The sequence below is a fragment of the Cervus elaphus genome, chromosome 20, assembly GCF_910594005.1.
Source record: "Cervus elaphus chromosome 20, mCerEla1.1, whole genome shotgun sequence".
NCBI lineage: Eukaryota > Metazoa > Chordata > Mammalia > Artiodactyla > Cervidae > Cervus > Cervus elaphus.
In genome coordinates, this window is record NC_057834.1 from 32,543,174 (window position 1) to 32,611,382 (window position 68,209).

At 40.8% G+C, this 68,209-nt stretch overlaps 1 protein-coding gene across 4 annotated transcripts; it reads left to right on the plus strand.

Moving 5' to 3' along the window:
* The first annotated feature begins 9,592 nt into the window (after positions 1-9,592).
* On the plus strand, positions 9,593-48,376 carry CD84 (CD84 molecule). Of its 4 annotated transcripts, XM_043877989.1 has the most exons (8): positions 9,593-9,734; positions 25,149-25,487; positions 41,205-41,456; positions 41,854-41,973; positions 42,800-42,832; positions 44,719-44,816; positions 45,715-45,777; positions 47,448-48,376. In XM_043877989.1, the coding sequence occupies exons 1-8, from the start codon at positions 9,653-9,655 to the stop codon at positions 47,511-47,513; spliced, it is 1,053 nt and encodes a 350-aa protein (XP_043733924.1). In that variant the 5' UTR covers positions 9,593-9,652; the 3' UTR covers positions 47,514-48,376. The 4 variants fall into 4 exon arrangements, with proteins under 4 accessions (XP_043733924.1, XP_043733925.1, XP_043733926.1 ...); XM_043877990.1 differs by lacking the exon at positions 45,715-45,777; XM_043877991.1 differs by lacking the exon at positions 44,719-44,816.
* Positions 48,377-68,209: the final 19,833 nt, after the last annotated feature.

A 68,209-nucleotide genomic window follows, 5' to 3' on the forward strand; every position in this document is an offset into this window, starting at 1 on the left:
TGTCTCAGATATTTTGCTATTGATTTTTTCTCAAGTATTTTTAATTTCAGTAATTGTGCTATTTTTCACCATTTGTTTATTCTTTATTTCTTCTAAGTCTTTGTTAAATGTGTTAATTGATTCTTGCATTTTCTCCATTCTATTTTCAAGGTTTTGGATCATTTTTACTATCATTACTCTGAATTATCTTTCTGGTATGTTGTCTATTTCTTCTTTGTTTATTTAGACTTACGTATGTGGAGAAAGCAATGGCAACCCATTCCAGTATTCTCGCCTGGAGAGTCCCATGGGCATAGGAGCCTGGTCGGCTGCAGTCCATGGGGTCGCAAAGAGTTGGACACAACTGAGCGACTTCACTTTCACTTTTCACTTTCATGCATTGGAGAAGGAACTGGCAACTCACTCCAGTGTTCTTGCCTGGAGAATCCCAGGGACGGCAGAACCTGGTGGGCTGCCGTCTATGGGGTCGCACAGAGTCGGACACGACTGAAGCGACTTAGTAGCAGCAGCATGTATTTCTAGGTTGTTCCTTCATTTGCACAATATTTCTCTGTTTTTTCAACTTTTTAAACTTATTGTGTTTGAGGTCTTCTTTTTCCAAGCTTCAAGGTCAAATTCCTTCTTCCTTTTGGTTTCTGCCCTCATGGTAAGGTTTGTCCAGTAGTTTGTGTGGGCTTCATGTAGGGTGTGGCTTGCATATGGTGGAAGGAGGTGAGCTTTTCCCCTCTCTGATGGGCAGGGCTCTGTGGGGTGGCAATCCTGTCTGCTAACGATTGGGTTGGTTTTGTCTTGTTTGTTGTTTGGATGAGGCGTTCTGCACAGGGTGCTGCTGGCAGTTGTGTGATGCAGGGTCTTGTGTACAAGTGTATGCCTTTGTGGGAGTTCTCGCTAATTAATACTCCCTGGGGTTAGGAGTTCGCTGGCAGTCTAGGGTCTTGCAGTCAATACTCCCATTCCAAAGGCTCACAGCCCAATCTCTAGCTGGGGAATGGAGCTTGCACAGGTAATTTGTTATGGCCTTAAGAGGATTAAAACAAACACAAAAACAACAAAAGATGCACCTCATACAAATAGCAAATACAAAATCAGGCAAACGATAACAAAAATAATGGAATACACACACACACACACACACACACACACACACCCCTATAAACAAAACCAAAACAGTCCAAAAAAAGAGTACAGTAGATTTCCCAGTGAGCAAAGAAAACAAAAAAAATATCAACCAGTTAAAAACAAAACTAACTAAAGCACAAACTGGGAAACAAAACCAAAGCAAGGTGCCAATTGTGGAACAAAGCAATGAAAACAAAACAAACATGGTGAGAAAAAGAAATAAAAGAAATGAAAGAATAGAAATGCAAAGTTAAATAAAGGTAGATAAAGAAGATTTATATATATTAAAAAGAATAACTACGATGGGAAAAGAACAATAGGAAAAGCAAACAAAAGAATAAATGTTGAAAAAAATAATAAATTTTAAAAATTAAAATAAGGAAAACCCCACAGAACCACAAAAGACCAATGTAGAGACAGAAGAATATAAAGAAATTTAAATTGTGATTTAAAAAAAATTATCAGCAGCCCTGAGCACCCTGTATCATGCATCGAAACTGGACTGGGGATTCGTTTCAAACATGATAATTTACATGCTCGGGGCTGGTGCACTGGGATGACCCAGAGGGATGGGATGGGGGGGAGGTGGGAGAGGGGTTCAGGATGGGGAAGACATGCACACCCATGGTGGATTCATGTCAATGTATGGCAAAACCAATACAATGTTGTAAAGTAAAAAAAAAAATAAATTAAAAAAAATTTTTTAATTATTAAAATTTTAAATAGTTTTAATAGTACTAGTTAAATCAGGAACTATGGCAACAGAAGGGGAAAAACTGTAAAAAAAAAAGAAGAAGAAGAAGAAGGAAAAGAAAAAATACAGAAGCAACTACAGAACAAGTCAAAACATAAGAATAATAAATGTTTTTCTTGAATTTCTGCTGTCAGCATCCTTTCCCTTGCTGTGAGTCACAGTCCACTTTACCTGCCTAGGGTACCCTTCGATACTGGGTTGGTCTCTATAGACTCTAGTCTGGTCCTCCTCCTGTGTGTTGTTGCCTCCAATGTCCACAGTTGTCAGAACTAGTGCATTTTCTTTTGTGGGGACTCCCATTGTCCTTTTATATATTCTAGGCAGACAGAGAGTCTGCTTAGTTGATTGTGTAGATTTAATCTGAAGCTTGTACAGCTGGTGGGAAGGTTTTAGGTCCTCTTCCTTAGCCACACAGCCCCTGGGTTTCAACTGTGGTTTTATCTCCACCTCTCCATATAAGAGATCCACAGGGGCTTGCTGCTGAGGCTGCTCTGGAAGACTTGGGTCTGCCCCAGTGAGGAACAAGTGTGGAGGTGGCACAGCTGTTTGGATTGCAGGGAACCTGGCAGCATCAGGTACTCAGGGGAGCTGGCAGCTAGGGCAGCAGGAAATATGGTGTTCTTAGGGTTTTTTCTAGCCTCTGACAACTCTGTCCCAGTGGGGTTTGAGCATGGAGGTGGCACAGTTGCTTGGATCACAGGGACCCTGACAATGTCAGCTACACAAGGGTGCTTACAACTATTGTCACAGAAGATGTGGCACTCTTAGGGCTTGTTCTAGCCTCTGGCAACTCTGCCCCAGTGAAAATTGAGTGTGAATGTGGCACAGCTGTTTGGATCATGGGGACCCAAGTGTGCTGGGACACCAACTGCCTCAGTCACAAGAGATATGGCCCTATCAGAGTCTTTCTAGCCTCTGGAAACGTGATCAGCAAGCCTCTTTGGCTGGTCCTTCTCTGTTGCTTGGCACGTCAGGAGCTTAAAAGGCCAGTCTCTCTGGGGTCTTTCTCTATTGTTGGTCTTTCTCTGTTGTTCAGCTGTCATTGCTGGTGTGTGGGGAGAGAGAGAGCAATGTGATGGCTGCACACCCTACATGTGACTCAGCAGTATCACCTTGCCTCCATGGTTGCCTGGTTTTCTTCCACAGCCTTTTCCCACAGTGATCTCCTCCCTCATGTCCCCTCGGGCTGTATCCCTGCCATCAAAAGCATGGGACTGGGGAGGAGCCAAGATGGCGGAGGAGTAGGACGGGGAGACCACTTTCTCTCCTACAAATTCATCAAAAGAATAACTGAACGCAGAGCAAACTTCGCAAAACAACTTCGGATCGCTAGCTGAGGTCATCAGGCGCCCAGAAAAGCAGCCCATTGTCTTCGAAAGGAGGGCTGTATAGTTGGAGAAGTCCAAAAGCATGGGACTGCACTCCAGTCCCTATGCTTCAGCTCCCAGCTGTTGTGCTTTCTAGGGGACTCGCATCACTGTCTGGGGTACGTATGGCTGCAGTAAGGATTGTCTATGTGATTTTCATTCCATTTAGACTGTCACGGATCAGCTGCTTCACTCTCAGCCTCAAATGTTTCTCCTCTGTCCCAAACAATTGCCTTGATGTGGAGATTAGACCCCTGCTTCAGTTCCCCCACCCACCAAGGCAAGGTCCAATCCCACTTACTCTCCTCTTTCCCCGCCTACTTCCTTCATCCTACTGAATTTTGCATGGTTCTATGTATTCTTTTCCAGTGGTCAGGTACTCCTGCCTGCTCTCAGTTGGTGTTCTGCAAGATCTTCTGTGTCTGAAGGTGAATTCCTGATGTATCCATGGAGAGAGAGGTACTCCACATCCACCTACTCCTCTGCCATCTTGAGAACTAACATCTTAACAACGTTGAATATTCCAACACATCAATAGGCATTCCTTCCCATTTATTTCTAGTCTCCAGTGCCTTTGTCAGATTTATCCTCACACTTTCATTAGATTTATCTGTAAATATTTCATGCTTTTGATCCCCTCTTTACTTCAGTTTGAAGACTTTTTATTATTTTGACATTCACTGACCCTTTCTTTGACAGTGTCTATTCTGATATTTATTAAGTCCATCAAATTAACTTTTGTTTCACATATTGTATTTTTACATTTTAGAATTTCCAATTGGTTCTTCATTTGAGTTTTCATTTCTCTCTAGAACCAGCCCATCTTTTCAAATTTTCAACAACTATTCCTATAAATTCTTAAAAATATTTACAATTGTTGTTTTAGTCTTTATCTATTTCCAAAAGCTGCTCATCTATAGTTTGTTTCTATTAACTGAGCTTTCTCTTGATTATGTATCATGTTTCCTTGTTTCTTAACAATTCTCATAATTTTGATTGTATTCTAATAGTTGTATAAAAATAGTATATTTTTAAATATAATACTTTTTGTTTTGGTTTACTTTGTTTTCATGGAAATGCAATCCCTTCCCTCTCCCTGGCATTTTGAGTGAGAATTTGATTATTAATATTTTCCTTAGAATTAAACTGAGCTGGGATAGAGTCATAGCTTTAGTTAGATTGAGTTTGCTTGCAATCAGCCTAATCCCCAACATTGTTCCCCACCCCTGCCTCTTAGATCATATCAATATTTTAAGTGGAAAGGGGTTGGGCTGTAGTTTTATTATTTTTGGTTCACTTTTATATTAAAATTCCAACTATATATGTCATACAATCCGCCTTTGTTTTTCAGATCCTTGTCAATGCCACTTTCCCAGAAAAATTCTGGAGGGCATGGGAATTGTTGCAAAAAAAAAAAAAAATGTTTTAGCATTGAAGGCTTTTCCAGATTCCAGCCTATCCTGCCAACCCACAGTGTCACCTAATTTTACCTAATTTGTCCTTCTCAAAGTTTCTGTCTATAGCAGTCTCTCTCTTCTAGTGGTCTGTACCCCAGACCAGATTCCTGTCCCAGATCTCAAGTTATTTGGCACTCTGCTCAACTACAAAGGGCACATCAAGGGAAGTCTCAAAAGCTAGAATCTTTTTTTTCCAAAGGAATCAGTCTTTTTTATTTTACTCCAGTGTTTTAGGGCATAATAAAAAGTAAAGTTTAAGCATGTTGAAATTAGTTTCAAGGCAGTAGAAATTGTCACATGGCAGAAAGAGTAATCAAATAATTGTCACTGTTCCATTATCTAGTGAATTATCTTTCCCTTTTCTTTGTTCCAGGTAATCAACAGGAGGTACCAGAAGAAAAGCAATACATAGGTATGTGACATAGGTATGTGCCTTTTGAAGAAAAAGCAAAAAAAGGGGGGGTTGATAGTTGAGTTGCCATATAGTGTAGTGACTAATAAATACCATTTCTAAAATTCTTTGTCTGTATTTTAACGGGAAGATAAAAATATGCTCTTAAGATGAATATTATAGAATTTAAGAAGCCTGAAAGAAGAAAAAGTGCACTGTGAACTGAAATCAGAAAAGGCAGGTCTCTTACTGATTCTTCACTCTTGGAATCTCATTAACTATCAGATGAAACTTGATGGCTGCCAGCCATTCAATATTTTCCCCACTCTAGACTGTTTAATTGCCCAAAACCACCACATACAGATTAGTCCGAAATGTACTTATTGTTCCTGCTGGAGGTGTTTTAAAAATGAACAAAAGCTAGTATCTTCTTTTTTCAATTTATTTATTTTTAATTGAAGGATAATTACTCTACTGTATTGTGTTGGTTTCTGCCAAACATCAGTATGAATCAGCCATAGGTATAATATGTCCCTTCCTTCTTGAAACTCCCACCCACCTCCCTCCCGTCCCACCCCTCTAAGTTGCTACAGAGCCCTGGTTTGAGTTCCTTGAGTCATGTAGCAAATTCCCATTAGCTATCTGTTTTATATATGGTAATGTATGTTTCCATGTTATTCTTGCCATATCTCCCATCCTCTCCTTCCTCCTCACCACAACCTCCGTGTCCATAACGCTGTTCTCTATGTCTGTGCATCCATTGCTGTCCTGCAAATAATTTCATCAGTATCATCTTTCTAGATTCCATATATATATATACATATATATAGAGAGAGGAAAGAAATGGCAACCCACTCCAATATTCTTGCCTGGAGAATTCCATGGACCAAGGAGTCTGGCAGGCTATAGACCATGGAGTCACAGAGAGTCGGACGTGACTGAGTGGCTATCACTACACTATATATATATGTATATATACATTAGTATACAATATTTGTTTTTCTCTTTCTGACTTACTTCACTCTGTATATAGGCTTTAGGTTCACCCACCTCATTAGAACTGACTGAACTGTTTCTTTTTTATGGCTGAGTAGTATTCCATTGTATATATGTACCACAGCTTCTTTATCTATTCATCTGTTGATGGACATCTAGGTTGCTTCCATGGCCTAGCTCTTGTCAATGGTGCTGCAATGAACACTGGTGTACATGTGTCTTTTTCAGTTTTGGTTTCCTCAGGATTTGTGCCTAGTAGTGAGATTGTTGGGTCATATGGTGGTTTGTTTCTAGGTTTTAAAAGAATCTCCATACTATCTTCCATAGTGGCCATATCAATTTACATTCCTACCAACAGTGCAAGAAGGTTTCCTTTTCTACACACCCTCTCCAGCTTTTATTGTTTGTACATTTTTTTGATGATGGCCATTCTGACTGGTGTGAAGTGGTATCTCATTATAGTTTTGATTTGCATTTCTCTAATTAAGGAACCGATGAAAGAAATTGAAGACAACAAACAGATGGAGAGATATTCCATATTCCTTGGTTGGAAGACTCAATATTGTGAAAATGACTATACCATCAAATGCAATCTACAGATTCAAGGCAATCCCTAACAAATTACCAATGACATTTTCCACAGAACTAGAATAAAAAATTTCACAATTCATGTGGAAACACAAAAAACCCCGAACATCCAAAGCAGTCTTAAGAAAGAAGAATGGAGCTGGAGGAATCAACCTTCCTGACTTCAGACTATATTACAAAGCTACAGTCATCAAGAAAGTATGGTACTGGCACAAACACAGAAATATAGACCAATGGAACAAGATAGATAGTCCAGAGGTAAACCCATACACCTATGGGTACCTTATTTTTGACAAAGGGGCCAAAAATATACAATAGGACAAAGACAGTCACTTCAATAAGTGGTGCTGGAAAAACTGGACATTTTCGTGTAAAAGAGTGAAATTAGAACATTTCCTAATGCCACATACAAAGATAAACTCAAAATGGATTATGTATATCTAAATGTAAGGCCAGAAACTATAAAACTCTTAGAGGAAACCATAGGGAGAACACTCGATGACATAAATCACAGCAAGATCCTCTATGACCCACCTCCTAGAGTAATAGAAATAAAAACGAAAATAAACAAGTGGGACCTAATTAAACTTAAAAGCTTTTGAACAGCAAAGGAAATTATAAACAATGTGAAGAGACAACCCTCAGAATGGGTGAAAATAATGGCAAATGAAACAGCTGACAAAGGGTTAATTTTCAATATATAAAAGCACCAGTTCATACAAGTAAATACCAGAAAAAAAAAACAACCCAATCAAAAGTGGGGAAAAGGCCTAAACAGACTTTTCTGCAAAGACATACAGATAGCTAATAAACACATGAAAAGATCCTCAACAAAAGCTAGTACCTTCTTAATTAAAAAAAAAAAAAAATACATCGCTTGTTTGACAGCTTAAGGCTGAATTACAGAGAAAAGACAGTGGTCCAAGCATAAGAGCAGATAAGTCCTTGAGTAAAACACCAACATGGGCTTCCCTGGTGGCAGTAAAGAATCCGCCTGCAATGCAGGAGCTGCAGGAGACGCGAGTTGGATCCCTGGGTCAGAAAGATCCCTTGGAGGAGGGCATGACAACCCATTCCAGTATTCTTGCCTGGAGAATCCCATGGACAGAGGTGCCTGTCAGGCTACAGTCTATAGGGTCACAAAGAGTCAAATGTGACGGAAGCTTCTCAGCACGCACGTGCAAGATATCAATACAAACGTTCTAAAGACATACACATGAGACCAAGCAAGAGTTTTAAACGCAAGAGAAGAAGGAACATTCCTTCAGGGAATAAAGAGGATACAAAGTTAGGTTTTCAGCAGCTCTTGGCAACTTCATAGTCTTTCTCCCTTCTCTGTACAACTAACACAAGATAGATGTGTGGTTGTGCAAATGTACTAATTACATATTTCAGGGAGATATGTTTGTTAAAACTGTGAAAGTAATATGGTTTAATTTTATGAAAGGATATAATTTGGAAAACTTTATTTTAATCATTCTTTGGTCCCAGCTTCCCAATTCACTATATCTCAAAAAGGCACTCAACTGTTCAACACTGAATAAGTATATATGGGAAATGATGAGAAGGATTGCTCAGAGAATGACTCCAAATGCTCAGAATCCCTGGAAATGAGCTAGCTGGTTGAGTAGTCCTTTTAGTGGGAAAGGCTACATACAGTCTTACTTCTCCAGGTCTCAGGGCCTATTTTCTCAGTTTTCCCAGCACTCCACTGGACTTCCCAGGTGGTGCTAATGGTAAAGAATCTGTCTGCCAATGCAGGAGACACAAAAGAGACTCGGGTTCAATTTCTGAGTCAGAAAGATTCCCTGGAGTAGGAAATGACAACCCACTCCAATATTCTTGCCTGGAAAATGCCATGGGCAGAGGAGCCTGATGGGCTCAGCCCACGGGGCGCAAAGTGTTGGACACAAGTGAGCAACTGGACCAGCACCACCACCCAGTGCTCCCCAAAACAGCTGGGTCCAAGTTCAAACTGCTTGGTATCTGGTCCTAAATTTTACTCCCATTACCACTCTCCATCACCCAGACAAGGCCCTTGTTATACTTCTAACAGGGACTGGGGAGGCTTCTATAAGAGAACGGTCCTGAGTCATGTCTAGTTCAATCATAATTATACAAATTATATTATATATTATATACACTATGTATATGTATATGCATACATAGTAATACAATACACTACAATCTATCACAATTTTATAATTATATATAACCATATTATATCTGATAATATACATTATCAGATAATATCTGATATCTGATAATATCTATATATTATATATAGTTGTATATATAATTAAACTTATATATTAAACTTACATATATATAACCATATATTATTATCAGATAATACCTCCATATCTGATAATATGCATTATATTATTATTATATACATGATTATAATTATCATATAGTACAAATAATTATACAGTTATATACACTTGTATAATAAATTATACATGATTATTATTGCATATGCTAATATTAATAATCATGCAATATTAGTTGCTCTCACTTATTAAACTCTTACAGAGTTAACACATTCTTCCCATTGCCTGATCCCTATCACCTTTCTCCTAATAATGCTAACTTACTCTTCAGATTTGGCTCAGCTTGGTCATCAGTTCCTTCAGTTCCTCCCTGACACTGTCCTAGCCTGGATTAGATGTTCCCACTGCCCTCCTAGTTCTCCTTATTTTCTCTTTTTAAACACATATCACACTACACTGCCTGTTGATGTTGATCTCCATAACAAGAATATGAGCTCCATGAAGGAGAGAAATCAAATTGCTCTGTTGCTCTTTATACTGCCTGTGCCAGCATAGTGCCTGGCACATAGCAGGCATTCAATAAATATTTGTTGCTAGGCACTCTATACAACAGGAAAAAACTAGTATGTCCTTCATCAGTTCACTTCCTTTTCTTCAGTTGGCTATAAAAAGGCAAACTGAAGTGAAACTGATTCTCCACTGAAAGAATGCCATGCTGTGTGCAGAAGCTTATAGTGAAAAAGATGGCTCGTCACCACCTATGGATCTTGCTCTTTTGCCTACAAACCTGTGAGTTCTGACCCTTGCTGATACCCTCCTAATTTTCTATTAAATTTTGGAAATTGCCCTAAGGAGGCTATTGAAATGTCCTTTTGGCCTGCTTTAATAGAAACACCCTGGGTCTCAAAAGGGATCCTCCTGACTGGGAAGAGACTTAAAATCCAAACCTAAGTGTTTTTCAACTTTAGAGTTTATATATCTGAATTTTATCTGTACTCAGCCTGTAAACATCTGAGAAAAACTCTTCTGCTCAGAAGCGTCAGCTCGTGGTAGATCTGCCCAGAAAACCAACAAAGGAATAGATAGTCCAAAACTTTGAAAAACTTAGAAGCAATTTTTTGGGGCATTAGAATGTGTTATATAAACTTTAACAAAGATATGACTTAATTATTTCATTGCTCCAGCAGATTAAAGTGACGCATGACTATAATTATCATTGTAAAAACTTCATCTCTTTAAGTTCCCTTGATTTTCAAAGCACATTAAAAGCTATTACTCTGCTTCTGTCTTCCAAAAACTCTAAAATTAATGGAGAAGAGAGTATTATCCCTGTTTTATAAATAAATTAGTTCTCAAAAAAGAAATGGAGAAGTTAAACTAAAAATCCTGTTTTTGTTACTTAGAGCTTAATGGTAAAGTATAATGGTCAAATGAATATTGCTTGTTGTTAGTACAAAGGAAACTATATAACATTAACATAGCTTTGGGAGTGTTTTGTCATTGCATATATTATCTCACTGAATCCGAACAATTGCCTTGTTTATGTAAAAACTGTCATTTCTAAAAATACTTATAGTGTCTCTTATCAGTTTTGGAAATGCACTAGCAAATTCCTGGCATGAGTTAGAATACAGAGAATCTAGTGGGTTAGGATTTCTGGAAAAGGTAGAATTGGTGCACTTTGGTATCTCCAATTCCCTTGACCACTTAAGGCTATGACTCCTTCAATGTGAGCTTCCTTGAGATTGTATCCACTGGGCAGGTCAAATTTTTAGAGCCTGTCCTAGTCACCCTGACAGACAAGTAGAAAATGCAAGTAGATGGGGGAAAATATTGGATAGAACCTAAGTGGAAATCTAGGGATGTCCCCAGTCTTTCAAAGAAGGGCTGACCAGGGAGGCATTTGATACAACTTAACTAACAAAGCATTCACAATTTTTATGTACACACTCTTATGTGATACACAGTCAGATCATTGAAATAAGAAAGATAAATGTTCTTAATTTCATTATGCAAAAAAAAAAAAAAAGTAGAATCTAAGACTTGAGTTAAAGAATTCACCTAAAATTTCACAGCCTGAAATGGGTAGAGCTGAAAATGGACATTTGTTCTGTTAATCCCAGGGCTCTAGTTCTTTCTGCTCCACACTTTTTTGACCTTTCACTCATTCAGTTTTCAAGTCCCTGATGCTCTTCAAAGTTCTACTGTACACTACATGAAAGGCAGCTCTAAGATACACTTGCCTCATCTGCTGCTGCTGCTGCTAAGTCGCTTCAGTTGTGTCCGACTCTGTGCGACCCCATAGACGGCAGCCCACCAGGCTCCTCCGTCCATGGGATTTTCCAGGCAAGAGTACTGGAGTGGGGTGCCATTGCCTTCTCTGGCCTCATCTACTGAAATGGAAATCAAAGTTATTGAACCAGCTAGCAATGAATCATTCATCCATCAACTTTAGAACTTTGGGAAAGTTATATAAAATCCACCTGTTGTCAGAAAGGGGAATATTTCCCTCTTCCTCCTCTTGAATTCTGTGGCTGGACTAATAATAAAACTGACATAACACCCAAATTCTGTAAAGCAATTATCCTTCAATTAAAAAATAAATAAATTTTAAAAAACTGACACGGAATAGATTGCAGAAGAAAAGAAATTTTTTTTTTAAATTTTTTCAACTTTTTATTTTATGTTGGAGTATAGCTGATTAGGGACTTCCCTGGAAGCTCAGAGGTAAAGGAATCTGCCTGACAATGCAGGCGTCACCAGAGACACTGTTTTGATCCCTGAATGGGAAGATCCCCTGGAGTAGGAAATGACAACCCTTTCTTGCCTGGAAAATTCTGTGGACAGAGGAGCCTGGCAGGCTGCAGTCCATGGGGTCTCTAAGAGTCAGACATGACTGAGAATGCGTGCATATGCACACACACAACCGCCTCCCCCCCCCACACACACACACACACACAGCCAATTAACAATGTTGTGATAGTTTCAGGTGAACGGCAAAGGGACCCAGCCATATGTATACATGTGTCCATTCTCCCCCAAACTCCCTTCCCATCCAGGCTGTCACACAACATCCCTGTGCTATACAGTAGGTCTTCGCTGGTTATCCATTTTAAATACAGCAGTGTGTACATGTCCATCCCAAACTCCCTAACTATCCTGCCGCCCCCCCCACCCCCCGCCATCCTTCCCTCCTGGCAACCATAGGTTCGTTCTCTAAGTTTGTGAAACTGAGAAACACATTTTAATTTGTGCACACAGAGGTCTCTAGAAATGGAAACTAAGAAGTGGCCAAAACAAACAGCTTTTACTTTTTAGACAAAGAAACAATAAATTTGTGAAGAATCAACAGGACAAAGAAATTCAGGCTTTTGGTGCTCAGTTAGTGAAGAATGTAAACAGACTTGGGGCTTGAAGTGGTAGATTAAAATAACAAGGTTTGTTCTTATAAGTTTCTTGCCCCCAAATTCCCTGTCTTTGTTGATAAGGATGTCCTTATACCTCCAGATGCTGTGAGATTTATTTTCTGCTTTCAGGGGGACAGAGAAGAATCAGAGTTTTCCTCTTTCACTGACTTCTTCTCAATCAACTTTTATTCAAAATAATCAATATGGAGAGTCTCCTGGTGACCAAATAGTTATGATTCTGGGCTTTCACTGCCATGGCCTGGGTTCAATCCCTGGTCTGAGAACTGAGATTCCCACAAATGGTGCAGCCAAAAAAAGAAAAAATCATATGTCATTGTGACATATTTGGGGGCAATCCATCCTGGGCTGGGTTGGGTTCAGCCAACTGAACTGTTAGTACAATAAGATTGTTTTGAGAATCAAAATGATAACCCATGTACAACAGTTGGCACAGTATCTGAATATAGTAAGTGCTTACCAAATACTAGCTAACGCTGTCATTTCTCACACCTGCTTTTCATATGGTATTAGGAAAGGGCCAGGGCATTCTTACACAGAGATCCTGGCCAAGATTCCTCTGTTTAGGGTGATCTAAGGAACATGAGCAGGTGAAAAGATGGTAGGAATTTGAACTTAGGTGTGGGCTTTTGAAGTTCCTGAAGAGAAAACCAGGGATGAAATATTCCCTTTGTCAATGGCCCATTAATGAGAGGTGGGAGTTTGCTTTTATAGCAGTAAAACCAGAAGTACTTTCATGTACCATTTGGCTTTATTGAACGGATATGTTTGCCTCTTAAAGATTATTCTACCAAAATTTCCTGAGTGCAAAAATGTACCCCAAATCCCTCTTGCTGCTATTCCTGACAAAGATGGTCCCTGATATTTAGCACTGAGCTTAGATGGCAACTCTGACTGTACTTACTTCCCTGAAATGAATTCTGAGCAATTTAAGCAGCTGAGATGCAATGAGAAAAGGGAATTAGAAATCCCATTCTTCCCTGGAAAGCACTGAAATAAGAGGAGTCTGAGTGTGCAAGCTCATGACCACTCCATGTTGGAAAAATTTTCTTGAAGAGCCAAGACTCACAGTCTTATGTTTGTGATCTCAGCTTCCTCATCATGACCTGTGAATACTGTTACTCTAACTGTGCTTCCAAGTATTCTACTAGCTGCCGACCATTTGGGGGAAAAAACGAGCGCACCGCTTTTGCTCCATACTCACTTTCTTCTATGTATTCTCTCTCACACTCCTTTAATTCTTCCTTTTCTTCATACATTTCTTGCTTCTCTTTCTTCAACCCCTCCCCTTGCTGCCTTCTCCTCTCTCATCAATGATAGTAATAATTAACCACTTATGGAGCAATCACTACATATCTGTCATTACTCTAAGTAGTCTGCATATGTTATTTTGTCTAATCCTCATAACACCCTTTGACATAGGTATATTAATATTACAGAAGAAAATAGAGATCATTTAGCCAAAAAGTGGAGGAAGTAGGATTTGAACTCCTGTCTATAGACTTAACCACTGAGTCAGTGCTGCCTTCACCACTTTGATGCTGAAATAGAATAGCATATTATCCCTGAGACTGATGGTTATCACACTTTGGGATTTATCATCAGTGGTGATTATTCAGCAGAGACTGGGTCTATCTCTGTACCCACCTACAGAGGAGGATGGAGGTTGGTAGGCAGGCCTTTGCCAATAACAGAAGTCTAGGTGGGCCAGCAAGGTAGAATATCCAAAGAAATTACCATATCGAGACAAGGTTCAAGTACCATTCACATGAGCATGGTTATAGAATGATTGGAATTTGCTTTTTCAAAACAAACAAAGATCCAGTATCAACAAGATCTCAGTGTTCTGCTGAATGTAGAGCACAGTCATGAGGCATTCCAGCAGCTGACACAAAAAATAGGGGGGAAAAAAGAATGAAAAAATAAATAAATCCAGGAAAGGTGAGTGGACCCCTCTAGATATCTGTTTATGGATAAATAGGCCCCAACCATCATCCTAGGATGTTGGAGACAAGATTTCTTGCCTGAAGAAGAGTCCTGGTAAGTGTCAATTTGCCATTAGTCCAAAGTCCTATTAGAGAGGGGCCTTCAGCGTCCTTCATAGCTCAGTTGGTAAAGAATCCACCTGCAATGCAGGAGACCTCAGTTCGATTCTTGGGTCAGGAAGATCCGCTGGAGAAGAGATAGGCTACCCACTCCAGTATTCTTGGGCTTCCCTTGTGGCTCAGCTTGTAAAGAATCCATCTGCAATGCAGGAGACCTGGGTTTGATCCCTGGGTTGAGAAGATCCCCTGGAGAAGGGAAAGGCTACCCACTCCAGTATTCTGGCCTGGAGAATTCCATGGAGTATATAGTCCATGGAGTTGCAAAGAGTTGGACATAACTGAGCGACTTTCACTTTCAAGATAAAGACAGAGCCTCTGTTCTAGAAAGAGATTTGAGCAGACTACTGCCATAGACCTTCCAGAATGGCTTAAAAACAAAAGCCCAGTTACAGAAATGGAAGAATATATCATATCTGGGGAACACTAGGTATCAGGACATTAGCTTTAAAATCCAGTCTCCAAGAGACACTTGAGGCTGCATCCTTGTAACAGCATGAAACTCCAGTAGAGGGGATAGTGACCCCCCTCATCAATCCAATATGCCAGAGCAGCCCTGGAGATCAGTGTGACCCCAGAGCAGCCAGAGTGCTTCCACAACAGGAGCCCAAAGGTCAATGCTAGGTCACTTGGGCTACTCGAGTAATTCCCAAATCAGACTGTTGTTCTCTTTAACTTAAGAGAAGGATGAATCTGTAGGTTTGGGGGTAACTAGATTCAACTATGTGGAAGCCAGAAAAGAAAGAGTTCTGAGCAGACAATTGGGTAACTGATGCTAGTGGATGTACATACCCACTACACGTTTCCTTCATTATACTCAATTTTTTATTATATGCTTAGAGTGCTCTTGTTATTGTTCAGTCACTGAGTTGTGTCTGACTCTGCGATCCCATGGACTGCCGCTCACCAGGCTTCCTGTCCTTCACTGTCTCCCAGAATTTGCTCAGATTCATGTCCATAAAGTGCTGAGTAATGATAAAATGATGAGTGACAGGATCTCATCTTTGAGAATCTATGTATGTGTGTGTGTGTGTGTGTGTGTGTCTTTCTTTTGCAGAAGATGATTCATGTCAACCCAAATCTTGATAAAGATTATATAAAGTAAAGGAAAAAAAATCCAGCAGAAAATAGTATGCTATTGTATGGGGGTGGTAGGTTCCTAGTTTTAAAACCCTCGTAACCAAGGAGTTTCCATTCTCATGGAGAATGACACAAAACTTCTGGCTGCTAACCCTTTGCTTCCTCCTTGTCCTTCTTTCCCTTCACTCAGAGTAACCAGTTACAACCATCTCTCTTCTGGGTGCTGCTACCTCTGGTAACTCCTCCAGACCTGCAGTACTCAGGGAAGCAGTGGATGGGAGGAGACAAGGGGAAATTTAGCTATGGCTGAAGAAATATCAAGAAATGCTGATCTATGACACCACCCTTATGGCAGAAAGTGAAGAGGAACTAAAAAGCCTCTTGATGAAAGTGAAAAAGGAGAGTGAAAAAGTTGGCTTAAAGCTTAATATTCAGAAAACTAAGATCATGGCATCTGGTCCCATCACCTCATGGGAAATAGATGGGGAGACAGTGGAAACGATGTCAGACTTTATTTTGGGGGGCCCCAAAATCACTGCAGATGGTGACTACAGCCATGAAATTAAAAGATGCTTACTCTTTGGAAGGAAAGTTATGACCAACCTAGATAGCATATTAAAAAGCAGAGACATTACTTTGCCAACAAAGGTCCATCTGGTCAAGACTATGGTTTTTCCAGTGGTCATGTATGGATGTGAGAGTTGGACTGTGAAGAAAGCTGAGCGCCGAAAAATTGATGCTTTTGAACTGTGGTGTTGGAAAAGACTCTTGAGAGTCCCTTGGACTGCAAGGAGATCCAACCAGTCCATCCTGAAGGAGATAAGTCCTGGGTGTTCATTGGAAGGACTGATGCTGAAGCTGAAACTCCAGTACTTTGGCCACCTCATGCGAAGAGTTGACTCACTGGAAAAGACCCTGATGCTGGGAGGGATTGAGGGCAGGAGGAGAAGGGGACGACAGAGGATGAGATGGGTGGATGGCATCACCAACTCGATGGGCATGAGTTTGAGTAAACTCCGGGAGTTGGTGATGGACAGGGAGGCCTGGCGTGCTGCAATTCATGGGGTCGCAAAGAGTTGGACAGGACTGAGTGACTGAGCTGAACAGAACTGAATTGTAAGGGAAATACTAGTGACCAAAACAGAAAAAGACTACATGGCAATTATATTCTCATGGGGGTTCAAGGTGGGGAAGACAATAAGTAAATATGCACATGCAATGCTTTAGTAGTCATAACTGTTGTGAAGAAAAATAAACAAGGCAAGGCAATAGGGAGTGATGGGAAAGAGACAGCTACTTAAACATGGTGAAGCTCTCTCTGAAGATATGACACTGGAACAGTTTCACAGTGAAGGAGTGCTGGAAAGGGTGTTGTAAAAAAGGAGGACAGCAAATATTTAATTTAAAAAAAAAAAAAAAGGTTCTAAAGTGTTCTTACCCAATTTGAAGAATGAGAAAGTCAGTGTGGTTGGAGTGGGCAGGGGAGAGAAGGATATGAGATCATGTGGGAGGAGAGGGGTCAGAACAGATAGGATCTAGGAGACTAGGGAGTCCCTTGAAACCCCAAATGTACACTGTCTTTGTTTTCAATAGACTCTAAGGAGAACTATGAAGTTTAGGTCTAAATGCCCTCTCTGTTGCCATCAATACTTATTTTGTAATCTCTTTGGGTTTCGCCCAACTTCTCAGTAAATTTATTTCTCAGTAAGTTTCCCTTACTCAGGTCTGAAGAATTTCCTTCTAGCCAGTTAACCTCCTCCTACCCCATCAATATTTCTAACCCAGATGAAGTTTCCGATTCTTTATTATTTCCAAACACATTTCTTATTCTCATATTCTCTATTTCCTTCTTTCAATCAGTGATTTTGGGCAGCTACTTTATCATGAAATGTACATTTGTAAAGTTCACCCATTCACATGGGTTCATCCAGGGACACAGGAGTTATCTAAAACACAAAAGACATATAAGGCTGAGAAAGATGTTCAGCTTCCCTTCCAGGAGGGGAAATCCAGCTCCAGTGAATAGCCTGTCCATGGTGTTCTCTGTTCAAGCTGGTGTCATCATGACCTTCTGGTTACCTCTTCACCATAGTTACCTAGAGATCTTGGGGAACCTATTTTTCCATCCAAGCCCACATCACGGAGTTCAAGCCTTTTCTTGCCTTTGCTTCTCTTCTAGAAGTATTGCCTTTCTCCCACCCTATCCTGCTGTGGTCTGGCTATGGGAATCAGGAAATCCCACTCATTCAGTCTAGTCATTCAGTCGTGTATGACTCTTTGCAACCCCATGGACTGCAGCACACCAGGCTTCCCTATCCATCACCAACTCCTGGAGCTTGTTCAGACTCATGTCCATCGAGTCAGTGATGCCATCCAACCATCTTATCTTCTGTCGTCCCCTTCTCCTCCTGCCTTCAATCTTTCCCAGCATCAGAGTCTTTTCCAATGAGTCAGTTTGCACCAGGTGGCCAAAGTATTGGAGTTTCAGCTTCAGCATCAGTCCGTCCAATGAATATTCAGGATTGATTTCCTTTAGGACTGACTAGTTGGATTCCCTTGCAGTCCAAGGGACTCTCAAGAGTCTTCTCCAGCACCACAGTTCAAAAACATCAATTCTTTGGCGCTCAGTTTTCTTTATAGTCCAGCTCTCACATCACGTACATAGTTTTGACTTATACGGACCTTAGTTGGCAAAGTAATGTCTCTGTTTTTTAATATACTGTCTAGGTTGGTCATAGCTTTTCTTCCAAGGAGCAAGCATCTTTTAATTTTATGGCTGCAGTCACCATCTGCAGTGATTTGGGAGCCCAAGAAAATATAGTATCTCACTGTTTCCATTGTTTCCCCATCTATTTGCCATGAAGTGATGGGACCAGAGGCAATGATCTTAGTTTTTTGAATGTTGAGTTTTAAGCCAAATTTTTCACTCTCCTCTTTCACTTTCATCAAAAAGCTCTTTAGTTCTTCGCTTTCTTCACACTCATTAGGAGATATTATAAATGTGGGTCATCTCTTTTTCACTGGGCCCCAAGCCTGCTCACCAGTCCCTTCATCCCCTCAGTCAACCTGTTAACTCCCTGGGGGTGTTCCCTAGAGTAGCATTTCCTCAAAAATTTTACATTCATCAAAATGATAATAGCAACTACCATTTTTATGTGCCAGGAATTTGTGCTGTATTCTTTCTTCATAATTGCATTTAATAATTACCTATATTTTAAAGGTAAGGAACCTAAGAATCAGAGAATTTCTATTGTTTTCCCCAAATAACATATCTAGGTTCAAATATACCTAGATTCAAGACCTGTGCCCCTAACTTTATACTTCTTAAGTAGTCCCACTCCTGCCTCCTCCTGCTTCCTACATTACTGAAGATATGAAGGTCATGAAGCATGACTAGCTACCATTTTATCTTCTCTACTCCAAAATGTCCACTACATATTAAGCAACATCTATGTGTCCTCCCAACAATTTCATGAGGTACATCTTAATGGCAACCCACTCCAGTGTTCTTGCCTGGAGAATCCCAGGGACAGCGGAGCCTGGTGGGCTGCCCTCTATGGGGTCGCGCAGAGTCGGACACAACTGAAGCGACTTAGCAGCAGCAGCAGCTGCTAAGTAAGATAAGGGCCTCCGTAACTGTCAGGAATTGAACACAGGCCCATCTGACTCAAACCATGTGCTTCTTCCATCTTGCCAAGCAAATTTTCTTCTGTCCTTACTCCCAACAAGACCTCAAAATATCAGTATCCTTTCACTCATCCTTTCCTTTTTTCCTTCCGCTTCAGGTGAAGGCATGACCCTCCTCTGGCTGAAAACATATATCTTTCTCTGCACACCATTTCCCTTCCATTTTTTGTTCCACACAAGCCTTAGTGGCCTGTGTATGCTTCACTGTGCTTGGTGCTTGGGATTTTAAGGCAAGATTCCTGAATTCAAGTGACTCACTGTCCAGAAACAGACAGGTGGGTTCATGACTACCATCCAGTGTGGCAAGTATTATGAGATAGAAACAAAAAACTCCATGTGTAGGGACATCTCTTCTAGAGTAGACATGATCAGGGAAGTCTCTATCTTCTTTTTCTCCTTACTACACTTTGCCCCTCAATACCTTCTATTTTAAAACAAAATCAAATAAATTAGTTTTGTTTGGCCCTCTAGCTAGCTATTTGTTCTATTTTATAACCTTTCTTTCACTATGAAGCTTCTCCACTTCTTTACCACTTTTTCTATCCTCAATCCTCTACATTCTGGCTTCCATTTGAATCATCCTAACTTGAACTACATTCTCAAAGGCCATAAATAACCTCCTAATGGACAAATCTAGGGGTCATGTTCAGTCTTTAACTCACTTGAAGACTCTGGATCACTAGACGTCAGTGACAGTTACCTTCTTGAGATTCTTTCTCCTCCTGGGTTTCATGATTCTGTCTGCTATTGGTGCCTCTCTTGCCACTGTATCACTTGATCTATTCAGTTTCTTTTGATAGTGCCTCTTCTATAACTGTAAGCACTTACCACAAGGTTCAGCCTTGGACTTCAGCCTACTCTTCCTGAGTGAGCCTTTCCTTCAAGCACTTCCTCTCCATAGATGATCCCTAAACCACTTGGATTTCAGTTTGATGGCAAGTGACAGAGACTCAAAAATAAGAATTCCTTAAAGAAGAAAGAAATTTATTTCTTGTTAGTGTAAAATGGCTGGAGTTGGCAGTTCAGTTGGTAGAATAGTTCACAAGGTCATCAGGGATCCACACTTTTTGAGTCTTCCTGCTCATGACTCTCAGTACTTGGCTTCCTCTTCTTGATCCAAAATGTCCAAGATCCACTGTCATGGCATTCCAGCCTATAAGAAGCAAGGAAGAGATGAAGAAAGCAAGCGCCCTCTTCTTTTCTTTTCTTTTCTTTTTTTAACTTATTTTAATTGGAGGCTAATTACTTTACAATATTGTATTGGTTTTGCCATACATTGACATGAATCCGCCACGGGTGTACATGTGTTCCCTGTCCTGAACCCCCAAGTGCCCTCTTCTTAATGACATAAAAGTCAATACAGTACTTGCACTTTCGTCCCATGGACCTGAACTTCATCACATGACCAAACTGAGATTGCAGAAGGCTGGGCGATATAATCTTTATTCTGGGTGACCATACACCTTGCTAAAAATTAGGGATCCTGTTACTAAGAATGAAGCAGAAAACAGCCAGCAGATTCTGCCACAGCCCCCAAACAATGCTTTGAATACATTAACTTTTCTTATCTTCCATTCTTCTAATTTCTTGTTTAGTGGTGCACCATCATCTCACATTCGGTGTTTCTGACTCTAAACTTGTCTTCTCCTTTTGACTTCTTTCAAGCGTGAACTTCATCAAATTCCAGTAGCTATTAGTTTTCCACTCTCATGAAGTAGACACCCAATATACTGTTGAATTTTATGACGTGCCTCTTCATTCCTTGCCTTTCTTTGTGCTATCTCTCAAATTCATCCCTTCCTTTCCATTCCCATTATCTCCCCTCGATTCAGGCCCAGATGGCTACAGCAGCCTCTGAAATGGTCTTTCAAGCCCAGCTCTTCTTTCCTCTTATTCCTCCTATACATTATTACCATGTGACTCTAACCCTAAAGCATTATTAGTCTTTGTTCTCAAAAACTTTAATAGCTTCCCCTGCCTGTGGTGTAGACTTCAAACTCAGGTCTGTCCTAAATCTAAATCTCATTTATATTTCTAGATTGCTCTCTACTTTGTTAAGCAAATCTATACTTATTCAACCTACATCACACATTCTTCTCTTTCTAAACCTTTATTCAGAACCTGAAGACCTGAGACACTAATCCTTCCCCTTTCTATCCAGTAACATTTTTTTCACTCTTCAAGGTCTCCTCTTCAACTTCTATTTCCTCCAAGAAGTTTTCTCTAACCACTGCAGATCAAAGTGATCTATCCTTCTTCAAATTCCCATTGTAATTACTGTCTCTACCATTCATTTGAATTTATCATTTACCAGTTCATATTGCAAAGGTGAGTTATGAGTGTGTGTGTGTGTGTGTGTGTGTGTGTGTGTGTGTGTGTCTTATTTCCCAAACCATATATGAAATTTTTAAAAAGACAGAGAACTTGTCTTGGTCATAAACTTGCATAGGGCTTTTCGTAGTAAGTCCTTAAGGCATTTTTGTGCCACAAATTCTCTCTGAAATTGGGTTTTCTTAAGGTTGCCTCCAACATTAATATAGTGTTTCAGTCCCCTCAGCACCTAGAAAAATAAACATTAGCATTGGTTGATATGGAGATTCTTAAAACACCAAAGTCTTTAAGAGAAGACTAAAGGCCACCGAGTGCAATGGTACTGAAAACTGTCCCTCCGTGCTTTACCTGAATTAGCCCTTAATAATGGTTCTTCATACACTCTTCAGTATGGTCTTGGTGTTACCAAGGTCATCATAGAGGTGGACTAGGGAAGTCCTAAAGGACATATCCTCATTGTTAAGATGAGGATGAGAATGAGAATCAGAAATAACTAGCATTTGTTTTGCCTTGATGGTCAACAAAGAATTTCCACTTACATATGATTTTTCTGATCACTGATTAGGTAGGCAAATTTTACAGTTACTATTTCCATTCTGTGGATGAAGAAACTGAGACTGAGACAAGCCTTGTGACTTTGTTAAGGTTGACCAGCTCACATGTAGAAGTAGCAGCTATGGCTACTCATAGCACCTGTGACTTCATCCTCCCTTCTTTCCTTCATGTGCTGCTGTTTTGTGGCTGCCTCAGACCTCCATTGGGTGTTCAAGGTCATATTATGCTTGTGCAAGCCCTACACTTTTTCTCAGAAAGCCCAGGAGTCTCACCAACAGCACCACAGAACAAAATAGTAAAAGGACTTCCTCTAGCTTAGCTATCTGCCGCCCTCATTGCCTTACCCTTTGATACCCCAGCACCACTTCCTGAGTGACTCGTGAGAGGAGACAAGATATACTTCAAAAAGCAACACCACCCGCCAACCATCCTGTGACTCCACAACTGCCCTCCTACTAAGATCTCAGCCTTAGCAAACTGCCCACCATTTCCTGGGGTTTGATGAGAAAACACACCAGAATTATGAGTCTATGGAACCCCCACCTTTTCCATCTTCTTACACTGAACCTGAATCTAAAGAGTGAAATGGAAATTAGGCACAAGGACTTGATATCAAAAAAAAAAAGAAAAAAAACTTGTGAGATCTGGCACCAGGGCCAGCTGTACACTTTGTGGAACCCAGTAGAATATGAAAATATAGGGTCCTTTTACAAGTAATATTAAGAAGTTCATGACAACACAACAGCATTAAATCAAGTTCAGGTCTTTCTGAGCTCAAGGCTCTGTACCCTGCCCAGGTCACATGTCCAGTCGGGGACATTCAAGGATTCAGGCTGGGACACTACCAGATCTCATCAACACAGTGGCAGAAATTATCTGGGGAGAATTAATCTTCAAGGAATGGATTTTGATAAACTCTGACTCCTGCCACCAATGACAAGCTTAGTCTCTCTTTCTGTTCCCCCAGTAGTTGGGTTCCTATTGCTTTTACTGTTTAGTACTCATCATATTGTATTACTGTTCACACGTATGCACATGCATCTTATTCTCTGGGCTCTGAGTTACTCAGAGCTGCCACCATGTCCTATTCATCCCTGAGTGGCACTTGTTTAGTCATGTCCCATTCTTTCGTGATCCAGTGGACTGTAGCCCACCAGGCTCCTCTGTCCATGAGATTTCCCAGGCAAGAATACTGGAGTGGCTTGCCATTTCTTTCTCCAGGGCATCTTCCCAATCCAGGCAGATTCTTTACCACTGAGCCACCTGGGAAGCCCTAGCACCTAATCAATGTTTGTAGATAAGGGTCCTTAGTCTCCTTCTTCCCACCAGGACCTTGTTACATTTCCATCTGTACTTAGCCCACCCCAACTAAGTCACCAGTCCTTGCCTGGGATATTCCTTCTAAGGGAATATCTTGGATGTTCTGAAAGGAAAGAAGTCCCTGAAAGTAAGCAGTCCCTGGCTTGTCCAGAAAGTACTGGGCTAGAGTGCAAGGGTGGTCATAGTGAGACAGCACCATCAGTTTAAGAAATCCCTTTGCTTTTCTGACACATCACAATGACTTGTATTCTCAGTGACCTTTATTCTTATCCTCTTTATGCCAAGCCCTGAATAAACTTTAGAGTCATGCTGACCCCACTTACGTGAAAAGTTTTGTTCTGCTCTTTGGGGCTTATATGTAGTCAGTACTCATCAGAATGGCCCTGTTAGTGTTTATGACTGAAGCTCTTCTTGATTGATCATTGCTTGTGCCTATTGGTTATTAAATGTTTTGAATATCATACATGCTGGCTCAAAACACCCTCTCATACCATATAGCTCAGTGAGAATAACAGAGTAATGAAAGAATAGAAGAAAAGGGAGAAAATAACACCTTATAATTATATTGCCATTCATTTTACAAGCTATGTATTAAATCAGTTTATCTTCATAAGGTAATGGAGGAGAAGAGAACAAAATAAACTTTTTGGTTTTTTTTCTATGTTAGATTTTCATCCTTCGGTTTTATAGTGAATACTACAATCCCAAAATTATTCCTGGATCCCTAGAATGAATCAAGTCCCTTTCCTATTCTCTCTCAAAGTGCCATAACACTTATCTTATCTGTAGTTACCTTATCAAACTTGTTCTCTTCATTTAAGTTCCAGGGAACAGGAACTATGTCTATTTTTACTCACCATTGTACCCCAGTCTCCTTACATCATGCTTTAAAGAGTAGAGGCTCAACAAGTATTTGTATTATTTTCAAATTAATAAATACTCACTATGAGATCTAGAACAAAGATGTCCTTGAATAAATATGTCCATTCATTCACAAAAGTATGAATGAATAAACGAACTTTGCTTACTTCAGAAGTTGCTCCAAAAGAGCCTAGACAACACATAACTGAATTTAATTTATTAAATCATCCCACAAATATTTGCTAAGCACTTTCTATGTGTCAGGTACTCATCTACAGACTAGGGTTATAACAGTGAGCAAAAAGAGCCCTCAAAATCACTAACTTGGGGAATATTTACTCCAGAACCTCTAAAGCACTCTCTGCCTATATCTTCTAGGAATAGAGGCATAAATGTAACTCCTTTTTTTGCAAAGACCATGGCAGCCATCATAAGCTCTCATTCCCAACTCTTTTACCACTTGGCAATATGACCTTGGGAAAGAAAATATTTAATATCTCAGACCTCAGAGGTTTAAATGTGGAGATTTATGGCCTTAATCTCTCAAAGTCCATCTAACTCTTAGAATCGAGGTGTCTAGATAAATATGTTTTAATGAAATGGATTGCTTAAAAATTCACTGGGAAAATTAGGTTTTGAATGAGAATCTTTTAGAAAATTTAGCCATCATAGCATGTTAAATATGTTTAAAGTAAAATCAAAAAAAAGATGTCATCAAGAACCTGGATCAGCTGCTCCTCAGGGAGATTCAAGCCTGGAGAGAATAGAGAATTCTAAAAGGAACAACAGTCAAATGGTTATGGTTTTTTCAAATGTTTATGGTTTTCTATTTATGTTCTCAGGTCTGGAAGCATCTGGAAGCGACACAGACATCACAGTGAATGGGATTCTGGGGGAGTCAGCTACTTTTCCCTTAAATATCCAACCATCACAGAAAGTTGCCAGCATTTCTTGGCATTCCAAAACATCTGTTGCTTTCGTAATACCAGGAAACTTCGGAGCAGAACCCACAGTTACCATAACCCACCAAAATTACCGTGAACGAATAAGTGTCTCAGGTCAGAACTATAACCTGGAGCTCAGAAATCTGAGGATTGAAGACTCAGGGGTCTACAAAGCTGACATAAATGTAGAGACCTCTAAAACGACCACCACCAGGTCCTACAACCTTCAAGTCTATCGTAAGTTGTGGAAAGAGAGAAGGCTTGTTTTTTTATTTTAACTTTGCAATTTGCTATGTAAAAACACCTTTATTTCTGACAGTAGGGTTCCCTAAATCTTTTCATACTTATAAGTAATTACATAAATGTATTGATGCTTGTGGGGAGGGTATGGCTTTGCTTGCATTTAGCAATGTACTCTTCCTGTGTACCTTGTTTTCTTTTCTATAAAATGCAAATAATCATACTATTTACTTCCCATAGTTATTGTGAGGCTCAAGTAAGATAGAGTATGCAAAGTACTTTTAAAAAACCCTTTTTATTTTGAAAGAATTATAGAGGCATAGAAAGGTGTAAAGAAATGTATATGTAGTGTCTGTGTACATTTCACCCATCTTTTCCTAATGGTAACAGCTTACATAACTAGAGTACAATGTCAAAGCCAGGAAATTGGCATTGGTTCAACCTATACAGCTTATTTAGATTTCAGCAGTTATATAGGCACTCATTTATGTGTATGTGTGAAGTTCTGTACGACTTATTTGCATTAATAGCTTCATGTAACCACTACCTAATCAACAAACAAGTGAACCAATGTCACAAGATTCCTTCATCCTTTACAGTCACTCATTACCACCCTCTTTCTCCTCCCAAACTCGTGGAAGACATTAATCCATTCTTCATATCTAGGATTATGCGACTTCACAAATGTTACATGGATAGAATCATGCAGCATGCATGCTTTTGAGATTGGCTTTTTTCATTCATCATAATTTCTTTGAGTCATCCTAATTACTGCAACTATCAATAGGTTATATATTTATTGCTGGATAGTATTTCATGGTATAGATGTGCTACTTTGTTTAACCATTCACCTACTGAGGGATATTTTAGTTGTTTCTAGTTTGGTGCTAACTCACTTCAGTCGTGTGCAACTGTTTGCAACCCCATGGGCTGTAGCCCACCAGACTTCTCTGTCTGTGGGATTCTCCAGGCAAGAATACAGGAATGGGTTGCTATTTTCTTCTCCAGAAAGCTTCCCAACCCAGGGATCAAATCTGCATCTCTTATGTGTCCTGCATTGGCATCACCTGAGAAGCTATTCTAGTTTGGGGGCAATTATAAATAAGTTGCTATGAATATTTGTGTACAAGTTTCTACACTAAATGACTTTCTGTTTCTTTAAGATAAATGCCTAAGAATTAAATCATATGGTAAATCCATTTTTCTTTTTTTAACTTTTTATTGTGATTAAATATACATAACATTTAACATGTTAATTATTTTTAAGTGTAACACTCAGTGGCATTACATACTTTCACATTGTTGTGCAATCATCAACACTCTTCAGAACTTTGTTTTCCCCTTTTATATAGATTCTATTTTTTAGAGCAGTTCAAGGTTCATGAAAAAATTAAGTAAAAGTACAGGAGTTCCCATATGCATCCTGCCGCCAACAACATACCTAGACTCCTACATTATCTATATCTCCCATTAGAGTGCTACATTCATTACAATTAATAATGTATATTGATACATCATTATCAACCAAAGTTCATAGTTTACATTAGGGTTTGCTCTTACTGTTGTACATTCTACGGGTAATGGTAAAAGTATAATGATATTTATCCACTGTTATAGTATCATTCAGAATAGTTTCACTGCCTTGAAAACCCTCCATGTTCTGTTTATTCACCCCTCCACACCACCCCTGGCAACCACTGATCTTTTTACTGTCCCCATTGTTGTTGTTTCATCACTAAGTCATATCTGACTTTTTGCCACTGCCATGGACTGCAGCATGCCAGGCTCCTCTGTCCTTCACTGTCTCCCAGAGTTTTCTCAGATTCTTGTCTATTGAGTTGGTGATGCTATCTAACCAGCTCATCCTCTGCCACCCTCTTCCCCTTTTGCTTCAATCTTTCCCTGCATCAGGGTTTTTTCAAAGAGGAAACTGTCTCCATGGTTTTGCCTTTTTCAGAATATCTAGTTGGAATCACATAGTATGTAACCCTTTCAGGTTGGGTTCTTCCACATTATAAAATACAATTAAGTTCTCTTCATACCTTTTCATGGCTTGATAATGCTCTCCAAAACTTTTGAGTCATTTTTAGTGTTAAAAGTATTGCCAAATCATTTTGCATTCCCATAAAAAATCTATGAACGATTTGGTGTCTCTAGCATTTAATGTTGTCAGTATATTTTATTTTGGCCATTCTGATAAGTGTGTAGTAATATTTCATTTTGGTTTTTAATCTTAATTTCACCAGTAGCTAATGAAAAATGCTTTTAAGAGGTAAAATATTAGTACGGTTATTATCACTAAAATTGAAGTCACTGGCAGGTGTGTGATGTGTTATGCAGTATTATTCAAGATATGGTCTGTATGTGGCAGCATCTTATTGGAAATGCAAACTCTCAGGCCCCAATCCTTACCTTTGGTGGTGAAGCCCAGGAATCTGCATTTTAACATTCTCTCTGGACTATTCCTATGTGTGCTGCAGTTAGAAGTGTTCATCTAGAACTGCCCTGTCCCGTATGGCAGTCAGTAGCTACATGTAGCTCTTAAGTATTTGAAACATATGACTACAAATCGAGATGTGCTGTAAATGTAAAAATACACACTAGATTTTGAAAGGTTGCTGCTATAAGCCGTGAACGATACTGGGATTCTTAGCCTCTGAAGGAGAAAAATTTGATTCAGGGCCAGTGATGAGGCTTGATCGCTCAGAGCTTTTTGTGTAATACAGCTTTATTAAAGTATAAAAGATATAGAGAAAGCTTCTGACATGGATATCAGAAGCGGACAGAAAGAGTGCCCCCTTGCTGGATTTTAGCAAGGAGTTTTATACCTATTGCTGCTGCTGCTAAGTTGCTTCAGCCATGTCCAACTCTGTGCGACCCCATAGACGGCAGCCCACCAGGCTGCCCCGTTCCTGGGATTCTCCAGGCAAGAAACTGGAGTGGGTTGCCATTTCCTTCTCCAATGCGTGAAAGTGAAATGTGAAAATGAAGTCGCTATTAGCAAGCTGCTAATTAGAGAAAGGAAATGCCTCAAAACTGAGAAAGTTGCACCAGGTACTTCACCCACAACATGCATTTTAAGATAGCATTGGCACAAGGTGAGTTATCCTGGGCCATAATAAAACAATTGACATGAATCTTGAGGAAAGGCAGATTTCCAAGCAAATACATAGTTTCATTAACATAGGTTAAGAGAACATCTCCATAAGAAAAACGCATTGACTAGCTCAAGGTTTGAGAAAAGTTCAGGCGAACCAGGTGTCGTCATGGCAACACAGAATTTTAAAAGAAACCTCCTTTTAATTTTGTACAGAGGAGGAAAAAAAAATCTGACACTTACAGTTTGTTTCTTCCTGCCGCTGAAAAGAGTGAAAAAAAAGCGTCTGACACTTGCAGTCTATTTCCTCCGCTTGGGGACCCCTAACCTTCCTGCCTGTTACCCTCTCGATTTCGAAGTCTTATCATCAAAAAAGAAACCCATAAAATATCTCATTAATTATTTCTATATTGGTTCCATGTTGGATATATTGAGTTAAATAAAATATATTATTACATCACCTGTTTATTTTCATCATTAGAAAACCTTAAATGACATAAGTGAGTAACATTTTTTCAGCACTAATTTCTAGCATAGAGAATATTTGAACCATGTCTCAAGGATTTTACCATCTCCATCTGCCCCACAGTAGAAAAACACAGAAATGTGGCTAATACAATTCAGGTATATAGTTAGTCCACTAAAATTCAAGCTACATAAAGGCAGAGACTTGTATATGATGTGTATCACTATATCCCCAGCTCCCATCTTGCTGGGCATACAGTAGGTGCTGCAGAAGTACCTGTTGAATGAAAGAATGAGTTAAGCATAGTAGTTCTGGGTCCTAATACAATGTCTGGCGATTGTAAGTGCTCAATTAATATAGCATAATTGAAAGAACCATACCCAAGTTGGACACTTCAGAAAATATCTGACTCATTCAAGACCTTTGCTTGTGAAAATAAAGAGGGCATTCAATTTTATGATATTTGTTTTCATCCCTTTATATGTTTAGTTTTACCCACTCAGTCTAGATGTTTTGCCATCTGTAGTTAAGGCAGACTGCTGTAAAATCTTAGAGAATTCCCATACAACAAAATCTGTGCTTTTGGAGTAGTGAGCTTAGAAGACAAAGAGAGAAAAACTGACATTTCCTGGACACTACTTGTCTGACATTCTACTAATTTTTAAAAATACATAAAGATTATACATATTTAGGCAACATATGCACAAAAGATAATACAGTGAAATACAACTCTCCCTTCTCAGGGGCAGTCACTGTTGCCAGGTTATTTTGCCTCTTCAATAGAAAATTAAAGTACATATAAGCATAAATAGAGTGATGGTAGATAGACAAATTGATGGATAGTAGAGTGGTCTATCTGTGTAATAACTCATTTAATCCTCTCAATCACCCTAGCTAGAGAAATTTGTTGTCCCAATGTTATAATTGAGGGAGCTGAAGCTCAGTACCACTGGATACCTTCTCCACAATTTCAAAGTTAGAGAACAGTGGAGCCTGGGTTCTGAAGCTGGTCTCCAATGGCCTCCCCACTCTTTGACTTGGAAAGATGAAGGCCTGTCAGCCATAACTCTGATCTTCACTGCCCATCAGATTTGTGTAGGATCTGTTGGGGGAGTGTGTAATTTCCTCAGTTCTGTCTCACTGCAGCAAAGGTTTGAAATGGCAGACCATGTTCAACATGGAAGCAGGCTAGAAAGACCAGAGAACTAAATGCAACCTGTGATTCTGAACTGGATTCTTTTGCTATAAAAGCCATTATTGGGGCAATTGACAAAACTTGAATAATAAAATGATTAGATAGAAGTAATATATTTGATTTACTTTTCTGATTTTGATCATCACATCGTGGCTATGCATGGAATGTCTTTGTAGGGAACAGACTCTAAAGTATTCAGGTAATGGGGCATTAGGTCAAAAACTTACAATTAAATCATTCAGGGAGAAAAAGTTTTGGTTTACTTTTTTTTAAATATAGTTCCAACTTTTCTGTAAATTTTTAATCATTTCAAAATAAAATTTGATAATTTTTATATAAAAAAAAAAAAAGAAATGGCAGACCAGTGTTACAGCTCAGTTACAGCTCAGTTTTATTTGGCAGTCAAAGGATAGTACATCCTCAATGTGTGAAGGTGGGCTAACCCAAAAGGAGAGAGGCTCAATCTTGGCTCTTCTTTTTAAATGTTTTTTTCTCCTCCCCCTGAGCCTGCTCTGTGTAGGCTAGCCAGGAATGCTGTTTGTTTCATCTGAGGTTCTCACTCCAATCCTCAGATTTTCTTTTGTTCCATTTTTGTGGGCTTTTCCATTTCTTTGTCTTTTAGCCACCACCATTTTGGACTCCTTTTCCCTATTCTAACTACCTAACATTCCCCCCTCAAGAGGTGGGAGGCCCAATTCTTCGTGAATAAGGGTGTTGAGGTCTCTCTGGCAACTTCCTGCTGAGCTGGGACAGCAAGAGGCATTGAGCCTCCTCCTCTTGCTTATCGCAATCCTCAGAGTACTTATAGCAGTGTCCATCTAAGGGTGAGTGATATTTCCCATGATTGGGTGTAGTTTTATATATCCTTGTTGAACTGGCACTGCATGTTGTAGCTTGTTGACCTGGGCAGAGATAAAATGGGTTAGACAATTGATAATACATGGAGCAATCATAAGCAGCATCAAATGGTGATAACAGGGATTAGTAGGGGCATTAGCCAATTCCAAATCCTCCCTCTCCAGGAGAAGGATCCCCAAGGAGAGATTGTAGCCACCCAGAGAACTCTCCATCTCATTCTTTGAGGCCCTGTAGGATCTGGAATGTTTTTCTTGAAGACTGTGAGACTTTCTTTAACTTGACTGAAGGTATTTACCCAGAAACAACACATTTCATTCAAGATGGCTCAAGTGCCTCCTTGTTCAGGGATCAGGAGATCTATCTCCTGTCTATTTTGGAGTATAAGCCCTGCCAAGCTGTGTTGGCTCTTAAGAGGTGTCCTGAGAAATCTTATCCCCAGGAACTTAAATTTGGGGTGTTCATTAGAATGGCACTCATTTGTAGTTCTGAATAAGTATCTGAGATCTCCCAGGGACTCACAGGTGTATTGATTGTCCTCTTCTGTTTTCTTTCATGGCTTGACTCATGAGTAGTGAATCCAGGAGTTGTGTCCTGGTACCTTGACTGCTATGGGGGTAGAAAGTATTACAGGGTAGGGGCCCTTCCATATGGGCTGGAGTTGAGCCTTTGGGGACCCATCTTTCCAGACATTAATTAGGACTTGAGTCCCTGAAGTTTATAGTGGTGGCTCTTTAGAATCTTTGGGGTCCTGGTTGACACCCCACAAGCATATATCTTGTTGGAATTGCCCAATGGCCATGGAGGGTCTGAGCCTCTGGATCTAGAAAGAGGTCACTGACATAAACAAAAGTTCTCACGCATAACATCTCATAAGGACTAAGACCAACCTGTTCCATAGGACCAATAGAGGTGCGGAGGAGAGCTATTGGTAAAGCCTCTTTCCATCCCAGGGAGAACTCCTGGGTTGTTATCTTTGTTATCACTGGTTTTAAGAATTTATTGACTCTTTCTACTTTTCCTGAAGACTGAGGCCTCCAGGCACAATGGAGATAATAAGTAATGCCCAATGCTTTAGAGACCCCTTGGGTGACCTTAGAAGTAAATGATGCCCCATTGTTACTTTGTGATGGCTTGGGCAGGCCAAATCTCAGAACAATTTCATGGAGCAGTTTTTTAACCATCTCCTTGGCCTTCTCAGTCTGGGTGGGAAAACCTTCAATCCATCCTGTGAATGTATCTATCATGGCTAGTAGGATATTTATACCCTTGAGAAACTGGCATCTGGGTGAAGTCCATCTACCAGTCCTCTCCTGGGTAGGTCCCACACCGTTGGACAGGCTGGGCCAGCTGGAGTCTTTGAGCTCCTTGGGGGTTGTTTAATTGGCAAATGGGACAACAGGAGGCCACTTGCCTTACAGTTGTTTGGAGGCCTGTTCCTCTGAAGGGCCTTTCTAGTAATCTTTGGAGAGCCTTCTCCCCTAAATGAGTGGTGGCATGTTAGGAGTTAACCAACTTCCATTGGAGGTTCCCAGGCAGAAAAAGGAGTCCCTCCTTTTGGAACCACCCCATATGATCTACTTGAAAGCCCTCGCTTTTAGCTTTAAGAGTCTCACCTTCAGTATATGAAGGAGTTTCTGGCAATCTAATCTAGAAATTAGCCTATGAAACTAAGGTGGCCACCCCTATTAGGTCATGGTTCTGTAACGCTGCTCTCTTAGCTGCCTGATCAGCTGCTTGGCTCCCTCAAGCCACTTCCGTGCTCCCTTTTTGGAGTCCTTTACAGTGGAGGACTGAAACCTCAGTGGGCAGATGGACTGCCTCCAAGAGTCTAAGAATTTGATCACCATATTTGATTGGGGACCCTCGGGTGGTCAAGTGGTCTCTTTCTTTCCAAATAGCAGCATGTGCATGTAGCACCAGAAAGGCATACTTGGAGTCAGTGTAAATGGCTATTCTTTTTCCTTTTTCAGCTCTAAATCTCAAGTCGGGGCTATAGGCTCAGCCAATTGGGCTGAAGTACCTGTTGGAAAAGGTTTAGCCTCTATGGTCTCAAAATTGGAAACTACTGCATATCCGGCTCTTCTTTTTCCATCCAAGACAAAGCTGCTTCCATCAGTGTACCAGATTTCCTCAGGATTGGTTAGAAGATCTTCTGACAATCCCTCTCAGGGTTTTGTCCAGTAATCCAAAGTTTCTAGGCAAGAGTGAAAGGGGAGAGAGCTCTTGGGGGTAGGCAGGAGGGTAGCTTGATTAAGAACCTCACAAGAGGATATAGTCAGGCCTGGATTTTCCATCAGCACTACTTAATATCTGAGGATCCTTTGATCAGACATCCATAAATGGCCTCTCCCATTCAGGGGTTGTTTCACTAAGTGGCTGGTAAAAGTAGTTAGTTTGCCCCCAAAAGAGAGTTTTAAAAAATCTTCTATCAGGACTGCAATAGCAGCAAGATTTCGAAGGCAGGGAGGCCAGCCTTGGGCAGTTGAGTCAAGCCTCTTGGATAAGTAAGCTACAGGCTGGGGCTCAGGTCCCAACCTTTGAGTTAACACTCCCAAGGCTAGTCCTTCGTTTTCATTGACATATAGATGGAATGCTTTTTCTAGGTCTGGCAATCTCAAGGATGTTCTTGAGTTAAGGCTTGTTTTAGTGTATCCTCTGCCTCCTTTTGAGGATTTCCCCACATCAATGGAATTAAATCATCCTGTCCCTTCAAGCTTTCATATAAGGACTGGGAAATTAGACCATAATTAGGTATCCAGATTCTACAATACCCGGTTAGCCCCAGGAAAGCTCAAATTGTTTTTGAGTCGTGGGGGAGGGCAACTGGAGGATTCCTTGTACTTGATCAGAGGACAGCCTCCTGGACTCGTGTGTAATCTGAACTCTCAGGTAGGTGACATTTGTCTCGACCATCTGTGCCTTAGCACAGGAGACTTTATATCCCCTCTCTGCCAAAAGTTTAGAATATGAATTGCATGTTGTTGGGCATTTTTCTCATCTGGAGAGCAGATAGTAGGTCATCCACATATTGTAATATTTTCCCAAAGGTCCCAGAATCAGATCTAGGAGTTCCCCGGCTCAGAGCCTGCCCAAACAGTTGAGGGCTATCTCTGAACCCCTGAGGTAATACTGTCCAAGTCATCTGTTCCTGGAGCCTCCCACTCGAAGGCAAAAAGATATTGGGATTCTTTAACCAGTGGTATGCAAAATAATGCATCCTTAAGATCCAGGACTGTAAACCACTTGGCACTGGGTGGGATTTCTCCCAAGATAACATAGGGATTGGGTACTGTGGGATGGAGGGGGACTACAGCTTCATTTATGATCCACAGATCTTGAACCATTCACCAGTTCCCATCCTTTTTCTTCACAGGGAGGATTGGGGTGTTACATGGTAAATTGGTGAGGACCAATGGCCCACAGGCAAGGAATTTTATTAGAGACTGTAGTCCTTCCCAAGCTTCTCTTCTGAGGGAGTATTATTTCCAGTTTGGAAGCCAAGTAGGATCTTAGAGGACAATGAGGACCAGTTCAGCTTGGTGGGCTTGCACAAGAGTCCCCTGGTCCCAAACCTGGGGGTTAATTTTGTCCTCCCATAGTTTTTGGTCCTCCCTATTGGAAGGGATATACTGGGTTCCTCAGTAGTAACCAGAAGCTGTAGAAAAGCTTCCCGTCACAAGGGTTGCCCTGTTTAGTGAGTTTATCTCTTCCCAATAAGGAAGTAGGACACTCAGGGACCACCAGAAACTGGTGGGAAAATATTTGTCCATCCCAGCAACAAAGAAGTGCTCAGGTGAATCTTTTTGTAATTGTTTTTCCTGTAGCACCCAAAATGGTACAGGTTTGGGAGGAGAAGCCTCCGGAATAGGAGGTCAGGACAGAGTAGTTAGCCCCTGTGTCAACCAAGAAATTCTCAGACCTATCTGCCACATCCAGTTGCACCCTTGGCTCCAGCACTGTGATGATTTTCTGTGACAGGCTGGCTGGCTGGAGTGGGCCACTTCAGTCCTATTGAACCATCATGAGGGAAGGCTTGGCACTTGACCTTGAGGCTCTTGGGTCCCAAGGGCAGAGTGCCACTCAGTGTCCCAATAGATGGCATTTGTAGCAAGCCATTTAGGAGACTTGTCATGGTTTGGACACTCTTGGGCCCAATGTCCCACCTGTCTACAGATTAGGCCTTTGCCTTGTGCCTTGTCCTTCAAGGACTCAGGGTTTGCCATAATGCTTCCCTGGAGGATGGCCAGCATCTGGGTACGCCTTGTCTCTTTTCTTTTCTCCCTTTCCTCAGCCTTGGCATCCCTCTCCTGTTCTCTGTTATAAAAGGTACTGGTGGCTGTCTGGACCATCCCATCTAAAGAAACAGAAGGGTCCTGCTGCTGTAGCAGTTGTAACTTTATCCTAATATCTGATGCACATTGGGACAGGAATTTGTCCTTTAAAATCACCTGTTTCTTGTAAGAGTCTAAGTCCAGATTGGTAAACTTTTGGAGGGCCTCTTTTCGCCTTTCCGAAAGGCAGTGGGGTTCTCATTGGACTCCTGAGTTATTGCTGAGACCCAGGCATAGTTGATTACTTTTTGCTGGGCTGCTTCTGGTCCTGCCTTCACACAGATCAGAAAGTGATCCCTTTCCCAGATGTGCTCAGGGTCATTATAATTTCAGTTAGGATCTGAGGAGGGGACTGCAGTTTCTCCCACTGGATATTTATTGCTTGACTTGTTGAAGCCCTGTAGCATACCCTCAGGCTTCCTTTATGACCCTAGCATACTCAGGGTCAGATAAAATTTGACTCAACATGACCATGATGTCCTTCCATGTCAAGTCAAAGGTCAAGGTAATGTGTTGGAATGTATCTATATATTTGCCTGGGCCATCTGGATAGCTTCCCAGGTCTTGTTTTATCTGTCTTAGTTCCAAGTGGGAGAAGAACTTATGGACCCAGGTTGGTCCAAATTCTCCTCCAGTTTCAACTAAGGGACATACTTGAGTTGGCTTTTGTGGAGGCAGTGCTCCCGGATATGGGGGCACATTTGGATACAAGGAAAGAGCACCAGGCAATCAGGAGCCATGGGAGGTGAGCCTTCACAGGAGGCTTCCTCCTCTTGGTTGTCTGATGCCTAACACCATTTGCCTCTCAGTTTTAGGGCATACAACAATCCCATACTTAAGACAGAGTTCCTTCATATTTCTTAGATGGAAGAAAATTTGGACATAGGGGATCTCTGTCTATTTCCCTTGTCTTTGGTAGAATAAGTCTAACTGCAGGATGGTGTTGTAGTTTAAACTCCCATCCTCAGGCCAGTGTTCCTTATTCCCCAGAGGATACTGTGGCCACGCAGTGGCACAAATGAATTTTAAGCAACTCTTTCTTAGAGAATCAAACAACTTTCAGTTATCAAGGATGCATCTCAAGGGCACCTGTCAGGAAGTTGATTGGTTATTTCCCATCTGAAAGACAGTGATGACAGGGAGGAAAAGAAAAAAGGAGAAGAAACTAATAGACCTTCTTCTATTTTTATGGGTAGACTTCCTTAGGGGTGAGTCTTTCTGAAGATTAGCCTACCCAGTACTGCTGCAACCTGAGAGCCAAGGGTCAAGGTGCTCAAACCCTAGGGAGTTTGAGGCTTGACAATCTCCTAGAGATCGAATCCCCAGGCAGGTTGAGGCATGACAACCTCCCAAAGACCAGATCCCTAGGCAGGTCAAAGCAGGTCAACCTCCTGGGACCCCAGGTTGGAGTTGGGCATCCCCAAGGTCTCCAGCGTAACTAGTGCTGGGTAGGATTAAAGGGCTGTAATGTTAACTCATTGCTGGTTTTTCCACCATGGATGGGAATAGATAACATGATGTAAAGCAACCCAAGCCTGTGCCCTGAGACTGGGAACCTGGTGAAACAGCCTTAAGCCTTATCCTCTCATTGCTCTAAGGGAATGTAAGTCACTTATTTCTTCCCCTAGTCTTCCATAAGAGTAGTTTAGGGTGTCTCCAATGGTAAACATTTCATTGTCATAGGCCCACTTTAGGTAATAACAGAAGTAATGGCAAAGGAGAGGGTTATCTGGTCCTGTTAGGGGCATTAAGAGTATTTCAATAATAAGCTGGGTGGAGCAATATTGCCTACAAGGGGGCAGGGTCCTGGTTGCAGGAGTTAGTAAGTGACTTAAGAACAAATTGATAAGAGGCAACAGACCACAAAAGTGGAGTGGAGGTTTGATCCGGGGTTATGTTTGTAACTTTAGGAGAAGGGTGGTAAGGGTTTGGGCCCAAACGGCTTGCAGGGTTCACTCCCAAAGTGGCAAACATTGTCCCTGGAAGCCCAATTGCTCTTGAAGGGGTGCGACCAACATGATGGACCTCTAGCAGACATTGTGGACCTGTCACCACCCTAGCAGGTTCACTGAGAGGCGCTGTTGATACACATGTTAGGAAACATGGAAGATGAAGGTCTGAATATCTAGACGAATTGGATATTATATAGCACTTCCCTCCCAAGGGCCAGCTATTTTCTGGTTGTCCCTCCAGAAGATTGTAGAGGCAACATTGTGGGCCTGTAAGGGGCTCAGGAAAAGAGCATGAAACAGGAGGGAAGGGGCCAGGGCACAACTTTTGAAAAATGACATAGCCGAAGGGCATAGGCATAACATAAATTGATTAAAATCAAATGGGTCCAAGATGGCAGACAAATCAAATTCAACTAGACCTTGATCCTCAATCTGCAAGCTAAATGACACACCCAGAGGCGCCATGACAGTTCCAAGGTACTATCAAAAGACCAAGGAGTGGGTGATTCCCCAGTTGTTGGAATGATCCTCCCACCCATTAGCATATGACATCACCCAGCTCACAAAAACTAACCACACATTTCGTGGCTGACACATTTACCCTCTGTGATGGCACACATTCTGTGGCCTGTGCTTCTCTCTGAATCCAAGCAAATCTACCTCTTACCTATCACTGTGTCTCTCACTGATTTTTTTTTTTTGCAATGAGACATCAAGAACCTGAGCTTCATTAGGTCCTGCCATGTGGGTTTGAGTCCCAATCTTAGGTAAACAGTTTCAAACACAACTTTTTGAGATGGAAAGATGATGATCTGCCCAATATTTTGTAAACAGTGTCACAGATGGAGACAGGAGCTGAAGAATGGGAGAAAAAGTAGTGGGAAAAGTGTGCCGAGGAACCCCCTTCATAGCCTGTCAGAAAAACTGCTAAATGCCTGACTTGTACCCATAGTTTTCACTGGCCTGATCCTTGGCACAAAGAAGATTAAGGACAGAATAACCCTCACCCACTTGGGCAACAGCTACTAAGGCATAGCAGATAGTGGAGCCTTCAGGACACCCTGGGAAGTAGCCCATGCCAGAGTCCCTCAACTGCACCCACTACTGCTCACCTGTTCACAGGGGGTTCAAGGAAACAAGAAACTAGAGATTGTAAAGGAATTAAGATTTGTTAGTCATATGTCCTTCCAGCCACTGGGGCGAGGACCTCTTACCTTAACTGGAGGTCTTCTGGAACCTGGGACTGAGCCGTGTGAACTTTCTGCTGAGTTTGTTTTCGCTGTCCCTGTTTTCAGCATGCTAGGCTTCTTGTTGCTTCCATTGGGCTGGGTTTCCTTGGCATTCAGCTTCCACCACGTGAGCTTTTGCCAAGTTGGGCTTCTGCTGTGCTTGATCTCTGCCTCATTGGGGCTGACCTGAGGTTGTTTCAGCCAGGCTACATCCAAGTTATGGCACCAGATATGGCGTCAGGGTAGTGTGTAATTTCCTCGATTCTGTCTCACTGCAGCAAAGATTTGAAATGGTGGACAAGTGTTATAGCTCAGTTACGGCTCAGTTTTATTTGGCAAACAAAAGATAGTACACCCTCGAGGTGTGAGGACAGGCTGACCCAAAAGGAGAGAGGCTCAATCTTGGCTCCTCTTTTTATATGTTTTGTCTCCTCCCCCTGAGCCTGCCCTATGTAAATTGGGCTAGCCCAGAAGGCTGTTTTTTTCACCTGAGGTTCTCAGTCTGGTCCTCAGATTTTCTTTTGTTCCATTTTTGTGGGCTTTTTCCTTTCTTTGTCTTTTAGCCACCACCATTTTGGACTTCTTTTTCCTATTCTAACTACCTAACAGTAACATCTCTTTGCCTGTTGAGAAAAATGAGATGGAATCCTATTTTCACCACTATCCACCACCTTAACATTCACACACACACACACACACACAAAATTGTTTCTAAAAACAAGTGAACAACAAGCCGAGACTTAAAACACTGTTGTTAATCAAGTTTCTGAGAAAACACACAGTTTGGTTCTTTTTTCACTATGCATATCTGTATCTACCACTGTTACAAGGTAGTAACAAGGTCTTTACTCCAAATATTTAGAAGCTTTTTTGCCAAGTCATCACTAATTCTGATCTGGAATGTTCCCCTCTAAGAGACTCTTCCTGGAAGAGAGCATGGCAACCCACTCCAGTATTCTTGCCTGGAGAGTCCCATGGACAGAGAAACCTGCTGGGCTACAGTCCACAGGGTCACAAAAAGTGCAAGCATGCACAAGAGACTTAGAACCAGAGTTTCTGATTAGGTTGGAATCAAAGCCTTTACAGCTCTTTCTTCCCATTTGGTACATCCTCACAGGTACAAACAAACGGTTTCTCTCTATACACTGCCAAATTTATCGCTTTTACAGACTCCACGTTAATTAGAAAGTTATGTGCCAGCTCCTTCCTCTATTCCCTCCCTCACATGGCAATAGTGGAGGGGCAAACCACATCACAGCAGATTTGCCAAGAATGAACTAAACTTATAAACTCTGAATATGGTCCTTTTCTTATCTCCTGGCAAAGGAGCTTTCCTGTACTTCTTCCAGTTCCAGATTTAGTTATTGCATCAACTTATATATAATTGGGTTTTTTTAATCCTTTACACCTAAAACTTTTATCATTTACCTTTTAATTGCTTTAGTAAAAACATTTTTTGAAATGAACTTTTAAAGAAGTTTGAACTTTTCATCATGGGCACTTTGAAACAAAATAAATGAAAAAAGAAAACACATATTCACCAGAAAACAGAGCTGAACAAAAATGTTTAAAGATTGTTTTATACAGTGGGGTGCTGATAAATTTTCAACTAGTTCTTAATGATGTGTGTGTCTGTATACACACACTATAAGCTGTATTGACATAAAGGAGATGTGGCACACAATTGTACAAGTGATAATGTACAATAGTCTTTATTGTAAATTCCATATAGCCAATTGTTCTCACAGAATGCTTTTACTGGTTTTCGCTGAGCATTTATATCCCTAGCCAACATATGGTTGCAACTGATGAATGAACCAACGTGAAAATGGATAAACACAATCAACATAAATATTGGTTGATATTTTAAGTTTACTAATAAGAAAAAGGTGATTCAGCAAAGACATATGTATTGGAACTTCATTTGTTCCTCAATGATATGAGCAACTTCTTTGCTGAACTGGATAATTGTTCTCAAATTCTGGAGGAATATTTCTGACCTTTTGTGTGCTATTCACAATGTAAAGTCTTCAATTTTGTTTGTTTGTTTAATCTGCTTTAGAACCCTTTCCTCCATTGCTTTCTTAAGTCTGGAGTGACAATCAGGAAAGCAATAAATCAAGCCCTAGTTTGTAGCATTTGCCAATTCCTTTGATGTAAATACTCCCACTATGGCTGATTTTAAGTCATGCAGAGTTGGGAAGACTTTTTACATCAATACAACAGATAAATATGATAGATATAAATAACTCCTAGAGCATAGATAAGAGTAAATTGGGACTTCTCTATTGGTCTAATGGTTAAGATTCCACACTTTTACCACAGGGGGCATGGGTTTGATCCCTGGCTGGGAAACTAAGATCCCTTATGTCACTGCCAAAAAAACAACTAAAAAAGTAAATTGTCCAAAAAAATTAGAAAGTGATAAGTTTTGAGGATTTATTAGCTTTGTTGTTAATAAAATGTATTTCACTGTAAGTTTTTAACAAACCTCATGAAAATGTCTGAAAATTTAATAGTTGACTCCCTCAGGCTGATATAGGTCATCTCCAGCTTACCACTGGCTCATGTGTTATCTCCTCACAGGTCGTCTTGGGAAGCCAAAAATTACTCAGAGTTTCATGACATCTGTGAACAGCACCTGTAACGTCACACTGACGTGCTCTGTGGATAAAGAAGAAAAGAATGTGACATACAACTGGAGTCCACGAGGGGAAGAGGGCAATGTCCTTCAAATCTTCTGGACCCCTGACAACCAAGAGGAGACTTACACGTGTACGGCATGGAACCCCGTCAGCAACAATTCTGACTCCATCTCTGCCCAGCAGCTCTGTGCAGGTAACCAAGCATCTCTGTCCATCTCTCCTGGAGTCTCAAAATTCACTCTGACCTGCTGCAAGGCCTGAATCTGGCCCCAGTTCTCCAGAGGAAGGTGCCTTTGTTATGCCATGGCTGGACCCAAGGTGCTTCTCCTCCCAGTAAGCCCCAGAAAAGAGTCCAAAGCCTTTTGGGAGATGCCAGGCATTTCAGGGTATTCTGAGGCAGTTCCCACTCAGCTGCCTGCTTCAGTTTCTGATCTTGACCTTTAATAGCGGGAAGTACAGTTTTCCTTGTAGATTTGGCACTCCCCTGGAGGGCACCTAGTATGGATAGTGCTCTTGAATGTGGACAAACTTGCCTAACCTCTCTAGCCCATCTCCTGAGAGTTAAGTCTCGTTGCATCTTCTGTTTTCAGATGTCACAATGAGCCCCCACACTCGTCACACTGGATTGATGAGTGGGCTGGCTGTGCTTTCTCTGCTTATAATCATTCTGCCCCCAGTGGTTTTGTTCCTTTTGTGCAAGAGAAGAGAAGGTAGGATTTTCTCACAAGGTAAAATGTATAAATGTACCTTCGTTTTTCCTGGGACTGAAGTCAGTTATCCAAGGTGGGGTGGAAATGTCCTTTGTTCCAGGGAATTAGTCTTTCTAGAATCCTCAGTGTCCCATCTTACCATCTCCTAGAAAGACGGCCCCGATTACTGTATTACATTACCCTGAATGGTCTTCCAAACATGTTTCTGGGATCAGCAGGATGCCATAGGTCCAGAACTTGAGTCCAAGTTTAAGTGAGTAAGTAACTGTTAATCACTTAGTCGTGTCTGACTCTGTGCAGTCCCATGGACTGTAGCCTGCTCCTCTGTCCATGAAATTCTCCAGGCAAGAATACTGGCGTGGGTTGCCATTTCCTTCTCCAGGTCTCCTGTAGGGGAAATTAGAATTGGACACCTCAAGTCAAAAAGAGCCCCTGGGTTCAAGTTTAGCACTGCCATTAACAAACTGTGCTCCATGGGGCACATGTATTTACCTCTCTGCCTCAGTGTTCTCACACGTGAAATAAGATTTGGACTAAGTCTCCAAGGTCACTTCCAAGTCCACCAAAACTGTGACTTTTGAAATGTCATTGAGGGACAAGCACTAGTTGTCACTAGATCCCTTTGGGTCCCTCTGGATCATTCTGTAATTGTAACCATTCTAAACTCAGAAAACCTGATCTTGGGCCCTAGGGGGCTTCACCCTCCTGTTCCTCTGTGTCCACTCAAAATCTTCCTTTCCCACCCATCATAATAGCAACCCTGGATGTAGAGAGGCTCTCCCTTTGATTCCATGTTGCTGACTCTCTTTTCGGTCTGATTCCTCAGGTTCCTTCTTGAAGAAATTCAGTAAGAACCCTGGTAAGTTCTCAACCACTAGTTTCCCTGGATGACAATTGCAAGAGATGAGTTCACAGCAGAGTGACGAAGCCTAAGCTTGTACTTTGCAGACAGTCTGGGGTGAAGGTCCAAGCTTGACCATTTATCTGCTACCAATTATTTTATCACTGTCTTGGTTTTCCCAGTTGTAAAATACACATAAAACCAGGATGTGCAACATATACTTACTAAACAGATTTAATGAATTACACATATAAAATACTTGGCCCAGTGCCTGGTACATTGTGAGTACTCAGTGTTAGATACTATCCTTTCAGTTGATACACCTGGGCTTGACACAGAAGGAGGCATTCTGGGGGAAGAGAGTTTGTAATGTGAACTGTAACTCAAATAGTCTCTTGATGGGGAGAAGTCACACAACCTCCTCAGGCCATAGGTGATCATCAGGGCTCCTAAGAGAGGCATTTGTCCTCAATCCCTCACAGCCTCGTTGCAGGGAAGAAGGCATATTTTTTCATCTGCAAATGAAATAAGAGAGAGCGCTGAATCTGGTTCACTCACCAAGTCTGAGGCAGGGACTGGGACAGAACTAAACTCTGAAACACTAGATCCCTGTAATAATAGCACTCAGCCCAGACCTGTTGTCTGCAGATATGTTGGTGCTTTGGAATGTGAAGGCCCTGAATTCTGGCTATCTGTTTTCAACTTGACCCTAAAATGTTCTGCATTAGGAGCAAAGAAAAGCAGTACAATGAGAGAAATGCCTCTATTAGTCCATGAATTCTTAAAACGTTAGTCGCTCAGTTGTGTTCGACTTTTTTCGATCCTGTGGCCTGCAGCCAGCAGGTTCTTCTGTCCATGGAATTCTTCAGGCTAGAATACTGGAGTGGGTAACCATTCCCTTCTCCAGGGGATCTTCCCAAACCAGAGACTGAACCCTGGTCTCCCCTTGTATCTCAGCTGGTAAAGAATCCACCTGAAATACAGGAGATTCCAGTTGTATTCCAGGGTTGGGAAAATCCCCTGGAGAAGGGATAAGCTACCCACTCCAGTATTCTTGGACTTCCCTGGTGGCTCAGATGGTAAAGAATCTGCTTGCAATGTGGGAGACTTGGGTTCAATCCCTGGGTTGGGAAGATCCCTTGGACAAGGGCATGGCAACCCACTCTGGTATTCTTGCCTGGAGAATTCCAAGGACACAGGAGCCTGGCAGGCTACAGTTCATGGGGTCACAAAGAGTCAGACACGACTAAGCCCAACACAGTTCCCACATTGCAGGCAGATTCTTTATCATCTGAGTCACTAGGTGAACCCTGAATTCTTAAAAGTAAGAATTCTTAAATTCCTCACACAGAGCTTGGCAGGTAGAGAGTTTAACAAATGTTTGACTCTGAATCAATCAGTCAAGTAACAAATGTGTGTGGAGTACCTCCTACATGTCTAACATTGAGGTGGTAAAAGAAAGATATGTACCAGAAGAAACCAACACAGTGTGCAACTAGAGAGAATCAATCTAGTTGAAAAACTAAGACCCTCACTTGAAAAGATTCTAGCCATATAAGGCAGTCAATGCTAAATGCTGGAGACACTAAGAAAGACCCTGGGTGGAAAAGCTAACTTCAGTGCCCACACAGAGATGGGGGAGAATCTCTTTATCTTAATGTGGACTGAAAATAATTCCCACTGAGCTCTGGGTGAGACCTGAGCCAAGTGTCTCCTGTACCACAAGGCATCCCTAAGAAAGAGGCAAGCAAGGATTCAAACATCCATCTCAAGAGGACAGGAGTCATTTAACCTCTTGGGGTTTCATTTCTTCATTTGGAAAAAAGAGAACATTAGAGTAAATCATCTCGAAAAATTCATCCACATTTTCATGTACTGTGGTTCTATGCTTGTTTATGACTCAGATGCTTCCTCAAAGAAAACAATATACACATACATCACAGTTTCAAGAAACACCCAGCCAGCAGAGTCCAGGATCTATGATGAGATCCCCCCATGCAAGGTAAGGTGGTGCTACTCACAGGTCTCCACCACCATGCCCAGGACCGGGAATCACGGGCAGCAGCCACAACCAAGAGGCTGGGGGTGCGGGATCCGACCAAGAAATACCATGTCAGGGAAATGGTCCTTTGAGTCTTTCCATGGGGACAAGAAAGTGGCCAAGTGTCGCCCCCTGGCAGCCTCCTGGACTTGAGACCTCATGCCTGGCTTCAGGTTAGATGTCAGGACTAAGAGTTAAGCACTTTCTATAGGGGACTCATACCAGGGGAGCCTCTGATATGAGGTGAGAGCTTTTATGTGGCCACTGACCGGTAAACAAGTTGCTAAGGGGATTTCAAGGGCACAAAACTGAGAGAGCTCCACTTGAACTCGACTTCTTGGTCTGGCTGCAGCAGCAGCTTATTTCTCCACGGGCTGATTCACTCTGTCCCACAGCCTGCCCTCCCACCTTCCTTTTACCTGCCTGCCCATCCCTCACCTCCACCCGGAACCAGGCTTCCTCATGGTATCACCTTCCTCTGTGCTTCTACCAGCCAGCTCTCCTGAAGTCTTCAAGGAGGGAAAGGGAAATTGAGGTCTGCCTGGTCAATCCAGCCCTGCACTTGGACCAATAGTTCAGCTGGGTTTTGTAGAGCCCATGGAAAGCTAAAATTCTGACTAAGCAAGACTCAGTCTGAACCACCAGACTGTTCTTCTTGGCTTCTGAGGTTCTTGTCCAGTTGCTACCTATACCCACCCCAACTTGACCCTGATCCTCTCCACAGCTGGATGGAACCAAAGGTAAAGCTGGGAGAGGAGACCACTTAGCAAAAGTGGGACCAGGGAGGGCTGATGGGCAGAGGCAGTAGCAAGAGATTTGCCTGGGCTCCCTCACTCAGGGCAAGATGCATGTTTTACAGGTGCTCCCCACCAAGGAGGAGCCAGTGAACACAATTTACTCCCTAATGCAATACTCTGATAAGGTAAAGTCTTTCTGATTTTTATCACTGTTGTCCTGTCTGTTCCAACTTTTCTTTGGCATCTTATCTAACCAAACAGGAATAAACTGGTTCCCTTGGGACTCTGTGTTTCCTAGGATTAATTGCTGAGAGCCTTGGTCTCCTTCCACACATGCACACAGCTCTGCTTCCCAAGTCCAAGGCCATTTACAAGCTGGCTTCCTTGATTGCTTTTCCCAGCCTTTCTATGAAGGAGCACCTAGGTCTCTGAACTGCAGTGTGGAAACTCCAGTCTCTAATAACATCCAGGGCCATTGCTAGCTCACAGTGTATAAACTAGAAAGCAGGTCTGCCACGCCCCAGGCAGACACAGGGCGACACCAGATGCACAGATGGGCAAGTAGAACACAGGTTGAATCCCAGTTCCCACTGGTCCCCTCAGCAGACCTTCACCGTGCGCCACTGGTACAAGCATTTGTAGTGCTCTAGTGGCACTCATGTTCCCTGTGCCCCAGCATCCTCCTTTCAAATATGCAAAGAGGGAAGGTAAGTCCTGACCTTTGACAGGACTTTCAGTTTGGGGAACCTGGTTTGGTGTTGTTACTATCTGAAAATCCCTGTTTCCACCACAGTCAGGACAGCTTTAGGGTCTCTGGGTGAATCAAATATTTTGGAAGTGTTTCTGTCTAATAGCTGAGCTAGTAGGCAGGAAGATAACCATGAAAGATAAATTTGAACCCAGCTAAAAAAAAAAAAAAAAAAATTTGAACCCAGCTGTCTGGGGGAAAGGGATGATAATGATAACAAGTGAAGAGTGGGAGGAAATATCGGGATGTCAAAATGGAATGCAAATGAATTCATGAATAAGAATTAAAAGCTGGTTCTATGAGTCATCTGTAAGCTGGACAAGTAAGAAGGTCGTAAGGGAACTCAATGCACAGGTCAGTTTGAACGTCAAGATAAACCAAGTGCCCTGGAGAATAAGACAGAAGGACTTTGACTTCCTCAAGGACCAAAGATGGAAGGAGAGAGAAGAAAAGGAAGAAAATGAGTGAGGAAAGAGGAGGAGGAGGAAAGGGGAAGGAGAAGCAGGTGAGAAGCAGGGCTCCAGCATATCTGCACCAGGATTAGAAGGAGAGTGGAAGATACACTGGGACGCAGTAGGTTTGAGGGATTAATCAGGGACTCCTGGATTGAGACATCTCATAGTAAACTCTCTAGACAAGTTGGTTGGCAATTACTAGTTTGGTTAGTATGTACTTTAAAACCTAGGACTCCATGAGCCAGTGTAAGAGTTGTCTGCAGTATTCTACGTAACTACAGCATATGACACCAGTGAAAGTGACTCACCACTACATATAAGCCAAGGTGAAGTTAATGGGGTAAAGAAGAAATGAAGGCTTGACTAGGAACAAGGAAGGCAGGTCACACGAGCCTGAATGTCGCTTCAAGCCTATAATCAAAATCAATGCAGATACCCACATTCCCATCTGCTGTTTTTTCTAAGTTAAGAGGGCTTCCTAATGGAGTGACTGGAACAGAGGTGAGGGACTCAGCAAAGGGCAAGATCCCGCTACCCCAGATTACCCCAGAACCAGGGAAATCTAAGGTGTCTCTCCAAAGGCTCCCTGTGGGACTGGAATTTCCAAGCAGTGCCTTTAAGTCAGCATTTCCCCCTTCTCCCTTTTGTACAGATGGAGAAAACCAGCACTAAGGACAGCAAACCTCTCGGGACTTCAAGCTATGAAATTGTGATCTAGGCTCCCAGATGGAATTCTCCCCATGGAAACTGAGCTGCAACCACACATACTGGCAGATGATCCAGACCTAGACTTGCTCTGCCCAGATCTTACCCAGAGATTACAGATCACCAGATTCCAACATCTAAGCAAAGAAGGAGACACTCTGTTGCTGGGCGTAACTTGTACTGAAATAGACAAATGGATCATGCCCTTTCTAAGATGGCTCACTTCCTAACAAATAACAAGGCAGATCCCTTGGAACAGTGCTTCCCATCCTTCTTCACACTGTAGCACATGGAGAAAATAATTTTTATGATACAATGGAATAAGCAATCAAGAATGCTCATGGCTGGAGGCTGTATATGACTGGAGGGGATGACTCTTCCCAGTAACCCCATATGGGGAGGATCAATATTTACACACCTGTAACCTGCCATGACACACCACTTAAGAGCCTCTGTTCACACTCAATGTATGGGAGAAGCCCTGGTGCATGGCCTCACCCAGTCCCCCTGCACCTTGGGCAGGTAAGCCTCTCACTCAAGTGCATGGCTTGATGTATAGAGTGTGGACTGCATTTCAGGCTGTCTGTCCCTTTGCCTGGGAATGCTTGTCCAGGGTGTACCTGGCTGGACCAGCCCAACCCTATATCACTCTGTGGCATGGAAAGATGTCAGAGATGTTGGTCTCAGCTGTGCAGACACACTCTTCCAATGGAGTGTTGGAACACGTTCTTTCTGTAGGGACTAGACTTCTGGGGCATTTTTCTTCTGACTCCACTTCAGAAACCTCATAATATTTTTTTTCTGTCTAAGTTTTTCTTCTGTATCCCTGTGTAATGGTTCATTTTGTGTGTCAACTTGATTAAACATTATTCAGGGTGTGAGTGTGAAGGATCAGATAGGCATTTGAACTGATAGACCTTGTAAAGCAGATTAATCCTGCCCTCCATGTGGGTGGGCATCACCAAATCAATTGAAAATCTGAATAGAAAAAAAGGCAGAGTAAGAGAGAATCTATTCTCTCTCACTGCCTGACTGTCTTTGAGTTGAGACATTAGTCTTCTGCCTTGCATTTGGACTGGAACTTCCACCATCAGCTTTCCTGGTTCTCAGGCCTTTCTACTCAGACCTCTTCAGCTTGCTTGCAGATCTCAGAATTTCTCAGTCGCCGTAATCACATGAGTCAATTCCTTTATAGCTATTTCCTATAGTTCTGTTTCTCTACAAAACCAACCACCACACACTCCAAACTGCCTCATCATGAAAAAGAAGGCATCTCCAATAAAACCATTCTCCAAAAGGAACTCAGTTCAGTTCAGTCACTCAGTCATGTCTGACTCTTCATGACCCCATGGGCCACAGCACGCCAGGCCTCCCTGTCCATCACCAACTTCCAGAGTTTACTCAAACTCATCTCCACTGAGTTGGTGATGTCATCCAACCATCTCATTTTCTGTCATCCCCTTCTCCTCTTGCCTTCAATCTTTCCCAGCATCAGGGTCTTTTCAAATGAGTCAGCTCTTCACATCAGGTGGCCAAAGTATTGGAGTTTCAGCTTCAATGTCAGTCCTTCCAATGAACACTCAGGACTGATCTTTAGGATGGACTGGTTGGATCTCCTTGCAGTCCAAGGGACTCTCAAGAGTCTTCTCCAACACCACAGTTCAAAAGCATCAATTATTCAGCGCTCAGCTTTCTTTATAGTCCAATTCTCCCATCCATACATGACTACTGGAAAAACCATAGCCTTGACTAGATGGACCTTTGTTGGCAAAGTAATATCTCTGCTTTTTAATATGCTGTCTAGGTTGGTCATAACTTTCCTTCCAAGGAGTAAGCGTCTTTTAATTTCATGGCTGCAATCACCATCTGCAGTGATTTTGGAGCCCCAAAAAATAAAGTCAGCCACTGTTTCCCCATCTATTTGCCATGAAGTAATGGGACCAGATGCCATGATCTTAGTTTTCTGAATGTTGAGCTTTAAGCCAACTTTTTCACTCTCCTCTTTCACTTTCATCAAGAGGCTCTTTAGTTCTTCTTCTAACTACTCAGCTATATTTCTGGCATTTTAGGGAAACCCAAACATCAAAGCAAAACACATTGAAGGAAGCAGTCATTCTCCAGAGGGAACTTGGGAGATGATGATATACATCATGAAACTGTGTCCACCCAAGTTACTAAGGTTTAGCCCAGAGAGTGGTGGAGTTCAAGCTATGGTTAGTGACCCTCCCTCTTCCCCTAAGTGGAACTTTCAGGTAAGCATTTGAAAAATTGTTTCCCTCATGTATTAACAAGCATAACCAGCTAAATCCTAAACCACCGTGAACAATCCCAGTCTCAATAGCAGAAATGAACTGCTTTTAGGCAGAATGACGGTGTTAGTCCCCATTAATGGGTCCATAGACTGATCTAGCCCTGACTATCATTATCACTGTGTTGGGAGCTTCAAGATCTCCAATGTATAAGATGAACAAGATGTCTGACTTGGTCTAACTACAGCACAAACACTACAGTTAAATCTTGAACTACATGCTACAGGGAGGGGCATGACCTAACACATCAGAAGAGACCTCACAGAGGAAGTGAAGCTGAGGTTGGACCTCAAGGTGTGGATGGGATTTGGCAGAGAATGAAGAAGACAGAAGGCATCCAGGTGAGGAAGGCGTAGAGAAAGAAAACAATAGGATCTGTGTCATGTGTTTTGGGTACCTCCCCAGATACACCATGCATGATCACAGTCCCTTGCCTCTGTGTGGCATAGTGCTCAGCTGGAATGTATGCCCCCATCCCTTGTTCATTTATACATCTTTCAATACCCAGCTCAAATATCACCTTATCTATGATGCTTTCCCTGGTCAAATTAACTATGGTTCTTTTTGCACTCCTTTCCCCACCCCTATGGTCTTTCTGTCACTAAAACTCATTTCATTCTACCTTACAGTATAGATAATTGTTTGTTTCCTTATGTATTGTTCATTACTTAAAGGCAAGACCCATGACTTTATGATCATGAAGAGGTGATCACAAGACGTATTAGCTTCATTCATCTCTGCATCTACCATCAGCCAGCATGGTGCCTTGTACCTTGCTTTTTTAGCTATAAATGCTGTTGAATAGAATTGAAAGTGATCAGCTAGCTTGAAAAAAAGGGTATATATTGGAAGTACTGATGGATAGAAGCCAATAAGCATAGTGGAATCAAATTACAGCAAGCACTAAATATCAGCATGAAAATATCAGAGGCTATTCCCAGTACAGGGGCATTTGGAGGGAAAAGATTTTCAGAGGTAGACAGATCTTCTAAGACATCAAGTAAAGCAATGAACCAGGTGTAAGGCAAGCACCCTAGGGAAGGGTATAGAAGAAGAAATAAGAGACGTAGTCCTAAAGGATGGAGAAGTTCCAAAGTCATACTGAATAAGATGTTTTTCCTAAAACTTACGTACTTCTTTATGTGAGTTGAGAGATCACTCATGGACATATTCATTCTGTAGCTGCTGCCCCTGCCTCTCCCTGGCGTGCTTACTCAGTCATGTTCTTAGTATTCTAGTGCCCCAGCAGAAAGTAGGGGTTGGGGGAGAAAGGAAAGAAGGAAGGGGAAAGAAAGGAAGAAAGAAAGATGAAGGAAGAAAGGAAGGAAGAAATGAAAGAACTAGAAGTAAAAGTTCCTTAGGACTTCCCAGGAGAACAAACCTGGGGTGCAGCCAGTGCACAGAAATTCTTCACGTGACTTTTGGGACTCAGGAACACCGTGTTTGATTCTTTCCTATGAATCTTCTGATTTATGAAGGCATAAGCTACTCACCCCATTCCCAATCAGTTCTCAGATTATCCTTCTGAAATATGAATGTGATCTTATTTTCCCCTTCACATCTTTCCACATAAGCTATATTGTGACCAACAGGTCTATAAAATCAAAGTATTCTTTCAGTGGAACAGAATCTTTACTTTTTAATTGATAGGCAATTGCTTTACAATGTTGTTTAGGTTTCTGCCATGCAGCAACACGAATCAGTCATAATTATATATATGCCTTCCCTTTTAAGCCTCCCTCCCCTCTACCCATCCCACTCCTCCAGGTCATCATAGAGCTCCAACTGGGATCCCTGTGTTATAGGGCTGCTGCTGCTGAGTCGCTCAGTCATGTCCGACTCTGTGCGACCCCATAGACTGCAGCCCACCAGGCTCCCTCGTCCCTGGGTTTCTCCAGGCAACAACACTGGAGTGGGTTGCCATTTCCTTCTCCAATGCATGAAAGTGAAAAGTGAAAGTGAAGTCGCTCAGTCGTGTCCGACTCTTCGCGACCCCATGGACTGCAGCCTACCAGGCTCCTCTGTCCATGGGATTTTCCAGGCAAGAGTACTGGATGGGGTGCCATTGCCTTCTCCTGTTATACGGCTACTTCTCACTAATTATCTCTTTTACGTACGATAGTGTATATATGTCAATGCTACTTTCTCAATCCGTCCCACCCTCACCTTCCCTCACTATGCCCACAAGTCCATTCTCTGCTGGGTTCATCAATACCACTTTTCTAGATTCCGTATATACGTGTTAATATAAGGTATTTGTATCAGGTACTTGTATCAGACCAAGATGTGCCCGCTTTTTTTAGTGTGCTCTGAAATGGAAATCTCAGGGGCAGAGGCCTCTAGTGGAAAGCAGTGGTAAGACAAGACATTCCCTCTCAAGTCACCATGGGCTTTTTACCCGGGAGAGAAAGGGAAAAATGCTGCAGATTTTTCTGCATGCCTCTCAGAAAAAGAGAGCGAAGCTGATTTTAAATGAGATTTTTTTTTAAAAAGCTATAGAATATTATTAACTGCACAGCCCACAGGAGAAGAGTTTTACTGGGCCACTTCTGGAAAGTGGGCATAGGAAGGAGCCTGGCTGGTCCAGGCTATGTCAACAGAGACCACTTCTCTTGTTCCTCCTGGAAAACAGAAATGACTGGACTATATTTTCTTCAAGATACATTTCTTTCCTTCTATTTGGCTTTTCCCTTGATTTGTAAAAATTTTCTCTCATGTAACTTCTGACTGTAAAATGAAGCTATATTTTCTTCAAGATACATTTCTTTCCTTCTATTTGGCTTTTCCCTTGATTTGTAAAAATTTTCTCTCATGTAACTTCTGACTGTAAAATGAAGCTTAAGGACATAATAGGAAGAAGTATAATGAGTGGTCACAAATGTGGGCTCTGATGCTAGAGTACCTGGGTTTGAATTCTGGTTTCTTATTTTAACCTCTCTGTGCCTCAGTTTGCCTGTCTATAAAATTGGGATAATACTGGCTCTTACTGTGTAGGATTGATGTGAGGATTAAATGAAGTATTTCATACCCACACACAGTAAAGCCCTGGATCATTATATTATCTGTTATTATAGGCCTGAAACCATTATAAGATGCTAAAACCAAAGTTATAAAAATAAAGATCCATGCAACGGAAATGTATCTGATATTGTGCTAAATTAACTTTGTATATCAAACTTTTAACTCTTAATCCTCCTAGATCAAGATCTGCTCCTATTATTTCATTTACCACACTACATCCTAATTACCTGATAGTATACCTGTCTCCTCAACTAGTGAGAGAACAGGGGCTATGTCTGAATAATAGTGAAGGAAATAAAGGGCTACTTGAGGGCAGGGAGCCTATAATATCTAATTGACAGCTTACTTTGTATAGCAGCTGCTACACTAGATGCTGTAAAGTGGAAATTAATTCTTCTAGTTTACATGAAAGCTAAGGGAATAAAAATCTTAGCAAGGATTGGAACTTAGGACTTCTTGTCACCAAGAGCCCTGCTGGAAGCTACCATGAGAGTGAGCAGAGTCCATACTTGGCCTCTACCATGCTGCCTGCTCTGGATTGCCAACGCCTGACAGTTTGCCTCAGGTGTAGCCCACACCTGGCACATAATAGGTGACCCACAAATATTTGTTGAATGAATATGTACATATAATGATATTTTAGAGATACTAAAACTGCAGCTCCAGGTAAATGTGTTCACATATTAATTCTGTTGTTCTCTGGATAACCACTCAATTTCATTTGGGAAACACCCACTAAAGAAACTTGGATAAAAACCCTACCTGCATTTTGGGCAGATCTGGTTTCCTAGAAAACAAGGAATTCAGGTGTTAAGCATTTCTGATGAGTTGTTGCAAAATGAGAGAGGTACAGTGTACGTTTGCACTATTCATGCCACAAGAAAAACAGAAACAAAAGAGGTCAGAATTAGGGAGTTGTGCTACACTATTTCAATATTACACTATTTCTCAAGCTACACACCTTGAGATTTTAATGATCTGCAGTCCAAGTGTGGGGAGCCCTCGATGGTTGCTCAAATCAGGTTAAAGTGTAAATACATTTTGACAAAGACCATTAGTAAAAGTCTTGAAGTTCTGATTTGCGGAAGCAGAGTAATGACTAGTACCTCTCTAGAGACTTGTAGACTTTGAGAAATTTATTAAGAAGAATGCATAAACAGAACCACTCTCTCTTTGAATGATAATTACTATCACCACTCTTGCTGGCTGCTTGTCCAGTCAGTTTTGAATAGCCTTGCACAAGGTTCTGGGTTTGGATGAATCAACTCTGGGAACTGAAAATGGTCATATCTTTGCAACTGAGAAATTTTTCTTATGAGATCTTATTGTAGACAAATAATTGCATAAATTATCTGTCAAGGAATTTTTTTCAAATACACATAATCACAATGATTAATTTATAACCTATATTTCCAACTATTTATGGATCATTTCTGCATGGATGTCAGAAATCATCTTAAATTCAGTGTGCCCCAAATTGAACTCACAGATCTTTCCTCAGCCTCCCCAATTTGTTTTCAGTCTCTTTTCCCTGTGCTAGTTAATGACCTACCAAAATCATAATAGCTGACAATTATTGAGTGCTTACTATGTGCTATTCCCACCCTGATGTTTTATATATATTCACTCATTTAAAGCCCATAAGAAATATTAAAACGTATCTACCCCAAAGAAAATGCAGTCATCCTCCATTTTGCAAATTATGAAACTGAGTCACAGAAAGGCTAAGTAATTCAGACAAGCAAATATTAAAACTTAGGAATCAGTTCCTAGCCTTCCAACTCCAAGGGCTGTGTCCTGAATTGCTGTTCTTCACTGCTCCACCCATCAGCAGCTGCCAAAAGCAGAGAACTTTTTTATGCTTGTCTTCTTTCTTTCCTCCTGTCACCTCGACTTCCCTGCTGTATCTAATCAGCTGTTAGGTTCTGTCAGTTCCAGCCCCTTTCTACGGCTCCTCTCAACCATGTCCCCTCAATATGTCTGATTCTCAAACACACTCTGTCTCTCCATCCCGGGCTCTCAGCTCATTCCTTTAACAGTCATTACCTGGGCTGCTATCACATAAAGAGCAATCTTTCTATTGTAAAACATGGAACTTATCACTTCATTTTCCTGTGGGACCACACTCCTTAGCAATCTGACCCATCGAGAGTTTCCAGGCCCCTCCCCTGCCTCTTCTCTAGCTCCAGCCACACAGAAGTATCATGGATCCATGAACATATCAAATCCTTTCCCATCCCCATGCCTTTGCCCATGCTGTGTCCTCCACTTGAAATGCCTTTCTTCTCCCTTCCATCTCTGGCTCTTTCATATTTCAAGGATCAGACCAAGTATCCTCTCTTTGTGTAGCCTTCTAAAACCTCCCATGCATGCATGCTAAGTCACTTCAGTCATGTGCAACTCTTCGCAACCCCATGGACTGTAGCCTGCCAGGCTTCTCTGCCCGTGGGATTTTCCAGGCAAGAATATAGAAGTGTTGCCATTTCCTTCTCCACTAAAACCTCCCACCCAAAGCTAAATATATAGCTTCCTGTTTACACCCCTATAACATTTAGTACACAAGTACATAAGGTAACATTTATCATATTCTGAGATAATTATACAGCTGTGGCACTTTCTCAACTATGTCCCCCGCTGGCCAAGAAGTTGTTTTGGCTCAGAAGACTTTCTTCTCTTCCTTGTGTCTGCAGTACCTAATTAACCTTGGATCCTTAAAAAAAAAACTAGATAAGTTAACTAATTAATACAAACGCAAAGATTATGCTCACTAGTGCTGTCCTCATTAGTATAGTGGTGAGTAGCCCCACTTGTCATACGGGAGACCAGCGTTCAATTCCCCGGTGGGGGGGCAACACACCCTTTGGGGCTTCCCTGGTGGCTCAGACGGTAAAGAATCCACCTTCAATGAGGGAGACCTGGGTTCGATCCCTGGGTTGGGAAGATCCCCTGGAGGAGGGCATGGCAACCCACCCCAGTATTCTTGCCTGGAGAATCCCATGGACAGAGGAGCCTGGTGGGCTACAGTCCATGGGGTCGTAGAGTCAGACACGACTGAGTGACTAAGCGCAGCACACGTGCTCGCTAGCAGTAAATGCTACCTAAACCTATTTCAGAAGCTAGACGCCATGATTGTAACTGGGTATCTTATCTTTTCTCCATGTCATCTTTTAGTACTTGCATTTGTAAACTTCCATTAATAAAATTATTTACACATTGTAAGTGCCTAAGAAATGAGACCACAGGCTTCATTTCAACAAGTAAACAGAAAAAGTATGTGATGATGCTTCTATTCTTTCATTATCTTTGTTTTTCACAAGAACAGAAGAGATAAGGTAAGTAGCTAAAGCAGCAAATGCTCTATTAACAATATGACAAAGGCTCTGTGCAGCTGAGAACTCAGACCCTGAGTAGACATAAAGGCACCTTAGGCTCAGGTGAATTCAGAAAGAGAATGGCAAGACTTCAGTCTGATGTAAGAGACATGACCAGGATCCTGAGACAGGATGCAAAATCTAGAGACAGGGTACCAGAAACAAGAAACTGGAGTGCAGCAGAGCCACATGGTTAGAGACAGAGCAGGGAGTTCTGCCTTGATCATCCTAGAAACAGAGAAATTGGGCACTTAGTCATATGTTTTGGGCCCATCGCCCTCCAGGACGAGAGTACGTCTTATTCATCTTTCCACTAAGAGCACTCATCACAGAAGCCATTGCCCAGGAGAGCTTAATAAATATGTGTTGAACTGAACTCAGATTGGGACCCATATATCAAGAGTAGAAAAGAAGTCCTGGACACCACTTTCAGAGTCTGTTTCTAGGGAACTGGAGAGTAGGATTGTCTGGATCACCCACAGTGCCACCTTTTTCGATGAGGTCACTAGGTGTGGCTCCCTCAGAACTATGGGTGAAGGGCCTCAGGATGTTTTGCAAAATTTTGAGGGAGAAGTGACTTGTTAAAAAGTGATACGTGAAATAGCAAATGGAAGCTTCTAGATATGAAACCACATCCTTTAGTATAACTTATCAAAGAAGCTTCACATCCTCTGCTCTGAGCAATTCTTTGCAAATATACTTAGGCTCCCACAGATAAATCTCTTTATCCTTTTCTTGTTGGACTGAAATTGAACCACTACCCGAAGAATTTCAGAATCCCTGTGTAGCAACTCTATGAATAGATACAGATAATCTTGAGAAGACTTTAAAATTTTTTGTGGTGTTTTTCTAGTACCCTCTGAAGTTCTGGAAGATTTCATTTCATTTCATTAAACATTAGCCTTAAGCCTCTCCCTCTGTCTGAAATGTTTATCATCCACTCCTTACCCTCACTGCTTCTAATACACAACTTCGCTTTCTTAATGCCCACTCATTCCTCAGGGCTCAGCTCAAATGTCCCTTCCTTGGGGAAGTCTTCCTACTCCTCAGACCATGTCTGATGCCTGTTTTTACTCTGATTGTTCTAGATCTCTTTCTATAACAGCAGTTTTCAAATTTTGTCTTTAAATATCTCTCCTCATGATTATTTGATTAGTTTCTCTCTTTCCTCACTGGGCTGTAAGCTCCATCAGGAGGCAGATCACGTCTGCTTTTGCTCATCATTTGTATCCACAATGTCTGATCCTGCACAAGTTACAGAGGAAGTCCTCAATGTATAATATCTTGATTAATTAGTGAAGATGCAACAGTTTGTTCAGGCTTTAACTGCCTTACCTTACCTGGAATGTGACAATCCTTTGGCACAAGTCTCAATGAGAAAGCTATTTATTCCTAAGTCATATTCCCTTAATAAGTTTCCAACCTTTGGATGGATACACAGTAGAAAAATACTGACTTTACTTCCTCTGCAGAAAGCATGGTTAAGGATTAGAAAACACAGAAAACAGTTAACCTTAACAATATAGACTTAAGGCAACTATCCTTTGAAAGGTGTACTTACAAGGTTGACTCTTAGCTAGTGTCTAGGAACTTGGTTTTAGGGAGATTCTACCATTTCCTAAGAGCAATTCACTGAACTTAAACTGTTTATACAAACAATTTGCTTTGTGCTGAACACCTGCTTTCCTTTTTGGATTCTGAAATTTTGTACATGCTAGGAAGACAGTGACTACTGATAAAAACCCTAGAATCCTAGGCTCAGGCAAACTTCCCTAGCAGAAAACATAGTGATGACACATGTGCTGTCATCACATGTCACTTGAGGAATTAAGGACATCCCATGCGACTCCACTAGGGGGAAGACTTTTGAAAGCTTGTATTTTGATTTCTCCTGGATATCATTCTTTGTACCATCACTGATTTTACTTTGTATCTATTCACTGTAATTTCTCATAGCCATGAGTATAACCATACGCTGAATCTCCACATCCTCATAGTGAACCGTTGAACGTGGACGTAGTCATGAAAATCCCTAAATTACCTCCTTGAATGTTTTTATAATCCATCCAACTTTTCTTCTTTCATCCACTAGTAGCTACAGTAGTCAAGCCACTATCATCTCTTTCCTGGACAACAGCTCTTTACCTCCTGTAGTCACACTTGCCTTGATCCAACACATTCTCTACACCAGGGGTCCCCAACCTCCAGGACCTAATGTCTGCTGATTTGAGGTGGAGATGATGTAATAATAGAAACAAAGTGCGCAATAAATGTAATGAGCTTGAATTATCCTGAAGCCATCCCACCCTCACCCCGACTCCTGCCAACCCTACCAGTCTATGGAAAAGCTGTCTTCCACAAAACCCATCCTGGGTGTCAAAAGGACTGGTCACCCCTGCTCTACACCATAGCCAGAGTGATCTTTCCAAAACACAGATGTGACAATGCCATCTGGTGGCAAGAAGAACCAATAAATTGCTCTGGTATATACCTTTCCATCCACAGTAGTTCATAAGCTCAAAGTTTATAACCAGAACTTCTTTAATCAGAGAAAGAGATGGAAAAGATATTGTCATCTAACACCTCAAAAGGCACCGAGCCTAGAAGGTCTTGTGAACCAGTTCTACCGCCATCAATGAAAGGATAATTTCTATGTAATTTTAACTGTTTTAAAGCAAAGAAAATACTGGAAAGCTTCAAAATTCACTGAGCACTATTAGAATAACTTTGATTCCAAACTACAACAGGATGATTCCCTGAAAAGAAAAATATGGACCAGAAATCAGCAAACTGCATCCTATGGACAAATCGAGCCTATTAAGCACTTTTATATAGCTTATAGGTTAAGAATAGTTTTTACAGCTTTTAGAAATCGGAAGAATTCAAAAGAATAACAATATTTGGTAACATACAAAAATTATATGAAATTCAAAATTCAGTGTTAATAAAATTTTACTAGAACACTCCCAATACTCATTCATTTTTGTATTGACTGTGACCGCTTTCATGCTACAAGAGCAAAGTTGAGTAGTTGCAACAGAGACCCAATAGCCCCAAGTCTAAAATACTATCTTGACTTTTACAGAAAAAAATCTGTCATCTGTTAACTCGTTATATAGATCAGTCTTACTTGTAAATATAAATATTAAAAATCTTAATTTAAATTTTATTAAATTGAACCAAGCAAGGAATTAAAGGGAAAAAAGTAGAATCAAGTAGATGTTCTCTGCAAAATGCAGAAATGGTTTATCTGTAAGAAATCTTTTTGCAATATAGTTGATTTACAATGTTGTGCCAATCTCGGCTATACGGCAGTGATTCAGTTAGACACATATGTACATTGTGCTTTTATATTCTTTCCCATCGTGGTTTATCTCAGGATAGTGATTAGAGTTCCTTGTGCTGTACTCTAGGACTGTGTTGTTCATCCATTCTAAATGTAATAATTTGCAGCTATCAACCCCAAACTCCCAGTCCACCCCTCTCCCTCCCCACCTTCCCCTTGGCAACCACGAGTCTGTTCTCTATGTCTGAGTCTGTTTCTGTTTTTGTAGATGGTTTCATTTGTGCTATATTTTAGATTCCTCATGTAAGTGACACCACATGGTATTTATCTTCCTTTTTATGACTTATTTAGCATGATGATCTCTACTTGCATCCATGTTGCTGCAAATGGCATTATTTCATTCTTTTTATACCTGAGTACGGTTCCATTGTATATACGTACCATGTCTTTATCCATTCATCTGTCAATGGACATGTAGGTTATTTCCACGTTTTGGCTATTGTGAATAGTGCATGTATTCACATGTGTCTTTTTGAATTATAGTTTTGCCTTGGTATATTTCCAGGAGTGGAAATGCTGAATCATATGGTAACTCTGTTTTTACCTTTCTGAGGAACCTCCATACTGTTTTCCATAGTGGCTGTAACAACTTCCATTCCCCCCAACAGTGTAGGAGGGTTCCCTTTTCTCCACACCCTCCTCAGAATTTGTTATTTGTAGACTTTTAATGATAGCCATTCTGACTGGTGTGAGGTGGTACCTTATTGTAGTTTTGATTGCATTTCTCTAATAATTAATAATGTTAAGTATAGTTTCATGTGCCTATTGGCCATCTATGTGTCTTCTTTGGAGAAATGTCTATATAAGTTCTTCTGTGTGTGTTAGATGGAATTTGACTCTGAGGCCGCCCTGGTCCTGAACCTTTGTTTGAAGAAAGTTTTTTTTTATTAAAGATTCTGCTTCACATCTAGTGATCAGTGTGTTCAAATTATATATTGTTTATTCAATTTTGAAGAGGTGTATGTTTCTATACTGGGAGCTGACTGTGGCTCAAATCATGAACTCCTTATTGCAAAATTCAGACTTAAATTGAAGAAAGTAGGGAAAACCACTAGACCACTCAGGTATGACCTAAATAAATTCCTTATAGATTATACAGTGGAAGTGAGAAATAGATTCAAGGGATTAGATCTGATAGACAGAGTGCCTGAAGAACTATGGACAGAGGTTCATGACATGGCACAAGAAGCAGTGATCAAGACCATCCCCAAGAAAAAGAAATGCAAAAAAGGCAAAATGGTTGTCTGAGGAGGCCTTACAAATAGCTGAGTAAATAAGAGAAGCTAAAGGCAAAGGAGAAAAGACAAGATATACCCATTTGAATGCAGAGTTCTAAAGAATAGCAAGGAGAGATTGTGAAAGCCTTCCTAAGTGATCAATGCAAAGAAATAGAGGAAAACAATAGAACTGGAAAGACCAGACATCTCTTCAAGAAAATTAGAGATACCAAGGGAACATCTCATGCAAAGATAGCACAATAAAGGACAGAAATGATATGGACCTAACAGAAGCAGGAGAAATTAAGAAGTGGTGTCAAGAATACACAGGAGAACTACACACAAAAAGATCTTAATGACCCAGATAACCACGATAGTATGATCACTCAACTAGAGCCAGACATTTTGGAGTATGACGTCAAGTCGGCCTTAGGAAGCATCACTATGAACAAAGCTAGTGGAGGTGATGGAATTCCAGCTGAATTCTTTCAAATCCTAAAAGATGATGATGTGAAAGTGCTGCACTCAGTATGCCATCAAATTTGGAAAACTCAGCAGTAGCCACTGGACTGGAAAAGGTCAGTTTTCATTTCAATCCCAAAGAAAGGCAATGCCAAAGAATGTTCAAACTATTGCATAATCACACTCATCTCACATGCTGGCAAAGTGATGGTCAAAATTCTCCAACGTAGACTTCAACAGTACATGAACTGAGAACTTCCAGATGATCTAGCTGGATTTAGAGAAGACAGAGGAACCAGAGATTAAATTGCCAACGTCCACTGAGTCATAGAAAAAGCAAGAGAGTTCCAGAAAAATATCTACTTCTTCTTTATTGACTATGCCAAAGCCATTGACTGTGTGGATCACAAAAAAACTGGAAAATTCTTCAAGAGATGTGAATACCAGACCACCTGAGAAATCTGTATGCAGGTCAGGAAGCAACAGTTAGAACTGGACATGGAACAACAGACTGGTTCCAAATTGGGAAATAAGTAGGTCCAGGCTGTATATTGTCACCCTGATTATTTAACCTATACGCAGAGTACACCACACGAAATGCTGGGCTGGATGAAGCACAAGCTTGAATCAAGATTGCCGGAAGAAATATAAATAACCTCAGATATGCAGATGACACCACCTTTATGGCAGAAAGTGAAGAAGAACTAAAAAGCCTCTTGATGAAAGTGAAAGAGGAGAATGAAAAAGCTGGCTTAAAAGTCAACATTCAAAGAACTAAGAACATGGCATCCGGTCCCATCACTTCAAGGCAAATAGATGGGGGAACAATGGAAACAGTGACAGACTTTGTTTTCTCGGGTTCCAAAATCATTTCAGATAGAGACTGCAGCCATGAAATTAAAACACGCTTGCTCCTTGGGAAAAAAGCTATGACCAACCTAGACAGCATATTAAAAAGCAGAGGCATTATTTTGCCAACAAATTTCTGTATAGTCAAGGGTATGATTTTTCCAGTAGTCATGTATGGATGTGAGAGTTGACTCATAAAGCTGAGTGCCGAAGAATGGATGCTTTTGACCTGCGACGTTGGAGAAGACTCTTGTAAGTTCCCTGTACTGCAAGGAGATCCACCTAGTGCATCCTAAAGGAAATCAGTATTGAATATTCATTGGAAGGACTGATGCTGAAGCTGAAGCTCTAATATTTTGGCCACCTGATGCGAAGACCTGACTCAATGGAAAAGACCCTGGTGCTGGGAAAGATTGAAGGCGGGAGGAGAAGGGGACGACAGAGGATGAGATGGTTGGATGGCATCACCGACTCAGTGGAGATGAGTTTGAGTAAACTCTGGGAGTTGGTGATGGACAGCGAGGCCTGGTGTGCTGCAGTCCATGTGGTCGCAAAGAGTGGGACACGACTGAGCGACTCTACTGAGCTGATGTTTCTAGAAAGTTGTCCATTTCTTCTAGGTTGTCAAATATTTTTATATATAATTGTTTATAGTATTCTCTTATTTCTGTGGTTATCAGTCAGATTTGGGTTCTTTCTCTTTTCTTCTTGGTGAACCTGGCCAGGAGGTTGTCAGTTTTTTACCCTTTCAAAGAACCAGTTCTTGGTTTTGTTGATTTTTTTTCTCTCATTTTTAACATCTATTATATTTATTTCCCCCCTGATATTTATTATTTCCTTCCTTCTGCTAAGTTTAAGTTTTGCTTGTTCTTCTTTTTTCCAATTATTTTTGGTAGTAGGTTAGGTTTTTTACTTGATATTTTTCTTGTTTTTTGTCTGTTTTTGTTTTATTAAAACCCATATCATTATGAACTTCCCTCTAAGAATTTCCTTTGCTGCATCTCATATAATTTTGTAGGTTGTGTTTTCATTGTCATTTGTCTCAAAGTATTTTTAACTACTTTTTTGGATTCCTCATTAACCCATTGCTTTTTTTAGTATATATTATTTAGTCTTCATATATTCATTTTTTCTCATTTCTTTTCCTGTGATTGATTTCTAGTTTCACGCCTTTGTGGTCAGAGATGCTTAAAATAATTTCTCTACTCTTAATTTGATTGAGGTTAGTTTTGTGCTCTAAGATGAGGTCAGTCCTGGAGAACGTTTCATGTGAACTTGGAAAAAATGTGTATTCTGGCTTTTTTTTGGATGTAGTGTCCTGAAAACATCAATTAAGTCTAAATGTTCTGTTGTATCATTTAGGACCTCTGTTGCCTTATTGATTCTTGTCTGAAAGATCTATCTTTTGATGTGAGTGGGGTGTTGAAGTCTCCTACTATTATTGTATTCCATCAGCTTCTCCCTTTATGTCTGTTAGCATTTGTATTTGCTTAGTTGCTAAGTCATGTCCAACTCTTTGTGAACCTATGAACTGTAGCTTGCCAGGCTCCTCTGTCCACGGGATTCTCTGGGCAAGAATATTGGAGTGAGTAGCCATTCCCTTCTTCAGGGTATCTTCCTGACCCAGGGATCGAACCTACATCTCCCGCATTGCTGGTAGATTCTTTACCAGCTGAGCCACGAGGGAAGCCCACCTCTATATTAGATGCATATATATTGATAAGTGTAAAATCTTCTTTTTGTATTGATCATTTTATAATTATGTAGTATCCTTCTTTATTTTTCTTCATAGCTTTTTCTTTAACATCTGTTTTGTCTAGTATTAGTATTGCAATTTCTCTTTTCTTGTCATTTCTGTTCTCATGAAATATCTTTTTCCAGCTCCTCACTTGAAATCCATACATGTCCCTTGCCCTAAAGTGGGTCTCTTGCAGGCAGGACTTTATAGGCTCTTATTTTTTACCCAATCTGTCACTCTATGTCTTTTGATTGGAGCATTTAGTCCATTGACATTTAAGGTAGCAACCCAATCCAGTATTCTTGCCTAGAGAATTCTACGGACAGAGGAACCTGGTGGACTATATAGTCCATGGTGTCACAAGAGTTGGACACAACTAAGTGACTAACACTTTCACTTTCACTGATACATATATATTTATTGTCATTTCAAACCTTGTTTCTCAGTTGATTCTTTGTTTCATCTTTGTTCCTTTTTTTTTTTCTTCTGCTTTTCTTTTTGTGGCTTGAAATTTTTCCTTTAATTTTATGCTTGTGCTCTCTTCGGTTTTTTGTGAATTTATTGTATATTTTTTATTTGTGGTTGCCCTGTTTCTCAACTATGTTAACCCCTTCCTATATGTGCTTGCTTTAGACTAATAGTCATATAGGCTCAAGCACATTCTAAAAAAAAGAAAAAGAATCTGCATTTTGTTATTCTTCTTCCTCACTTTTTATAATTTTGATGTTCCCTTTTACATCTTCAAGTTTATTCTTTTGCCATTCCTTGTGTTTATCATTGCTTTCACAAATAGTTTTTCCTCTTTTTGATCTGTATACTGGTTAATTTAAGTGATTTACTTTTCAATTTCTTCCTTCCTATTCCTTCTTGATTCTTTTCTATTCCGAGATGACCTTTCAATACTTCTCTTAGAAGTATTGTTTTAGTTTTTGTTTGTCTTAGAAATTCTTTATTTATTCTCCTATTCTAAGTGATAATATTATTAAGTAGAGTATTCTAGGTTGCAGATTTCTCTCTTTCAAGATTTTGAATATATTTTGTTAGAGAAATATTTTATTGCAGTGTTTTGTTAATACATATTAAAGGAGAGAAAAGAAACAATCATCTTGATAGATTCAAAAAAATGTATTTGAATAAATTTAATCCTGAATGACCAAACAATCTTGAAAAAGAACAAAGCTGAAGGACTCACACTTTCTGATTTCAAAACTTAATACAAAGCTACAATAATCAAAATAGTGTGGCAGGGGTATACGATAGACATAGAGACCTGTGGAATAAAACAGATAGACCAGATAAAACCCTCAAATATATGGACAAATGACTTTTAACAAGGCTGCCAAGAACATGCAATAGGGGAAGAACAGTCTTTTCAACAAATGGTGCTGGGAAAGCTAGATATCCATATGCAAAAGAATGAAGGTGAATCTTGCCTTAAACAATATACAATAGTCAATTCAAATGTATCAAAGATATAAATATCAAAGCTAAGAATATAAAACTCTTAGAAGAAAACAGAGGGGAAAGCCTTCATAATGTTGGATTTGGCAATGATTTCTTGAATATGACACCAAAAGCATAGGCAACGAAAGGAAAAAAAAATAGGTAAATCAATTTTCATTTGAACTAAAAACTTTCATACATCAAATGATACTACAGCATGGAAGCATATACACTATTTGTAAAATATATAACTGATGGGAATTTGCTACTTGACTCAAGGAACTAAAACCGGGGCTCTGTAACAACCTAGAGGGTGGGAAGAGGCGGGAGGTGGGAGGGAAGTTAGAGAGAGAAGACACATGTATACCTGTGACTGACTCATGTTGATGTGTGGCCAAGGCCAACACAGTATTGTGAAGCAATTTTCCTTCAATTAAAAATAAATAAGTAAATTAAAGATACTATTAAGTAACACAACTCCAAAATGGAAGAAAATATTTACAGATTATATATCTGGTAAGTGATTAAGATCTAAAATACATAAAGAGCTCTTAAAGAAATAAAATAAAATACATAAAGAACTCTTGTAACTCAATAACAACAAAAAATTTCAGGCTTGAATAGACAAAATACTTGAATAGACATTTCTCCAAAGAAAAATTACTAATGGCTAATAAGCACATGGAAAGATGTTCAACATCACTAATCATTAAAGAAATGCAAATCAAAACGACAATGAGATATTACTTAACATCCATTAGGATTGGCTATCATCAAAAAAAAAGAAAGAACAAACTTTGGCAAGGATGTGGAGAAATTGAAACTCTTGCATATTGCTGGTGTGAATGTAGAATGGTGTACAAAACACCATGGGAAACAGTTAAGGAAAAAAGCTAAACATAGAATTATCGTGTGAAAGGAAACACTCAAACAGACACTTCTGCTCCAATGTTCACTGTAGCATTATTCACAATACAGATTTCCCCTGGCTATGCAAAACTAGAGTGTCCCTATGAAACCTTTTGTAAGCAGAGAGAGCATAAAGCAAAGAAGCAATTGCTTTAGGAAACATCTTATTAACAAAATAAATCAAGATAAATCACAGAAACCCACAGGCACAGCTCAAAGTTACAACAGCTTGATGCTGATATGCCAAGTAGTTCCAGGGGAAGAAGCTTGGTGGCGTCACTCTCAATGCACAGGGTGTATATCGCGTCTGTAAAAGTTCTTGCAAAACAAATGTTCAATACTATTTTTGCTTTTTGCCTTTATTCACAAATGCAAAAATCATCTTTGAATTTCTTTCAGTTAGCGAAAACAGGTACTAATGTAGGTCTTTCACAGAAACAAAGTGGATCTTTCAAAAGCAGGGGATATGAAAAACTGTCCATAAGCAGATGAATAAATGAAAAAATGTAGTATATATGTTACAGGGAAGAATGGACTCCATGTTGGATCTGTTTGTTTTTTTTCTTTGTTTTGCTTTGTTTTCCATTGCTTTTGTTCACTGAAAGGATACTGTCCATTCAGAATGACCTGTCTCAGAGAATCCTGCCCCTCTGCTTGAATGTCAAACCAAAATGTCTATGTTCAGGACCCTGTCCACCTGTGGATGGCTACAGGAAGGAAGAAATTAACACACCTCCTCCCAAGGCTAGCCATTCCAGGAAATATCTGTAAGATTAATGGCCTTTTTAATTTTATCTCCTCACCTCTCCCACTCTCTGATCTATAAAAAAGCCTGGCATCCAGACCCCAATAAAATGGCTATTTTGAGACTTTAGTCTGCCCCTCTCTCATTCAGCTGGCTTTCCAAATAAAGTTGTATTCCTTGTTTCAACATCTTGTCTCTTGATTAATTGACCTGTTGTTTGACAAGTAGAGTGATAGAATACTATTCAGCCATTAAAAAAAAGAATAAAATTCTGATACATGCTCCAACATGAATGAATCTTAAAGTCTTAAAATCTTAATCTATGCAAGAAAGAAAATTCATAGAAATGGAACATAGATTAGAGGTTGGTAGAGGTTGAAGGACAAGGTAAGCAAGGAGTCATTGCTTAATGGTTCCAGAGATTCAGTCTGGAGTAACGAAATATTCTGCACCCAGTTCCAATGTTGATGGGGCAGGGGTTGGGGGGAGGGTTCACACCAATAAGGAATTCTCCCATACTAATGGTGAGTGGTGAGCAGCCGAGAGGAGATACCCCATGTCCAAGGTCAGAGAAACCCCAGTAAGATGGTAGGCCCTGGGAGAGGGCATCAGAGGGCAGACAGACTGAAACTACAGTCACAGAAAAGTAACAAATCTAAACACATGAACAAGAACCTTGTCTAACTCAATGAAACTAAGAGCCATGCAGTGTAGGGCACCCATGACGGACGGGTCATGGTAGAGAGTTCTGACAAAATGAGATCCACTGGAGAGAGGAATGGCAAACCACTTCAGTATTTTTGCCTTGAGAACCCCATGAACAGTATGAAAAGGCAAAAAGATAGGACACTGAAAGATGAACTTCCCAGGTCAGTAGGTGCCCAACATGCTACTGAAGATCAGTGGAGAAAAAACTCCAGAGAGAATGAGGAGACAGAGCCAAAGCAAAAACAACACTCAGTTGTGGATGTGACTAGAGATGGAAGCAAAGTCCAATGCTGTAAAGAGCAATATTGCATAGGAACCTGGAATGTTAGGTCCTTGAATCAAGACAAATTGGAAGTGGTCAAACACTTCCACTTCCATCTCCAGTGGAGATGGCAAGAAATCGATATTTTAGGAATCAGTGAACTATAATGGGCTGGAGTGAGTGAATTTAACTCAGATTACCATTATATCTACTACTGTGGGCAAAAATCCCTTAGAAGAAATGGAGTAGCCATCATAGTCAACAAAAGGGTCTGAAATGCAGTACTTGGATGCAATCTCAAAAATGACAGAATAGGCTGATTCATATCA

Bases quoted from the DNA above. Each gene is read 5' to 3' on its own strand.
- CD84 (XM_043877989.1), top strand. From the start codon at position 9,653: ATGCCATGCTGTGTGCAGAAGCTTATAGTGAAAAAGATGGCTCGTCAC. The intron at 41,974-42,799 runs GTAGGATTTTCT...CTGATTCCTCAG, and splicing joins TTTGTGCAAGAGAAGAGAAG to GTTCCTTCTTGAAGAAATTC. The intron at 44,817-45,714 runs GTAAGGTGGTGC...CATGTTTTACAG, and splicing joins ATGAGATCCCCCCATGCAAG to GTGCTCCCCACCAAGGAGGA.